The sequence below is a fragment of the Rhododendron vialii genome, chromosome 7a (assembly GCF_030253575.1).
Source record: "Rhododendron vialii isolate Sample 1 chromosome 7a, ASM3025357v1".
In the NCBI taxonomy this organism is placed as follows: Eukaryota; Viridiplantae; Streptophyta; class Magnoliopsida; order Ericales; family Ericaceae; genus Rhododendron; species Rhododendron vialii.
The window spans coordinates 30,265,657-30,337,537 of NC_080563.1; the positions used below are offsets into that span (position 1 = coordinate 30,265,657).

General features: G+C 39.9%; 4 protein-coding genes across 16 annotated transcripts; 3 read left to right on the forward strand and 1 right to left on the reverse strand.

The window, feature by feature from the left end:
• Nucleotides 1-721: 721 nt before the first annotated feature.
• On the forward strand, nt 722-8,071 carry LOC131332228 (probable plastid-lipid-associated protein 8, chloroplastic). The gene is made up of 4 exons (XM_058366315.1): nt 722-1,218; nt 5,408-5,531; nt 6,406-6,585; nt 7,828-8,071. The coding sequence occupies exons 1-4, from the start codon at nt 931-933 to the stop codon at nt 8,013-8,015; spliced, it is 780 nt and encodes a 259-aa protein (XP_058222298.1). The 5' UTR covers nt 722-930; the 3' UTR covers nt 8,016-8,071.
• A 2,320-nt stretch (nt 8,072-10,391) lies between these two features.
• Nucleotides 10,392-18,801, forward strand: LOC131332229 (cryptochrome DASH, chloroplastic/mitochondrial). Of its 2 annotated transcripts, XM_058366316.1 has the most exons (13): nt 10,393-10,951; nt 12,997-13,136; nt 13,240-13,431; nt 13,537-13,662; nt 13,777-13,851; nt 14,070-14,186; nt 14,610-14,656; nt 14,998-15,074; nt 15,259-15,334; nt 15,762-15,831; nt 16,036-16,159; nt 17,588-17,637; nt 18,254-18,801. In XM_058366316.1, exons 1-13 carry the CDS (start codon nt 10,444-10,446, stop codon nt 18,470-18,472), a joined length of 1,821 nt encoding a protein of 606 aa, XP_058222299.1. In that variant the 5' UTR covers nt 10,393-10,443; the 3' UTR covers nt 18,473-18,801. The 2 variants fall into 2 exon arrangements, with proteins under 2 accessions (XP_058222300.1, XP_058222299.1); XM_058366317.1 differs by lacking the exon at nt 16,036-16,159 and having other exon boundaries at nt 10,392-10,951; nt 18,254-18,452.
• A 6,865-nt stretch (nt 18,802-25,666) lies between these two features.
• Nucleotides 25,667-30,588, forward strand: LOC131332230 (cytoplasmic 60S subunit biogenesis factor REI1 homolog 1). Its single transcript, XM_058366318.1, has 5 exons — nt 25,667-25,933; nt 28,552-29,124; nt 29,236-29,405; nt 29,539-29,757; nt 29,982-30,588. The coding sequence occupies exons 1-5, from the start codon at nt 25,829-25,831 to the stop codon at nt 30,139-30,141; spliced, it is 1,227 nt and encodes a 408-aa protein (XP_058222301.1). The 5' UTR covers nt 25,667-25,828; the 3' UTR covers nt 30,142-30,588.
• Nucleotides 30,589-31,857: 1,269 nt separating this feature from the next.
• LOC131332232 (uncharacterized) lies at nt 31,858-39,412 on the reverse strand. Of its 12 annotated transcripts, none has more exons than XM_058366322.1 (6): nt 39,218-39,404; nt 38,901-38,934; nt 37,124-37,174; nt 34,841-35,965; nt 32,937-33,010; nt 31,858-32,191 (listed from the first exon to the last, which is right to left on the reverse strand). In XM_058366322.1, the coding sequence occupies exons 4-5, from the start codon at nt 35,749-35,751 to the stop codon at nt 32,974-32,976; spliced, it is 948 nt and encodes a 315-aa protein (XP_058222305.1). In that variant the 5' UTR covers nt 35,752-35,965; nt 37,124-37,174; nt 38,901-38,934; nt 39,218-39,404; the 3' UTR covers nt 31,858-32,191; nt 32,937-32,973. The 12 variants fall into 12 exon arrangements, with proteins under 12 accessions (XP_058222305.1, XP_058222306.1, XP_058222302.1 ...); XM_058366323.1 differs by lacking the exon at nt 37,124-37,174 and adding an exon at nt 37,820-37,903; XM_058366319.1 differs by lacking the exon at nt 37,124-37,174 and having other exon boundaries at nt 39,218-39,412.
• Nucleotides 39,413-71,881: the final 32,469 nt, after the last annotated feature.

Consider the following 71,881-nt stretch of genomic DNA (forward strand, 5'->3'; position numbering starts at 1 on the left):
AGTATCTATTTTTCAAATAGGTCTATGGCTCTCTTAGGGCTCTTATTGAAAGCCCTAGAGTCAAAAGTTAATTATGACTCTTTATGATAAAACTATCAGAAATATAAGATCTTCGCATCGATTCAAACGAATTAAAAATTGAAACACGTAAATATTTGCTTGTCATTTGTATAGCCAACCGCAAAACAAAATGAAGAGCAAATACTCAAGTGCTCTAATTTTTAATCCATTTAAATTAGTGCGAGGATGTTATTTTTTTTATCATATTATTCTAAATGATTATAATTAGCTTTTGGGTTTAAGGCTTTTAATGAGAGCCCTAAGAAAGTCATAAAACCAAATAAAGAGCATATATTTAAGTGCTTCAATTTTGAATTAGTTTGAATCAGTGTGAAGATCTTATTTTTTTGATCATTTTATTAGAGGGTCATACTTAATTTTTGAGTCCTAAAAGAGTCGAAGAACTAAATGGAATTTAAGATGCTCTTTTTTTTGTAATCATGATGACATGAAATTTAAGAGGTTGCTCACATCCTATTCCGTCCCTCTTACGCCTTTTCCGTCCTTCTCACTAACGAACGGAGGAAACCCAAAGTGTGAATCAAGGGAGGTCCCTGTCATTTTTCAAAACTGACGGGTACTGTCTGTCATTGTCAGATACCTCAGGGGGCCTGAGTGAGATTTTCCCTAAATTTAAACGGAACTCAGCCGAGTGTGTGGTTGTAGACTTATTTGAACGGATAATTCGACCGCAGTCCCATCTTGGAAGGAAGCCAGGAGGAGTCTTGATTTCCTCCGGTCCGGTGGGTCCTTCTCTCTCAATTCACAAACACAACCAATAACTTTGCCGCAAGTTTGAAGCCCGAATTTTTGCTGCAATCCGCACCGCTTGGTCTCTCTCTCTCTCTCTCTCTCTCTCTCTCTCCGCCGATGGCCACCACAGCCGCCCCTGCAACTATCTACCCAATAACTTTCAGGAGAGATCCTGCGCGTCATATCCCCAAACAATCCCCACAATCTCTCCTCCATAATAGTATATCGTCTGCTTCTTCCACCACTACTATTACTACGGCGTTTCCTCTTCTGCGTCTCCGACGCCGTGGGACCCACAATGCCGACAGAATCTTGGCTTCCGTATCCTCGTCATCTACTAAGCCAAAGGAATCTGAGCAGATGCGCCCCAGCCCCGTTGATCTAGTGGACTCCATTCTTTCCAAGGTTTTTTTTTTTTTCTTTTTCTTTCCAGTTTTGTCTGCTGTATACTGCTTCCTCTTTAATTGTTGAAGTCATAGGTTTGAATGCGTTTGCCTGCACAGATATATCTGTACTGTATGTATAGGCCATGTTTGATTTGGTTGGGTTGACGATGAGGTGCGATTTGTCCTTGGGGCCACCTTACCTCACGCAATGCGTGGAAAGGACCGTGGGAGTGGCTGGATAGATTAAAGTCTGGTCTATCGAGACACTAATCTGATTCTAGGGTGAGTGTTAGGATGTCCCCCGTGGGGTCATCTGTCCCATCCCACTTTCTATGATAGCAGTGCACCATATTATCTTACGAAACTATGTTCTAAAGAGAGTCTGTTTTCTGGCAACATAGACTGTTTTGAGCGCCCATAGATGTCGAACCTCTTGAACAGCTTCCAATTAATGATTTAGTGGTCACTCTGGCGGGACCGGATCCGTCTGAGAAGCTTACGAAGAAGGCAAAGTCCCCGCTCACTCTGCCAATCAAAGGCAAAACCCGAAGCAAGCCTGAAGCAGTGTGGCAAGACCTTCTTTTTCGATGCCTATTTAAATGTAGAGAGACCTTGAGTTTAGGCACCTCGATGATAGCTGGTCTTGCTCGAAGATGGAACAAACCAAAGAGGCAGTGCAACTGTGCAACCAATTACCTGTCTATAGGAGATGCTTTGTACTCACTCTCGGAAGTGAAAGTGGAATCCGGGAATGTGTCAATGGATGGATCCTTGATCTGAGCCTGGAGAGTTAGTAAGCATTCATATCCAAAAAAAATACACAGGATAAGTAATTCTCCTGACTTATAGTAAGATTAGAGCAACCCCAAACCTTACCCTTTTTGTCACTCGGAACCAAAATTTGAGAACGGACATTCTAAACTCACACCTGTCCTTCGAGAAGTTTTTGGGTGCAAATAGAGTATAATCTACATGGTACCCAAGCGCCGTCCAAACGTGTTTTGAATGGCCAGGATTTTAGAGAGTGGCCGGCTAAGGGGGAGAGAGAGTGATCGGATTTGAGTTGTCCAAAACATTTATGGACGGCTCGGATGTGCGCTGGCCACTGGGTAACGCCATGGGGTACCCAATTTGCACCAAAAAACTTCTCCCTGTCCTTCACTTGAACCCAGATTGAGTTTTACTCAATTTTTCCTTTAAATCAAGAGATAGTCAAAATTTTACTTAAATACAAAGTCTTAAATGTTTACACAAAGCAAGGAAGAGTGGAAGACTCAAAATTTTACTTAAATATGTTTGTGCTATTTTTATTCTCTTAAATAAATGACTATGGTAATCATGTCATTACTGAAGCGTTAACTCAGATTTATGCTTAGGATTGAGTTTGCCTATTGGAGTGCTTCATACAAAATGATTTTTTTGCCGAATTTTTTTACTTAAATTTGAATATACGTGTAAGTAAAGGCTAGAAATGCTCTTAATAATGTAAATTATCCAAGGTGTTAGATTTCTTGGAGGGTTCCAACTTCCGATTTAAAACCAATTGGCCACATGTGGAGTAACCTCTAGATTATATGAACGGGTGGCGTAGATGAGCGATGTGGGATAGTCTAACATGATATTGTATTTTACTATTTTATATTTTATGAGATTCAAAATCTGACGACGTAATCCAACCTCCTGTAGTTTCATTTAAATGCCAATGCCCTCAATGATATTTTTGGTCTGATCACGTGTCTAATCTGGCTAATCAAATAGGTCTCTGGAGAGATTTAGTTGCTCTGGTAGTCTTTTGTGTCATTCTTGGTTTGATGGATCAAATTCATTTTACCAAATGCACATTCAGATTAATTCAAGTGTTAAGGAACGCTTTTAATCAAAAGTGAAAATTGTGAGTGGAAGCTTCTTGGGAGTCAGGAGGGTGAGTAACCATCCCATATGATTAAATCCCTAGTTTCTAAAGAATGATTGCTGGGAGCAGCAGTCTGTTTTTGGGGCATTTTAAGCCAGTTCTTGGTTGGGAATACTTCTAATATGAGATAAAGTTTTGTTGAAATTTATTGATGAAAAGGAAAAAAGTTAAGGGAGCCTTCTGAGCTTATCCAATGGAAGAGTCTTTTGATTTCTACTTTGTTTAGTTGGGAACCAAGGGAATGCAACCCACGGTGGATCAATTCTTTGACATGTTAAATATTTGTAGTTTATAGTGATGCATAGGTCATTTATAGTTCGGCCTTTTGTGTTCATTCCTCGCTTTCTTTTGCACATGAGTGGCATCCCCTTGATGCCTTTACAATAAAATTTTAATTACTTATCAACAAAAAATCCAATGGAAGAGTTAAATGCACATCTGGGTGAGCAATATATTGATCCGACTGATACCTTTGTTTCAATCCATGTAGGCATACAAATGGCAATGATGACTTCAGAAATATCATAGATTGGTTGTTTACAAACATAAATTCTTCAAATTCTATAAGGAAGAAAGTTTTCACGTAAATCAACCAAGTAAGACAATTAAACTTCTCATAAACTCAATACGTGCGACTAAGCAATCACTCATTCATTGACTGCATTCATATGGCAGTGCTCCAACCAACTCTTTCTATTGTTCCAATCGTATGGTAGTGCTCCACGCCAAGCCTAGACTTCATCCCCCTAAGTGTAGTCCAAGGAAGAATTTTTCTTAGGCATCATCATTTTGCTTCGACTAAATAATTGCAAATAGGATCTTGTTCTTTTTCTAGAGTCATAAATCGTATATGCACAACCAAAGACTGATGTTTATTGCCCAATTTCTAACTGTTTGAAGTCCATGTGATTTGGTATCGTTGATAGTCATATGTTACTACTAAGCTCCAGACTAAAGTTCATTGGTTACTGTCTCCACTAACATCATTTTGTGGGCACTGTTTTTGTCGGCCTTGCATAAGCACCAATTTAGCATTCTTTTCTTGGTCGTCGATGCTTGTTAACAAGGGACGATTGTATGCTGGTGAAACATGGTATAAATCCATTCTAAACCAGTGAATGTAGCAATCGGAAGCAATCCCCCAAATTTTTCCAAGTAATCAAACATAAGGAACTAGAAGTCTAGAGAGAGGGCTGTTTTGGCTAGAAGAAATGTTCAAAAATCATTGATTATTCTCCTAGAAATGTGTACATATTAATACAGCAAATAAATATCTAGTATTAACTAAACATTTATTATTCCGGATACGTTTCGGATACGCGCGTGATAGTTTCGGGATATGGCGGGATTAAAACAAATTATTTTAACAATTAAGTAACTTAGTAAGGGGCAGGCTGTAAATATAAAAAATATGTGCAAAGGATTAGTCAATAGATATTTGATAGAAGCATAACCAATTCATTGTCTTTGCAGGTACTCTCTCTCTCTCTCTCGCTCGCTCGCACGCATGCGCGCTTGGTCTCTCTTTTGCCCTCTCTGTCTCTCTGCCTCTTAGATGCTAGCACAATCACATTGTAACACGCAATCACACACTATGCACAACATTCTGCCCTGTAGACAGACCTATAGACAGAATTGTACATACATACTGTTGTCTTTTTGTACATGTCTGACATGCTAAATGCTTCAACTACTCTTTTATTTCTTTTGGCTTCATTGTTATGCCTAGTACAAGAGTAATTACTATAAAAAGATATATAATTCCTATAAACGTATCCCCGATGGATCATTGTCTTATTTTTTTGGGTTTGTCATATCACCATATCAGTATCGTGTCACATCCATTTCTCGTATCCATATCTGTGCTTCATAGGTTTTGCATGATTAGCTCGAAGGATACTTGTCAAAAAAAAAAAAATGATTAGCTCGAAGGATAATATTTTGTTTCATTTGACGTTGACGGCTTCAATAAAGAAGCCCATTCTCATTTTGTAATTTGGGGAAGCCTACACTATTGTACCGCAACTTAGGACATCTGGCCACCATCTTCCCATTAGTTGTACAGGTCCTATCCACTCTCCAGGTAACATAGGGTTACTACTAAGTTGTGCTTTGTGTTTTTTTTTTTTTGGTAAAGTAAATCTTATTTAAGACGTCTTTTGTCCTAGTTGTACTCTGCCTCTCTCTTTTTTGTGTGTGCATGTGTTGGGGAAAAGTAGAATTTTAGGTATGCCATATGTGGTGTTTTCATCTTGTTTAAAATGTTTCATACAAACAAAATTGATCTCTCAATTAGGTTACACAAACAGATCGAGGAGTTTTGCTCACAAGCAATGAACACCAAAAGGTGGCTGAAGTGGCTCAAGAACTGCGCAAATTTTGTGTTGATAAGCCTGTAAAGTGCCCCCTTATATTCGGAGGTAAAATCAAAGATTCCTTGTGATGAAGTCCCATGAGATTTTCAACTTTGTTGAATTTATTTCTCTTTCTTCTCTTCTCCTCCAATTCCAGCCACTGATTAGTGGGTTTCGATCTAGAATACATTTGGCTGAACCAATACCAACTTCGAAAAAAAAATCAGGCTGTTTTCTAAGTATCTTTTCATAGTTATTTTTATTTTTCAGCTTCATTAGTGAATCTTCTTATAGGTGACCTATGGTTCAGTGGTCAAAAACTCAGCCCGCTAACCTCAGGTTGTGGGCTCTAGTATGTGGGTTCTAGTATGAGGAAAGCCACTTTATGCATTTGATGCCAAAGATTTGTTCTAATTGGAAGTTCTATGGTGAGTAAATCTTCTTTGTTATGGGATGTTGCTTGGTGCAATGGTAAAACCTCGGACTGCAATAAGTGGAGATTGCAAGTTCATGTCTCAAAATTGACCACAGGATGTTTTGAAATTGCAAGAGTTAGTTCTGCCACCCATCTTATCCTTTCAGCAGCCAACACTGGGTAATGCGCTTGGGGGTGGGTAGCAGGTCCTCGGGGTATGTGGTGCAGAAGTGGGTCCAAGGTGGTCCTGCTGTGGAGGGCTCATCACCAAAAAAAAAGGAAAGAGAGAGAAGTTAGTAACTGAATAATAATGATATTTCTTGGACATGGGGTTTTGGGTAGTCTTGGAGCCCAATCAATCTACAATTGATCACCTGTTACGGAGAACACTGGTTCGAGGGTTGGTCCTCTACTTTTCACTCTCGTCCAGTTGTCATGACCTCATGAATAGGTAGATTCGAGATGTGGTGTATTGTTCTGTGCCAACATCATATAATACTAATTATTATCAATTTAGTTTTACAGAGTGGGACGTGGTGTATTGCTCTGTGCCAACATCACCTGGAGGTGGTTACAGAAGTGCATTGGGCCGCCTTATTTTCAAAACAAATGAAATGATTCAGGTTATTCAAGCTCCTGACACTGTGCGGAACAAAGTGTCCTTTTGTGCTTTCGGATTCTTCAAAGGACAGGTTGTTTTGGAAGGTAACTGTACTGCACAAACTACTAATGCCTCGTTTGTTTCCCTTTCTGAAAAAAAATTTCCAACTCAAAAAATACTCATTACCCCTACTTCCAATCATTACTCTCCACTCATTACCCCTATCTCCGATCATTATTCTCATTTCTCTCTCCACTCATTACCCCTACTTCCAATCATTACTCTCATAAAAAATTTCTCAAAAACTCATCCAAACACAACATAAGTGATGGAGGGGTTATCATAACTGCTAGTAGTGGTATTGAGATGCATGAATGATATTGATTCCCACAAAAGGATGGTGACCTGCGCCTGTGTAGGCATACTCATTCAACTTAAAACGCGTATAATGAGCCAGTTCAAGCTGTATTTCTTTTTCGCGATCTAAAAATCTTCTCTGGACATCAATCTGGACCAGTGATGTCCCTGCAAACTGTACGCCAACCATGTTGAGTCTTTAATCAGCCTTTGGCACATCATTGTTTTTGATAATTCAAGTGTCCTTGCCTTTAATTTTCTCCTCATTAGTAAAATAACATTGTTTCAGGACAAAACTGAAATGATGCATCTGGATCATGTTCCTTCTGTTTCGTTACCTATGGCCTTGGGAACTTTTATCTTTGGCTGAGTGTATAATCCACCTACAAAATCACCTGGGCCAAAGAAGCCCGAACCCACACTCCACCAATTTGGTCTATTTCTTGGAGGAGTAATGGAGACCTTCAAGGCTCACTAGGGTGGGAAAACTACTCACTGTGAGATGAACACCGCTTTTGTTTCGATTGATCTTTAGGTAAATAACTGACACACAACCCCACGAGCCGTATAGGAATGACCCACTTCCGAGAGTGCCCAGGGATCTGGTTTATGGAACATGCATAGGCATCTCAGGGTTGTTTTGTAACATGGTTCAGCACTTAAAAGTGGATGTATTAATAAATCGAGAGCTTTTGTGCACCTAATCCATCTCAGTTAAGAATTGATGTCTCAAAACGCAATCTAAAAGGTAAGAAAAGCTTAAGTGGAAGAGTTCTTACCTGACATAAAATGAATCGGTGACTGCGTACACATGTGCATGCATGTGCACCTCTTCCTTCGGAAACAATTAACAATAATAAGCCTAACACAAAGCAGTGCAACAGCCACTACTTGATCGTTTGTACTCCAGTCTCCATGCATCATTATTTCCTTTTACTGTTGCCAGTGATCCTATTCATTGGTTCTGGTGAATATCCCTGGGAATGCAGGAAAACTGAAGGCTCTGGATGACAAATGGATTCAAGTGATATTTGAGCCACCTGTTCTTACGATTGGAGCCTTCGATTACAAGTACGGTGGTCAGAGTGAGGTTAAACTGGAAATTACATACGTTGATGAGAAGATTAGATTGGGGAAGGGTTCAAGAGGTTCCGTGTTTGTTTTCCAAAGACGCTGATAGGCAATGTGAATCTTTTTCAACCTTAATTTGGCAAATTTTTACGTCTTTCTTTAGCTTGTCCTTGTTTCTAATGTTGTGCTTATTTCCTTTCTTCTGTCATGCGATTCTTTGAAATGCCATTGACAGATACACTTTTTTTTTTTAAACGGATTGCCAATCTTATTAATGACCAGGGCCAAAATCTCCCCTCAAGTTTCCTTACCATCCAGTCCGGTCCAGACAGCCTTTTGAATTTTTGTACACGGTAAGATCCAACCATGTTTAGTAACAGGTTCCCATTTTGTTTACTCGGAATTTTTTGGAATCCAACTGTATGTGATTCGTCATCATGAGTCCATCATTTGATATTCGCTATTAGCTATCAGCTGTTCGTCCTTGACTGCTCTATCTTTACATTCACACTTGTTTGGCTCTCCGATGCTTCATCTCCATATTCATCATTACCTGTGGCGTTTATCAACCACCATTGCCCCTTCCTCTCTCTGAATTCCAAAGTTAGGCTAACAGAACGTCTGCAGTTTTTAAATTTGAAATTTGTTTCAGTCTCTCAGCACACCATTATTCTTCGTCCATCCTTTACTTCGACCAATTATCTACTTTTTCCTTAACAAGGACAGACGCGTTAGAAGTAGGCATAAACGTATGGCTAGTCTTCTTATAAACAAGATCACCTAATCCAGTTTCTAGCCCACGTTAGATCAGCTTCTCGGTTGTCAATGCCTGACGTGCCTCCAGATTTGAGTGGAAGTGCGAGGATGAGGTCTGTAGTTATTGTACAATGCTATTGAGAACCCAAATGACCTCGGTTAAAGCTTTTTAAGTTTGGTATTATTGCTGATTGTGCCGTATCAGATTTGCTGAAATATTTCGCCTTGCTCTACCAATACCAATATACGAATTGACTTCCTAGTTTCTACTTTTCCAAACGCGATTTGTTCCTAGAAATTACGACCTGAGTTAGAGTCAGATTTTGCTTCTCCCGTTGTTGACGTTGATGTCTTGAAATTCTTATATCTCCAAACCTGATTTGATCTTCCAAGGAAATTTTTTTGGGCATCCATCCCAATTATCAAAACTCAAACGAAATTTTTTTTGCAGTATGCAATTAGCCTTATTAAACTTTTCATATCTTCTTCATCCTTCAGAACCATTCCACATCCCTCTGATCTGATGAAACAGAAACAACGAATAAATATAAGACAAACGACTAGAAACTAATATCCGAAAGATCACACTACAAAGGCAGAGAGAGAGAGTAATGTTATAGTAGATGACTGACGTATATTAAAGGGACATTTCGGGAAGATTTTTCTTTTGTCAATATACCCGTTAATATAGTATCATATAGAGGACTTCTACTAAGGTCGACCTCATACAATCAAAATGCAGACTTGTGATTTTAGCCGTTGGATCATGATTTCAATGGTTCGGATCTGCTGATGGTCATAAGCATCATAAATTGTTTATGACCATCAGCAGATCCGAACAATTGAAATCACGATCCAATAGCTGCCATCAATATCCGCATTTAACGAAAATAAGGACGACCTTATTGGAAGGCCCTGATATATCATAATATAACATATCAGTATGAGTCCGGAAATATATGAAGTCCGCTTCCAAAACTAAAGAAAGATGCTAGAGACATATCAATTTGTCACATTCAACCACACCCTTCTCATATGCATGTGGCTTGCATATATTGTGAAATTCTCACATGCATGTGAGAGATATGTGATTGAAATGTGACATATTGATGTGTCCCTAGCATTTTTTTTTCTCGGCAAAAGAAACTTTTTTTTTTTGGTGTCCCTAGCATTTTTCAAAGCCAATTCCATTTATTTATCCTCAAATTGAAACTCAAAAAAACCAAATAATGATCCTGTCTATATCCACACACATTTGAGTGCCATTGGTCCAAGAAGTGTTACTCCAACAAAAATGTGTGGTGGATGGGGTTTCTAAAATGACGTCATTATCTTGTTTATTTCAGTGCATGGATAAAATGGGGAAGTGTGAGACAGGACGGATAAAATTTTGGTAGGAAAAGATCATGAACATAGATAGAAGTGCACATATCCAATTTGCGTGACCTCACAAATTAGGCATGTGACTTCACCTACATGAAGGTTTCAAACACAATTATAGTACCGTACGTAAAAAAGAAATCCATAAAATTGTTCAGAAAAGAAAATGAATCAAGAAACAGTTAATTTCATGGACTGTTTTTCATGTACTCTAACATTAATTTCTATATTCCAAATGTGTGCACTATTTGAACACAGCCAAGCATTGGCGAGGAAGTTGCCACGTTAACAAACTAAACACCTTCACGTGTCAATTTCCAAACGACTAAACCGGCTCTCTCTCTCTCAAAAAAAAAAAAAAAAGGCAGGACTTCAGGAGGGAGGGAGGACAAGAAAGCATGTCTACTTTTCGTTGGTCACTTTCATCGCCACGTCTATCCCTAAGAAAACTGCTCTACAACCACAACCCCCCGCCACAACCTCACCATCTCTGCCTCCACGGTGGTGGTGTTGCCTGTTCTCCCATAATGTCTGCTAGTACAAATTCTGATCAAAATAATAATACCCATTTCATACCAGCTTCTGCTTCTACTTCTATGGCGGAGTCGTACCAAGTAGTCCCGGGAGGAGGGCCGTGCAGTAGTAGTACTACTTCTTCGGACGAAACAGACCAATTTGCTGAGCAAACTTTTCAAAGGTACGCAGTTTCTCAGTCTTCGTCCGATATTGCAAGGAGAAATGGAAAGGGAATAGCCATTGTTTGGTTCAGGAACGATTTGAGGGTGTTGGACAATGAGGCTTTGTATAGGGCCTGGGTTTCGTCCGAGGCTGTTTTGCCTTTGTATTGTGTGGATCCTCGACTTTTCAATGCTGCCACCCATTATTTTGGCTTTCCGAAAACTGGAGGTAATCTATCATTTCCAAGCTTCTATATTTCTTTAAAATAATTATGATTATTACAGTATCCTAGTTGATTTTCCTTCTTCTTTTCTTTTTTCCCCCTCAGATCGACTGTATAGTCTGTATTCACTCTTAAATAGCAAAAGTAGTCTATGTCAACCCTCGGGATTCAAGTGGTCTTGGTCTAGGAGTTTGCTCCCACTTAAGGTCTGATCAGGTTTAATTCTCCTTGCCAGCAAATCTTGGGGTCACCTCACTCCCGCTCGTAAGTGTGTGAAAGGCCTGTGAAAGGGCCTATAAGGATTAGTCTGAGGTGCCGCAAACTGACCTAAAATACGCTGCATTACCAAAGAGAAAATGAAGATAGTTTATGCCCAATGTCTCTTAGGACGTATGTTTTCTTTTACATTTTAGGGATGAATGTGTTTCCGGAATTTATGATAGCTGAAAGCCTCATTTTTTAAGTGCCTTTATTTATTTCAGTAGAATACTCCGTGTTAACGTACCGGGGAATAGGTAGTTGCTACTTGGGCCATCAACATTGTGTTTCTGTTTTCATAATGCATGTGAGATAAGATAATGGGCAAAGTCCACTTTGACGCCCAGTGGTTATCGCCCTGTGCAGATACCCCCTCATGGTTTAAAACTGACCACATAACTTACCTGTGGTTATGAAAATGTGCGGATAGACCTCCTGCCGTTATGTTTTCTATCTATATTAACGGACACTACATTTAAAAACCGATACACCCTCATCATGTCCCTTGATTATTCTTTTTTTTTTTTAAATCTAACCACACCATCCCCTATACCAAAAATTGAATCCAAACCGTTGATATTGTTAATTTTGATGAGTACTACATCTATGCCAAAATTCAAGTCAATCAAAAAATGAAAAACTCATGGTCAAATCGATTTTATTATGAAATTAAAATTTTAAATTTGAATTTACTAAAAATTAGATCACTGGGTTATTGATGCCTGATCGATATGATTTTTTATAGAGATACTCTATTCTTTATTTAAGACATTATGAACGACTCAGATTACATTCTAGAGACGTGTGAGATACACCTCCGTTAATATGGATGAAAAACACGACGGTAGGGGGTCTATCCGCACGTTTTCAAAACCACAGGTAGAATATGCGGCCAGTTTTGAACCATGAGGGGGTAATCCGTACATGGCGATAACCACAAGGGGTGAAAGTGGACTTTGCCCTAAGATAATTCATTCAAATTTCTTGACCATTATCAATCCCATCCTCTTGTCAAGTATCTCACTTTTAAGCTCTGTGTACGATTGCTGATCAGATAATCACTCTTCCGTTTCCCCTTATTTACTATTTGGTTCACTGGTAGTCTCAAATGAATCTACAATTTAATGGCCATTTCCTGAGAAAGCTCATTTGAAGTCTATTGTGCTCAGAAAACGACCAACGTATATTACCAATGGAATTACCCTTCCCCAACTTAGTTCGATGGCCATTTTGTTACGAGGCCAAGAAATCATCATTCTGTCCCTTACTGAACTCCTTCCAACAAAACTACACACTAACTTAACCATGGGCTAGGAAGTGGATATTCAATGGAAATGTATGTGAGGATCAAGCTTCTCTCAGGGATTAGAGCATAGGATCAAGCTTCTCTTAGGGATAAGCGCATTTGATTCAGACATTTTATAACTAGTATATGAGTATGTTTAATCTTAGTGTTGATTGTGTATTAAAACTGGGGCTTTTCATATTTGAAAACAAATCTTTTTGAATTTTGGTGTCATGATAAGAAATGATGAATAATTGCGCCTATTTTCTACTACAAAAGGGCTTTAATGTCCATATGATATTTTCTTCTGCATCATTCTGTTTCAATGCATGAAAATTCCAAAACTGTGTTTTCTGAACAATTCTATGAGAATTACTCCTAATCCAAAGAAAAAGCTTATCAGAATGATGCCAAAATTTGTAGTGGTTCTTACATCTTAGAATAAAACTAGAAATGGAATGTGACTTTTTAAGGATATGACATTTCATTAAGTGTTTCTTTTGGCAGCTTTGAGAGCTCAATTTCTCATCGAATGCTTGGCTGACTTGAAAAAGAAATTGATGAAGATGGGCCTAAACTTGCTCATTCAGCATGGAAAGCCAGAGGAAATTATCCCTACACTCGTGAAAGCATTTGGAGCCCACACAGTTATGATTTTTGCACCTACCTGGAAATACTTTGTTGTGATTTTTGACTTCTTACCATCTGTTCCTAATAAAATGGAGAATGCATACATCTTATAATCTGTAGGTGTATGCCCATAAAGAAACCTGCAGTGAGGAGGTCAATGTAGAGAGATTGGTTAGCAGTTGTTTGCGAAAGGTGGAGACTTCCACAAACATTGCTAAACTCCAATTGGTTTGGGGAAGTACTATGTACCATATAGATGACCTGCCGTTTAATACCAGTTGTTTACCAGATGTTTATACTCAGTTCCGTAAGGTACGATTCTCTTGGTCATAATGTTATGTCCAGTATGATCCTCTTACTCTGAGATCGGTATGCAGAAAGAAATTTCTCATATTTTAGTTTGTAATGAACTTACAGTCAGTTGAATCCAAGTCTAAGGTGCGAGGTTGTATTAAGATCCCATCATCACTCAGTCCTCCACCCAGCATTGGGGATTGGGGACATGTTCCTTCACTTGATCAGCTTGGACATCTTGGGGAAAAGGCAAGTTCTTATGTATTGTGATTTAAAACATCAAGAAGTATGCATGGAGTTGTTATGTAACCAATATAAAAGTAACATAATTTCTTCAACGTCTGCTCCCTCCTGTTGATATAGGTCAACAAAGGGATGAGATTTGTGGGTGGGGAAAGCGCCGCACTGAGTAGAGTGAACGAGTATTTCTGGAAGAAGGCAAGTCAACTTTTCTTTTAAGGTTTCAACGAGGCAATGTCTTTCAATTTAGACATTTGCGATAGTTTAGTGCTAACCACATTTATTACTCGAGTGCAAACTCTTTGGTCTGTAGATGGAATCCAAAAAATTATTTTGCCGTCTTATATACAACTATGAGTAATTTAGTAGTACTAGTTTTTTGTACGCGTTGAGTTTTCTTATTAAAACTTGTGTAGGATTTGCTGAGGATCTATAAGGAAACACGGAATGGGATGTTAGGGCCTGATTACTCAACAAAATTTTCCCCATGGCTTGCTTCAGGAAGTCTTTCTCCCCGTTTCATATATGAAGAGGTACCTTCAAAAGCACTATTTCGATCATTGCAATACCTACACACATTTTGATATTACGTGGACTCCTATATATAAATGGAAAATCTACCTGCATTGGAGAGTAACAAATATTGGATGTCGCATCCAAAAGTTCTTTTGACATGCTCCATACATGCTTCCTTACCGTGTTCGAATAGGGAGAGTTGACTATAGAACCCAAAATTATCAGAATATAACAAATGTTACGTAAAGACACTGCTGTAACTAATGCAATGGAAGAAAAATTCAAAGGACGCAAAGATTTGTCCGTCTCTTTCCTTGGATTCTGGAGGCGAGGTCAATCAGATGCTTGGACACATTTGCATACACAAGTCTAGTGTGTATCATATCACAGTGCAAATGGAGATGCTAATGTTGTGTATGACTTCCATTCGATCTATTTAGGTAAAGAGATACGAAAAGGAGAGACTATCAAATGATTCCACATACTGGTAAGTCCTATCTGTATTTATGTGCTTGTTTGTATAGTCACCTCTGTTGCATGATTGTAATAAGTTACTCCTATTTTACCAGTGAGTGGTGAAATTTTCCTTGTGCAAAACTCTATCATCTCATCTCTACTAAATCATTATAAAATAAACGGGAAGAGAAACTTCGGTTTTCTCCTTTTCAGGAATTCAGATGTTTCCCCATTTTTTATAGCTACGAGAATATTGGAATGCCGATTCATATGCTTCGTTATTTTGGAGAGGACAGTTCCTGAATTGGCTGTTACTATGGCAAATTTGAAGTGCATTTTATGTCGCTGTTGATGCAAAACTTGTGGTTTCAGGGTTTTATTCGAATTGATATGGAGGGATTACTTCAGGTTCCTATCAATCAAATACGGAAATTCTATTTTCCATTTAGGTAAACAATTACCTTTTAATTATTGGTTCATTGTTTATCATATGTAGCAGTGTAACTTGTGGAATTTGGGTCTCTTTCTAATCGACTGTTGTATTCTTTGATTACACAATCTGAAAGCTGTTGAAAGATTGCTTTCAGATCGCCGTTTTTTACTTACAATTATTGTGTTGGTTTGTAATTTCAGGTGGTCCAAGAAAACTGCAGTTGAGTTGGAGTCAAGACCAGCTTTTGTTTGATTCTTGGAGAGATGGCCGTACCGGGTATTTACTACTGTGATGATTTGTTTGCATACCAAGTACCAACTATGTGGAAAATATACTGTTCAGTTTTATCTCGTAGAATTTCAGATGATTCAGTTTAATTTGTTTGAGAGGGTATATATTATCAGTCTTTTGTGTTTTGAAGCGGTCACTTTTGTTGTATTATTTTTGCTGGTGAGGGCTGCAGTAGGCATGTACAGGTCAGTTACTATTGAAGTTTAGGAATAGGGGCGACGATGACATTAATGGCAAAAATGAAAGTTATCGTAATCTTATGTGATTCTCTGCTTGCATTGCTATACCAACTTTTTCCCATCCTTTCTTGTTTTGTTTATCATGCTACGGAAAACAAGTGAAACATATACTTCATCCACATGCTTTCCTATCATGTCCACTGAAGTTTTGTGCCTCTGCCATGTACGTACAGGTACCCTCTCATAGATGCTAACATGAAAGAACTGTCAACCACCGGCTTCATGTCAAACCGAGGGAGACAGGTATTGGAAAACAGTTACTATATATGACAGAACATACTCACACACTTGGATTTGCTGCATTGTAATAAAAAAAATGACATGTTCGACCTCAGTCGTTTCAGTTTATCAACTGTCCGAGAATCTGATTATGATTCCCTAGAAACCAAGAAAAATAAATAACACTCTTCATGTTTGGAAATAATCAATCGCATTTTGTATTCTCAGATTGTATGTTCGTTTCTTGTTCGAGATATGGGAATCGACTGGCGCATGGGAGCTGAATGGTTCGAGACATGCCTTTTGGATTATGACCCTTGTTCAAATTATGGTAACTGGACATATGGAGCAGGTGATTGACTTTCCAATAGCTTACGGTTCTCTGTTTCATTAGTGATACAAGCCAGCGACGTTTGTTATGTGAGTGAGCCCCACTCGAGCCATCAAGTTCTGCCGTTGGATATCTCTGTTGGGGAAGCCTCTACTCACTTTTTCTACAGGTGTCCTCCACTCACCCGCCCTTTCTTAAGAAGAGCCGCCCTAACCCCGTTAGCTGAATCCTTTTTAGAGAAACTATTTAGTGTGAAATCCTCGAAGAAGAGGAATGATGGTACTCCCTAAATGTCCTTGTGGTTACAAATGCCTTTCGTTGTAGGAATCGCCTACTGGGGTGCAGATTATGCTCCGGAACGGCATAGGAGGAATCGCCTTGGATGGAACCACGATAAAAAAGAAAGGATACAAAAGGAAATCTAAGCAAATGGAAATTTGTAGCCAGCATCAGATATACCAGTCTTTGAACTTGTGAGAATAGAAGAGTACATCAACTTCTAGAAGTTAATGCCGGTTTACTCTGGCACCACCAAAACCGTACTTTCCATAAGATTTATTGTAGTTATGAGATAAATCTTATCCAAAATATGACAACATGCACCATTGGGTGTACATATTCTAACATACAGATTACAACTGTTCATGAGCCAATCCCCATCCTTGCTGGCACGAAGTAGGTACAAACACAAAGTAGGTTAGGATCAAAGAGAAAGAATACAAGACATAGGATATATTAGGAAAACACTGACTTTCCTTAGCTTGCTTTTTACAACAGGGAGAACCCTCCTTTTATAGGCGTAAGGAGGGACTACAGACACTGGTGCTTACATCATAGATTACCTACACAAATAGTATCCATGCATAATTGGATCTTTCGTACACCTGCCATGGACTTTCTTTACACCTACAAAGTGATACATATAATTGAACATTACTGTTCAATCATAATTGATTAGTCAATCCTACTTTACTTTCACCACACTATTCACAAGACTTTCACCCCTTCTGAAAAGACCATTACACTTATACCGATTAATACTTTTTACAATATTACACAACTGAGCTTCGTGCATCTAAGGCAGCTGCGGTGATCGTTATTCTTCCTTGGGACAAAGATAACTGAACTATGCTAATTTTGAAGGTTGTTAGGAATGGTTTGGAGCGTTGAAAAGCCCTTCCATCTCCTTCGTTTTATGCACCGATGTTCAAGGAAATCTAATGCTCATTTGTGTGCTGACTAACGTATTTTATGAAACCTAGAGATGACAAAAAGTTTGAACCCACATTCGAATTCTGTAATGTAATATTCAATATATCTATTGAACTGTATGCCGATCTTCGTCAAGTTTTAATTTGTGCATTTTAGCCTTCGTTTTCTTCATACTTGATAGTATTAGATATTTGAGACAAGTAATTCATCCACTTTTTTTTTTCCCTTTCGAATCAGGTGTTGGGAATGACCCACGAGAAGATCGGTACTTCAGCATCCCTAAGCAAGTAAGTGAACGTGCATTTTGTTTTTACTTCGTAATTTAGTTCAAATGTACAATGTTAAAGTTACTTGGTGGGCGCTAATATTAACTACTCCCTCCATCTCAAAAAGCCGGTTCCACTTTGGGATTCGTACTTTTTATCTAGGCATAATTATTTCATTGTGCAAATTTTTACTTTCCACATTGCCCTTGGCTTTATTTTATTACTTGGCTGTGAATTTGTTTGGGTGCTAAAAAGGAGATAGAATAGGAAATGTACCAAATTTTGGACATTGAATTCCGTAAAGAAACATGAATTATGGGACAACCAAAAATGGAATAAATGACTAACTTTGTGGGACGGAGGGGAGTAATTTACAAGTTTGAACCTTGCAACCCTGAACTGATATTTTTCGTATTTGACGGCAAATGGAGATGTCGATCGATACCTGACAAAAAAAAAAAAGCGAGGGCTTGACAAGTGAGATTGAAAGCGTAAAGTGCAAGGTGACACTCATTGTAACATGTAGGGGTGCAGAGTGAGAAAACGAAGCGTTGGAAGTATGGATCGATTTTGTTTCATGAACATGATTATTTTCCTATTACCTACCCTAAAGACAATTACTTTTTGCATTTTCCAGGCCCAAACATATGATTCTGAAGGGATCTATGTAGCATACTGGTTGCCGGAGTTAAAAGCGCTTCCGAAAGAGAAGAGGAACTTCCCTGGACGTTCATACATTAAACCAGTTGTACCTCTCAAGTACGGAAACAATAACAAGAACATTCACAAGGACCCTGCCTTAGCAGAAAGGCGCTCTCGTTCTCAAGGAAACAAGATGAAGGGCTTCCGGAGGTAGGAGACGACATTTCCTCATCAGTCTCCTATACACTTACTTCAACCACATTCCAAATTATACAACAGCTTTCCTAAATTGAAAGCTAAATTCTACTATACATTCTCACGAAAAGAAGAGAAGAATTTCCTAGTCGTAGCGGGGGTTTAGTTTTGAGAGGAGGTTTGTGGTTTGTTAGATTGATTGTACTACTATTAAATGGGCAAAGATATGGAGGGCTAGTGTACTTGTAAAATGATTTTCTTCCAGTTGTTACAATCTTGCAGAATTCATTCTCAAAACAGGCATAAAAAGCCTCAATTTGATTTGGGATTCCTAACTTTTGATGATCATTCTATCTTCTGATGGGTGCTGCTGCTATTTACCCAAAAAAGGATGGGTGCTACTCCCCAGTTGGTGGGAATTAACAAGAAAAAAAAAACCTATGATCTCCCATACATGTTACTACTCTCTATCAGGTTATTTTTTAGACATTCGTGCTGGTAAACTTCTGATACATGAAATCAAAGAACATTACGGATACTTGTGATTTCCTTGAAAAGGAAAATCTTGTGCCACAATTGGTCTTTTCGAGTCCCTGCTCCATATATTGCACAATTCCCTCTGTTCGTTCTTAAACGCTCTTGGCCTTGACTTCGCATTTCAACGGCTTCCCTGTCATTGTCCCCACGCCTGTTTTTGTGACAATCTCAACCTTGACATTGGGGCACCGAACACTTAAGAACCGCTCAGTTTCCATATCCTCAGGTCCAATCCAGTTGTTCGGCCACAGCCTCCCATTTGCTTTCACGTCGAATGAGAACTCAAAGGAAGAGTATGAAACAAAATACGAAGTCATTCTTTTCAAATCCCGTATCTCAACTGGGGAAATTTTAGAAGGGAACATTACTTTCATTTTCCTTCTGGGAAAAGGGTTCCATTATTGTCATGGAAAGAGGTTTTTCCTTGCAGAAAATGGAGACCACAATATCACCATACATTGGAACTGAGCCATCAGGAGGCTCCGCGACGTTGAATGTGATTTCTCGTCTTGTGGTTATTTGAGAGAGAGAGAATCGACATAGATTTCTGGGCCGTAGGGATCGAATGCTGATACCCACATGTCGTTTAGGTTGCTCATAACGATATATGGAGACAGGAACTCCTTACCAACGACAAGAGACATACAATGTCAGACAAATAGTATTGTTCTTGCTTAGGGATGGGTTGAGGTGGAGGCGATGGTGGTGGCAATGGTGGTTGGGTTTGAAAGAAAGTGGGTGGTTCAAGGTGTGGGGGCGTCTACGGTAACAATGGTGAAGGAGTCGAAGGTGGGGAACTGGCAGATTTGTTGGTGGTGGAATCGACGCCGGTGTACCCTAGAGGAGAGTGGAGTGGGAGGGCTCTTTTTCAAGTGTCATTTTTTGGTTTTGGCTGGAGGGATGAAATTCAAAAGGCAAATGAGGGTATATGTAGATGTACAAATTTAGTAACAACTACATATGTAGCTTTGGAAATGCAAGGTATGGCAACGTTGAAGTAACGCCAACTTACGGATGCTAAGTTGAAGAAAGGGTATGAAAAGGAAAAAAAAAAAAAATTGTTAGCTAATTTGTCATACAATCTAGGAGTAGTAATTTTATTTTGACAATTTAGTTGGCGTCGCGAATAGTTGATTGAACATACAAATTATTATTGTGATTGCTATTGTTTACTAAAGTCTAAATTTTTTTTTCCTAATTTTTTCGTTTATTTATAATTGATCTTTTCAGATTAATTTGGTTGTACTTTTCCAGCTGGAATATTCAGACTAGGGTACATTGAAAATGGATTATACTATGAAGTTTGAACATTACTGAAGAAAAACCAATAATATTTTTTTGGTTGTCAGCTAGCTTTTTAGAGTTTTTTGAGGTAAAGATTGGTCAACAAATAAGAACAAGCTTTACTTGAACGACAGGGAATACCCCTTGAGTATGCTCTGTGTACTTGGAGCCGAAAACAAAATCAATCGGCTAATACAGACCAAAATCTAGCTCTTTAAGATCCTATCAGAAATATTCAGGCATTAAAAAGGTCTCTATTACCATTCTTCTTCCCTATATCAGGACAAACTATGTCCCAACCATTTAGGGTTGTCTCTGACATTTTGGGGGCCTTAAGCGAATTTTAAAGTTGGGGGCCCTTACATACTTTACAAGTACACAAAATAAAAAGTAAATCAATTTTAAAAGAAAACATATAATATAGTAATAGCTTGGTAGATTAAATTACCTAAGGTAGTGATCGTAACAAGAACGAAAAACTATCTGTTAAATATCATTCTTCTTGCACTTTTAGTTGCAAAAGTAGTAATTGTTGAATCAGGTGCTATTCAACTCACCTAAAAGCAATTGCTGTTTGGAGAAGACGCAACTTAATCTTTAAAGGGCAAAGCAAAGCCCTGCACTTAGCTACAGACGGACATGAGGAGCTTCGTAATACTGCCCATATAGCACCAATGGGTGAAGGCGGTTAGTCCTCCCAATATGCTTGTCCCGTGCCAGCAGGGGGCGTCTCGAGTACATGGTGGATGCTGGCCCCCATAAAGCCAACAATCTCCCCCCTTAGCTAGCACCAGCTTGGGACTCGAACTAGACCTCGCTCTGATATGCTAATCAACTCACCTAAAAGCAATTGTTGTTAGGGGAAGGCGCAACTTAACTTTTAAAGGACAGCGCAGAGCTCTGCACTGAGCTGCAGACGAACATGAGGGGCTTCGCAATGTTGCCCATACAGCACCGATGGGTAAAGACAGTTAGTCCTCCCAATACGCTTGCTTCACGCCAGCAGAGGGTGTCACGCCCTCGATTTTCAAGATAATTAAATAATATTTTTCAAAAATAAGACATCGCATTAAATAAGTAATACTCAAAAAAGAGTTCCCAAATGGTCATATGCAAATCAAGTCCCAAGTTTAAGCAAATATACAACATTGGCACACCAGCCTCAAAATGAGATTAAGTACAAGTACGGACGAGCTAATAGTTACAAACGATTTAATCAAAAGAATTTCTAGATTAATTAGTTACAAAGCCATCTTTAACTAAAAGTAAGTCTATTACAAGATAAGTGAGCAACTAAATCAAATTAGCTTCCAAAAATCTTCGTGCCCAAGCACACCATAGCATGCAATCTATTGCCTGGCATTAAGACCTGAAAAGAAAGATTTGGTTGAGCTACACTAGCCCAGTAGGAAAATCTTTACCAATCTTATATGCAAATATGATGATAAGGGCAAGAGAAGGAAAACAAGAAGATATAGCTCAACGACGAAATACAATTGACTCAAGGATGTGCCAAACATTCAAGACAATCATTCTAAGATATATTATAATCACATTATGCCATAAGATTCACAATACTCAAGCAAGTAATAATTTTGACACGACTCACTATCCCATGTCTCCACCATCGGCATTTCCACCCCTTGCGTTGCCGTATTATGCCACGAGAGTCACCGTATTACCACTCCTAGCGTTACGGTGTACACCAACATCTAAGGTCACTGTATTACTACCCCTTGCACTACGAGACCATCTAAGTCTTCATATTACCACCCCTTGCGTTACGAGACTTCCTAAATTGACCACTGACCCAAACAACTATTTCCTCACTCAACATACAAGTTAAAGCTTTCCAAAATCCACATTCATTCATAAAGTATGACATGACATGCCAACAATATCACAAATATATCACAAACGTTCACAAGTAATCATTCAATCATAAGTTGCATCATATTGAGATTTTAACCAAACAAACTATTGTTCGTTCCTTACAAATGGAAGGCCAACAGATCAAGGACAACATCGATTATTCGTAGGAAGTTGATTGGACATGCAAAGAATAGGTTGGAAGGGACCAAAAGTGTTTAGAAGCGATCGGGGGTTGAAACGGTCGAAAGAGAAACAAACAGCAAAACGGCTATCTTGAGGGGAGGGGGATCGATCCCTCCTCCATTGGGGATCGATCCCTGCGGTCACTGGATGATGGAAAAACAAAGGGGGATCGATCCCCCAAGTCTAGGGATCGATCCCTGGGCTATTTCGAGCAATTTCTGTAATTTTCTAACAGTTTTCAAACGAACAAAGGGAGACGATCAAAGCTCGATTCTTGCATCAAATTAACATATAAACACATAAAAGAGGTAAATAAGTCCCTACCTCGCGATGATAACCAAGATCTACAAGATTTGAGCAAGCCCTAACCTCTTCGAACCTCAAAACTTCGATTCAAGCTTGACCAAAGGATTTCCGAGCTCAAGAACATGAATGAAAGGCCGGAGGGAGGTTGATTCTTGCAGTTCTTGAGTGATTGAGCGGAGTTTTGAGTGAGGAAGCATGAGAGAGAGAGAGAGAGAGAGAGAGAGAGAGAGAGAGAGAGAGAGAGAGAGAGAGAGAGAGAGAGAGAGAGAGAGAGAGAGAGATGGGAGATGAAAAAAATACTCTCTTACACCACACACCCACCGGCCCTATATATACTTACTATCTTTTTATCACACACCCACTCCCTCAATTTCCTATTATTTCACTTTAACCCTCAATCTTATTAACCACCAAATAAACCACAATTTCCCAATTAAACATTTAACAAGCAAATTCAATAATTAAAATTTTACGGACCTCTACAGAGGGTGTCTCTAGTACAGGGTGGATGCTGGCCCCCATAAAGCCAACAGTAATTACACTAAACATAACAACTCTTTCCCGTTAAGGGGCTTATTTCTAAAATTAAAATTTGGGGGCCCCTAATTTTAAAAAAAAATTGAGGGCCCAAGGCGTAAACCTTTCTCGCCTTCTCTCAAGGACGGGCTTCTTTAACATTTTGACCACAAATACTATTTGATTAGCCTTACTATTGTTGAAAACACAATAGTTTCTTGCTCTCCAAATGTGATGCACAATTTGTACTAGGGCCAATTTTTTTCCATATGTTGCCCAACCCAATTCTTCCCCCAACTAGTTACCATGCCTTTTGCTTATACACAACTTATGCAAAACCATGAGCCATGTTTGAGCAGAAAAAGAGGCAGCCAAAAAAGAAGTGGTTAGGATACTCTATGCCACTTTGACACAAAACATATATAGGGTGATCCACTACCAATACCATGGCCCCATTCAAGGAGTCGGTCTTTTGTTCATGAGAGCTTTATCACCCAACAAGTTAGCCACATGATAAAAGCCCATCTAGCAATATCTTGTTCAAGGCACAACATGGAGGCTCACAGGATCGCATTTTGGGAAGGTCTCGAAGCCTACCAGGCTAATTTAACTGAAAAATAAACCATTAGAGGAGAGAGTCCAGATAGACAATATTTTGAACCGAGATGTTGTGTTTTAGGTTTGGAGGCGTACGTACCTATATTTTTATTTGCGTAGGGGCTCTATTTCTCTTTCCATGCTGCTGCCATATGCCATTATGAATGTTGAAAGAAACCTAGCTTCTCGCATTTCTAACGATATCTCCCCCAAATTTTTGTTGTATAAAGGGCCAGTACGATGCCTAAAATCAAGCCACAAAAATAACCAATCCTCATGCACTAGTACTGCGTACCTGATTAGAGGCTGTCCCAGTTCTTTAGCTTGAAAAGTTTCCTAACCGTCGACGAGGAATCCCAACCTACAAAAGAGTAAAGTACTTCAGTTTGATAACAAAGGTATGCATGGATCCACTTTGCTCACAATGAACCATTCTTCTTGCTAATTAAAATCCCACAAGTGCGCGCTTAATTTGGAGCACAAACCCACTCCCTCTTTATCTTAGCTCATGTCTGCTTGAGCTGCACCCCTGAACATAGGAAAGCCCCCTGAACATAGGGAAGCCCAGAGAAGATTTTCAATTTTCTTCAGAATTTTTTAGGCTAAGATAAAAAATAAAAATAAAAATAAAAAAAGAACTCCAAAAAACCTGCATACTCCACAGAAATGGATCGGATTATTCGGGTTCTCCCTCTAAATTGAAAAGACCAACTCTTGATTCTCTACACAAGTTTATGTTTCAAGAACTCCATATGGGGGTGCTATAGTGCACCCTCCGCACTACACGTGTAGTGTGGCCAATCCGGCCGTCCATCTCGGCAATGGACGGCTCGGATTTTCATCCGAATTAATAATAGACGGTTCTGATTTGTAGGAGCTCGGATTAAATCCAAACCCATCATATCGAGATGGACGGTCGGATCCGCCGCACTACAGTAACTCCCAATCCCTCCAGATATAGGAGTTTAGAAGTAATGATGACTGGCTAATTAATGAGTGGAACATCTAGATACCGGCCCTACACGAAAATGGTCTATGGATATGAGAGTGTCTTTTTTACGGAGCCTCCGTAAAGAGCTATTCAATCTCGCGCGCCTATTTCAGTTTTGGATGGTCAAGATTTTAATGAAACTTTTTCCCCGAAAAGTTAATCATAATCAATTATTATCGGTCATAATTGGTTTTCATTTCGGATCATCCAAAACTATTTTGGACGGTCGCGATTAAGCTCCGTAACTTCTTCTTTATGGAACAACCGTAAAGAAAGATTTTCTCCTACGGATATTGCAGCACAAGTTTATTTTTGCATCAACTCCAAAATAAAAGATCTAATGAGTTGGTACCTGGTCTAGCCATCATTTTATTTATGAGTATAAACTTAGGCCATTTTGAGTCAATAAAACGGGAGAATTCCGGTAATGAGCAAACAAATTGGGACGCATGGAATAACATTATAGTGCACAGGCCATGGTTTGCATTTGACTCAATTCGCATGGATTTTTTTTGGAAAATGACAGCCCATGACGTGTTTTGATAATTAATACCCGTCAAGGACAAACTAAGAATATTTGTTAATACTGAAAATGACATTGGCAGATATTAATTATCAAAACACGTCCTTGGCCGTCATTTTCCCTTTTTTTTTTTTGAACAAACTCAGAAAATTTTAATTACTCAAAATCTTCCTAAAGGGCTACAAACCCCAACCAGAGCCCATCGATGGGATAAATCCACGATAATCGGGTTATCCATGTAGTTTGGATAAAAATACTCTGAGTACAGTAAAACACTACTAAAGGGGGCAATTCGCATGGATTTAATTGCCCCATTTTCGAAGTAAAGTAAGCAAAGTGATATTCAAGGTAAGTACAGGGCGCCAAGGATAATTTACCGATAGGTCATAAGCTTTCACCGACTACGAGCCGTCGTGTTCTCTCTCCTACGTTTGAAAAGTCGCCAGGAACCTCTCAGGAACCCTATATACCATCTCTCTCTCTCTCTCTCTCACACACACACACATCGACCTATTTGGTTTTCTCTAACTTGAATCGTTGATTAATTAAAGAAGAAGAGAATAAACATGCCAGGGTTAAGCTGCAACGCATGCAACAAGGAATTCGAAGGCGAATCGGACCAGAAGCTCCATTACAAGTCCGAATGGCACCGCTACAATCTCAAACGCAAGGTTACTCTACTGACTTAATTTATCTTGTTTCGATTTTCATGTCCTGGTTATGTTTTGTTATCTAGTCTAGAAAAAATGTCTGATAATGTCCTAATATTGTTAGGTCATGTTAAAGTAGTGATAGGATGAGTTCATGCTCTCTCTCTTTTTCTTTTTCTTTTTTGTCTTCGGATAGATGTCAAAATACCACTTGTTTCCGCAAAAAATACCGACAATACCATTTAGACAACAAAGGAAATGAGTTGTCTTGAAATTTGAATAGTGGGTATTTCTGGGCTAAAATATCGAAAATGCTGTTTAGACAATAGCGTGAACTCACCTTTATTGTTCCTTTAATTCTTTTTCTTGCTCATTTTTCTTCTTTTTTACTCGGGATAGAAGTAGCAGAGAGACATCGTATATGAAGAAAGTGTCGACTCAAGTAGTTGTTTCGTGATGGGTTCATTATTAGTAAAATTAAATGCCAATTATGATATTAGAACAATAAGCTCTACACTAAATAGACAATGAATAATTTATTTCTCGTGACGTACATATAATATACTCAAATAAATGGTAGAAGAAACCAAAGCCGCATTTCAAGTCGATTGTGTTCACAAAAAAATGTGAATACATAAGATTTCCCACCTCATTTTTCCGGTTTGTTGGGGCTGCATTTATATGCATCTTTAGTAGCCCTTTCTGTTTTCACGTTATAATGTATATATATGGGACAAAAATGAAAGTGTTTGCCGTAGTTTTTCATTCGCCAGAATGATATTGGGAAGATATGGAATGGTCATTCTCCATCATATCCTAATCCAATGGTCATTTACCTCAATGGGTGGAGGATTATTCTATTTGTAGCGGCCATTTTGTCATTAGTTGGTGAATCAAGCGTCTGATTCCTTTCGAGTCTCAGAAGAGTGAACCAAACATTGCCTAAGAGAAGTTTGTTTTGTTAGAACCTTTTTTTTACTGGGAAACCTTTTTATTTTTAGAACAAACAAATGAAGAGTGCCTTATTATTTCCCTCAGTAAATAGTGTCCCAGTTGAACATTTAGAAGAAAGCCTTTAGAATAGACTTCCTGCAGTAGTTCCGTAACTTCGTTCTAGACTTCTAGTAACTAGTATGATAGACCAGAGAAGCATTTTGACGTATATTGGTTAGACATAGTCATTTGTTCTGGATGAAGATGAAATACAAGTTTTGAGAGTCTTGGTATTACGGAGTAAAATATAGTAATTGTGGTGCCGACATTCTTTTTGGATTGGAGATGAAGTTTGTGGATTAATTTGGTTTATTCAGCAAAGCTTCGCACTTTCAAGCCTCTTAACCAAAAATGGTTCTAGGAAATATTAAGTTTTCTCTTTTTGAGGTCCCTCATGCGATGGATGACTTTTGATGTTGCTTGATGGGAAATCCGGTCTCTGTTTTCTTCTATGACTTCAGCGGGTAAGTGTTTTCTTGCACCAATCTCTGACTCTCTCCCCTGCCATAGATTGAGAAGGCAAATTTTATTTCCACTTCTTTAGTCTCTTTCATAAGAACTCAATGAGTTCTTGCCTTGCAAACCTGTTTTGTGTGAATCTTTGTTGAGTTGAATATCTCAGCGGTTTCCATGGCAGTCTAGGCTGCTAGCTCATCAATGTTGGACCTTCATTAGAAATGTATTGACTGTTGGTTTTCTTTACATAATGGAAAAGTAGATATGTCATGATCACCGTTTCATTGGATTTATGGCTATTCTTTTGATTTTCTGGCTGCCGCTACATGGAAATTGCAGTATGCTCACTCAAATTCTTGTTTTATTATTTTCAAGTCAAAAGACTTGCTATTCCTTATTCGCTAGTAGAGAGGATAGTGACGTAGGGATTTTTTTTTTCTTGTTTGATTGCTACACACTAGTCCAGAAGTATGTTTTTATTTATAGTTCAACCAAATTTCAAAAAGTTATGCTTTTCACAGCGCTTATGAAAAAATATCCAGCCATATCCTTCTTATATCGTGTGGTGTCCGAGCTATAACAGAAATTGGATAATTGTAAAAAGTAATTGGACACATGTAACATATATCGGGCAGTATCGGTGAGGTATTCAATACGCATCCGATTTTCTTGTATGACGATTTTTGGGAGTATCTGTGCTTCATACCTCAAGCCTTTATCATGGATGTGTGATAGCAAACATTAGAAAATGCCATCCTGAATGATAGACAAATTGTGGTGAAGGATAGATAAACTGTTTCTAAGGCCAATCTACATAAGGATACCCATGATGGTAACCCATTGCTGAAGTAATTGACGGAATCTTTTTAGAGAACACTCTAAACGCTCATTCTACACTACCAGGCCCGATAACACTATCGCAATACCCAGCAAGTCTTGTCACGTGGATATTGTGAACTCTCTCGTCTAACCAAAATCCTCTCTCATAGTTCTCTTCTGAAGATTACCGAAGTCGTCATGATTGTGCCTTTATTGAGGAGGCCCCCTAGCTTGGACATTAGTGGGCTAATTAATACATTTCAGCTGCACACTTGCAGTTCAATAGTGGATGCAGTTATTGATCTTCCATTAATTTTTCAAGTTTAATTTCTTAATTCTACTTTCTATTTTGATTATATGTTGCAAATCAGGTTGCTGGAGTTCCAGGCGTGACGGAAGTACTGTTTCTTGCTAGACAAAATGCACTTGCTGAAGAGAAAAATAAGTCTAGTGAGACTCCTATGCTCTATACTTGTGCTGTTTGCAGCAAAGGCTACAGAAGTTCCAAGGCTCACGCTCAGCACCTAAAATCGCGAAGTCACACAATGCGGGCTTCCCAAGGAATGAGTCACATAGATGATAGTGCAATAATCAAGCCTCTCCCGCCTCGTGTTGACAACAAGCTTTCCCAACAAAGAGAGCAAGATGATGAAGATAGTGAAGAAAGTGATGAGTGGGAGGAGGTAGACCCCGATGAAGAATTGCTTGGTGAAGCCACAGATTCTGTGTCTCGTTTGGGTGTAAATGAGCGGGCAAGCAATGTTGATATGGATGAGGATGACGAAGAGTATGAGTTGGATCCTTCATGCTGCTTTATGTGTGATTTAGAGCATGATGCAATAGAAAGCTGCATGGTTCACATGCACAAGCAACATGGCTTCTATGTACCTGACGTCGAGTATCTGAAAGATCCAAACGGCCTTCTTACTTATCTTGGCCTCAAGGTAAATTATCTTGCATGTGAGCTCCATTTTTGTTGCAGCTTGAGTTTATTTGTCATAAGCCTATTTTTCCTTGTAGAACTGTATTTGACGTATCCCACATACATTGTCCAGGTTAAAAGGGATTTCATGTGCTTGTACTGCAATGAGAGACGCCATCCTTTCAACAGCTTGGAAGCAGTTAGGAAACACATGGAAGCAAAAAGCCATTGCAAAGTGCATTACGGTGATGGTGGGGATGATGAAGAGGCAGAGTTGGAAGAATTTTATGATTACAGCAGCAGGTTTCTTTTTGTTCCTGTTTTTTTCTTTTTTTGAGTAGAGTTCTATTTTCACTGCTGATTTTGTTTTTATATCATCTCTCTTTAATTGAGTAGCTTCTCTAATGCTAAGTTGGGTTGTTTGGTTTTGTTATAGTTATATGGATGCAGATGGGAAGCAACTGGTCGCATCCGATGACCAGAGCAGTGGTGTTGAACTTGGAAGCGGTGGGTCTGAGCTCATAATAACTCGAAGAACTGAGGACAGAACATCAACCAAAATGCTTGGATCTCGCGAATATTTGCGCTACTACCGCCAAAAGCCACGCCCCTCCTCCACACATGACATCGCCATCACTGCTGCACTGGCCTCAAGGTTTGATCCATGATATCTCTTTTATTGGGCTGATCCTACTTGTTTTCCTTAGAATTGCCTTTTTCCTTTCCAACTAAGAACCAAGGGAGGAGGGAAAATAACTGTTTACCTTCCTTTCTTTTCCTTTTCCTGTTCCAAACAAATCCCAAGAGAGGAAAAGAGAAAATGGGGTACATAAAAATGGTAGTCCAATGGTGATACTGAAATCATGTTTTAATGATCAGGTATCGAAGTATGGGATTGGCAACTGTGCAGTCTAAGGAACACATGGTGAGGATGAAGGTGATGAAGGAGATGAACCGAACAGGCGTGGAGGCCATGCGCTCTAAGATTGGCATGAAGAGTAATGTCATTCGCAACCTCCCCAAGAATGTTACATATTAGTCCTTTCAGCAAAAGATGTTATGATCAGCTCATGTTTCTCTCTTTACAAGTACAAATTTTACCTTCAAGACATGGTGGTCTAGTATATCTACGTGTTCGGCTTGTGCTACCTGGTTATGCTCATTTCTCCTTTCACATGTAGCAACGTTTGAAGAGCTCAAGCTGAAGTTAATTTTTTGTTACTTTTTTTTATTTTGCGCCAGAGATAGAATGTCAGTGGAATAACTTGTTAAAAATTACGATTAGGAGTACTGATGTTGCTCCATTTACTCAAACTCCTGCAAGGTGGGTTGCTACACGACTGTTGTGCTCTAGTTGGGAGCTGTAAGTTTATTGTTATTCTGGGAATGCGTAGCGCGCGCTGAGGTTCTCTCTGGGAGTGTCATGTCAAATTATTAATTTGAATTCAGGAGGGCCTATAGGCTTTGAATGGAGATGTTTCTGGCATGGGTTGGCTTACTCTTTCAAAATTCTTCAGCAATCTTATTTTGGTTTTTACTCTTTATGGACCCCAGTTACTTGGGTTGACCCTTGTGCCAGGTTTACGACTACTTTGAAGTTTTAAAGAAATGTTAAGAGGATTGGAATGGTATATATTAGAGCATCCACAACAGCCTTGCTGGACTTCATTCTAAACTAAATTGGGAAACCCCAAAAGAAGTATCAACCTACCTAAAGCATTTACCAACTTTTAAGTAAGTCTCTTGATGTTTAGTTACCAAGAATGTTTTTTATAACTGAGGTGTTCGGGTCAATTTACGTCCACCTTGACTAATCCTGAGGACACAATCCCATCATCTATTAGCAAAGAATCTCATTAAAAAAATCCGTATGGACTGTCTTGCACTTGGAAGGTTTCAAAAGACTTTATAAAGGAGCAAACTCATGAGTCTCAAGCCTTAGACCACCGGGCCAACTTGTGAAGTCAGTTTCTTCTTTTTTTTACTGAAAAAATACTTTCTTGAAAAAAAATCCGGCAAAAAATGAAAGAATTTTATTTTTTGTACAAAGTTCTTTTAACAAAACACAATTAGGAAACTAATTTTTTTTCCCTCTATTTTGCTTACATTTCTCACCAAACATTTCTGATAACTGAACGGAACCTAGTGTTTCGAGGTTGTCCATAAATAACGACAATAACAAGAAACAAGGATTAATTACACTCCTGATACGATCAAAAAAAAAAATTACACTCCTGATGTTTCTCAGAAATACATTGACCTACCTTTATGAGTTGACACTTTTGAAACTACTCATTTTTATTAAGATTTTTTCTCCCTCACAATTTAAGTCTAGCACCGTCATCTTTAAATTATATTGACCTCCACCATTGTAAATTGCCACATTTTTGGCGTGGTATTTGTTTATCACTATTATACATTTGTTTCTGAATGACAAATTAACAGCCAGTAAAAATAAATAAATTAACGACTTTCAAGATTTTTTAGATGAAGTGTGCTCAGTAATAAAAGTTGATAGATGAGGGTAAGGAGTTGGGACTTATTTCTTTCGTTTGCCAAACCAAAAAGAAGAGGTAAAATTTGTGGCAATATTTATCACTCGCTAAGATCCATTTCAGGTAATGTCACCTCCCATTCATATACTACTACTTTTTCTCGCCAAATCCAAGATCCAAGCGTAGTGGTAAAGTGAGAGACTGTAGTGTAGTAAAGACACCATGAAAATGACACCAACTTTGTTTAAAGAAAGGCACCAAAAGGAAACAGAGAGTTCATACCAACTGTAAGAAGAGGACTTCCAAATTTATACATTTTACCCACCCAACCCCTTTGAGCTTCTACTTGGAAACCAGATAAACTGCTCACTTGATGTGCCAAATCCAGATTACAACAGTAGTCAACAACACATATTCCGGAAATTGTCAAAGTCGAATAATATCAAGTACGTTAAGTCTGGCGGTATCTTCCACATGCAACTAACATGAGCTGCGGCAAGCATTCCGTATGCATTCTACTTTCAAATTCGTGTAGTGCACCCGAGCCTTGTACTTCCACCACATAGTTTTCACTCCACTTCTAGCCAGGCACAGCTAGAAAATTTTAAAACCACAACAAGATTAATGAACAAATCATTGAACCAATCTTATGTGTTGTTCCTGCTTCATAATCCAAACATGAGAGAGTAAAGTCTTGAAATACGAGTACCAAAATAAGATGGGATAATATCAAGAGCTATATGAAACATATTGGGAAAAATTACACTTTCACCCCTAAAAAGTATGGTCTTCTTCCCACTTTCATTCTTAAAACTAAAAGATTCTTCCACTTTGTCTGGATCGTATCTGCAATCTTTTACTTTGGTCTAATTACCAACTGCTGTCATGATCAAGGGAGAAGCTTACCGACTCGGGCGCCGTGACTTATCTCCCCATGGTGGGGGATGGGTTTGCCATCACCATGGTGGTAAGGGGATCAAAGGAGGTGAAGGATCGGTGGAATCATGTGTTAATGGTTCCTCACAACTTATCGCATGTTAGTATGTGGGTGGATTAATTTTTCACTTTTCGTTATTTGGCAACTTCATTTTCATATTCCGCCAATATGGTTCGAAACCAGGTCAGGCCAGGATTGCACTGTGGCTTTTTTTCTGCACACAACTGTTGCCAATTGGATCAAAGTAGGAAATATTGGATAGTTTAGGGAGGGGACATTTTTTAGGACACAAATGTGAAAAAACCATACTCTAGGTAGTGAGAGAGTAATTTACAAAGTACACAAATGCTCCACAGTGTGAGATCATGGAAAAAAAAAATTATACAGAAAATTAAAGCTTACAGAAACGAGAGTGCTGGGATCTAGGGTCCATGCACACCTAATTGTCATAGAAACGGGAGCGACGTCTTCGAGAACTGTGAAATACAAGGAGTTTACATAAATTGGAAGGTAGGTCGAAGATAAGCAACTAATTTGAACATAGTAACAGGTGAAAATCATTCAAATCAACCAACAAAATCAATCTAGTCACACGAGCCTGTATGCCAATGGTCGTATTGGCCAAGCCATGGTCTTGGCAAAGCACAAATGGCTATAGCTGATCCAATCAGAAGACAAAAACTCTATTCATTAACAGCCTCCACTAAAATTGTAATCAGATAAAGTCCCATGAATGCTAAGTTTTTCAAATAAAAAGACAAGGAACAACACAAGGGTAGTCCTCCTTAAATCTGAGGTCTTCACGTGTAGCCTTTGTTGGGCTCTATATTTAAGCACATCTGCCATCAAGGGATATGGATTGTTTATTTTTCAAATGCAGGATGGAACGAGCTCTGCTTTGATATCGTATAATCTTATATCCAACCCAATTTACCCAAAGCTTAAGCTATTATTTGGAGAGTCCCAACATTATATTAAGTGATCACTCGTCTATACCTAATCAATGTGACACTTACATATCTAACAATATGTGTTAGTAACAGATTCCAAGTCATTGTAAAATGCAAATGGAGCACAAATTTTGGTAATAAAAGAATCAGAAGCCAAATAGGCTACTTGAGATCAGAAGTGTACTGTCCTCGGTTGATAGATCCATTTCCCCCAGTTAAATCTAAGGCGAGAGGCATATTGAGGCGCCGAAGGTCTATTGGGGCCTACATGCGAAGCAAGTGGAAAGTCCAGCAAATGGCAACTTGTCAAGAAAAACAAAAGGTAATCTAACATAGAGAAAAATTAAGGTTCAACACAATCTTCACATGGCATCTAATCCACCAAGCCTTAAGTGAGAGAGAGTAAATTGATCACATAATATATCAAGCAATCCAACATGAGCAATCAAAAAATAAAATACAGTATACAGATTTTTTTTTTTGAAAGGCACAGCATACAGATTACTACTCAACAACTAAGCAATTACAGCTACAGAATACACATTTCTTCTTCAAAATCCCACTTGTTATGAATCAAAGCATAACTTTGACCAACAATTAAGCAAGTGAACAAATAATTAAGGTTAACAAATGACGGTTAGGCAGTACAATAAGCAACTCTTACAGTTTCTGTTAGTCAATGCAGATTCAGCAGCAACAAAACTATGAAACCTTGCAGCAATTATATTCAGTCATTAACACAAAACCCACTTAATCAGCATAAACATAAAACCATGTGACCGGAAGAGTGTGTGTGTGTGTTGCGAGAGAGAGAGAGAGAGAGAGAGAGAGAGAGAGAGAGAGAGAGAGAGAGACCAATATCTTCGAAATAGAACGGGAGTCAGTGCAGATCAAAGAAAGAACAGAGAGAGAGAGGAGAGAGGAGCAAAGATTATGCGCAGCCTGCTGCAAGATTCACCGGCAAAGGGATCCGATCAGAGAGAGAAAGAGAAAGAGGTCATGATTCATAGATGGATCAACTTCCGGACTCTCTTTCCACAGCCATAGAAGGAGAGGAGGGGGAGGAGGAGGAAGAGAAGGAATAGGAAGCTAACCTGGAAGTCTTGAAAGAGGAAGGGCTCAATGTTTTCTATCCTAATTCATCTGTATTGAAAAGCAGATAAATATTCTAAAACCAAGAAAACTCCTAGAAAATAAACTGCACACCTGCACCTTACCCATTGAGGAAAAATAAAACAAGGTAGGAAATGAAAAAGCAAAACAAGCTCACGACAATCAGAAACCATAAGCAAAACCCACCCTGGAATCTGAGTTGTATATTTTATGACCAATCCATATGCAAACAATATTACTGACCTGTGATAATCAGCTGTACGCCTTGAGCGGTCACTTGTACTCACAAACTCATCATCGGCATCGTCAACCCTATACTCTGCGAATTCTACAGATGTGACAGAACCTTCATCAGAATTAGAGATTTCGTAACTTGAATTGCGACTTCCTCTTCTCGAATCACTGGCTCTTGACCTTCTCCTGTTTCTAGAAGTCCTAAAATTGTCAAATACCTGATATAAGATGCATGATGTCCACCAATTCCCTTCATCACCAGGGAAGTCTTCAAACTCATCTGCGGTGTCATTGTCCCCATATTCAATGACATAATCTCCTAAAACCACACCTCGTGGCACTTCCGCATGGATAGTGTTTAGAACGTCTATTATCTCACTGGATTGCTGGAAGTTCTCCCAATCAAGCTGCCGAGCAGGATCAACTTTTGATGGGCACGCATGGGGGTGTTCTAGTTGAGCATGTTCCCTAAGTTCAAAGTAGGTGCCCTTAAATGCACATCGATGCTCGTCGCAGCAGCGTTTCTTCTCGTTCCAGTGAATACGGGCCTTATCATCAATTATCCAACCTGTAACTTCTCCTCTACATAAAGGACAAGATGGTTTGTCACTTGACTCTGACGACATTGGGTCCATGCTTTCTAGGGAAGTTGCTTCAGACGTTGAAGGTGACCTTGAGCCAGATGACATCCCATAAGCGGTTTTGAAACGATCCAGACAATTTGAATGCAGATGATCTGTGTCACATACGAAAGGCCGGCATCCTTTCTCATAAGATGAGCATTGGAGGAGAACACCATTGTGGGGGAAATCCAAGCATATGGGACAAACTACATCTTCCCAGCTGGTCTCGTGCTGAACGTCCTCCATGATACAAAGCCTTTTGTCTGTTTTTTTATGATAGGTAGGGCCACCTTTCATGTAAAGTCTCCAAGGCAAAGGAGAAAGTATTACGCGGATAAATGTTTATACTAACAATCCATAAGCATGCAGCAAATGTTTTCCTCTTCCACAAATGAGCCCAATCTAGCCAGAACTTGACAAACGGATGAATGGAAAAACCAAGTTCACCACGTTGGTTTTGTCAGAACTAAATTGAAGTACTCAAATTACTATAGCAGACTGTCCTACACAGCTGCAAATGGTAAAGAATGACAATCAATAGCGATTAAGTGAAGTAGAAAGAAGGTATGAGTGACGAATCAAGAACATTTTAGACTTCCATTCGCTTTAGGATCAATAGGGGGAAAAAACAAAAGAAGGAACACTACCAATAATTAAAGTATCTATTTGGGCCTGGAATAGTCACATCGCATAGCATTAAAGATGCACAACAAAATGACATGAGTAGTTGAATTAGAAACTTTAGTGAAATGATTTATAGACAATCTTTGAACAAAACTGCCAAATGTGCTACAAGCTATCCTATATGGATTTTTTCTAATGTAAGAAGTAAGTGTCAAACCCTCAGCACGTGGATTTGGGCAGGAGATATGTATAAGACATATATAGCTAGACTTGTTTTACCCGAGAACGCTAGTACCCTAAAGAATTGCATATTGTAGAACTAAGTTCCCCAGCACACTACACATTTGTTCCCAAAACAATAAACTGGGTGATCCAAAGCGATCTGCAAACGTTTCCAAAGAGTCAAATGTGATAAAGTAGTAGTATAGGTAAGGGGAAGGTTTGGCAAGATAAAATATTATAAGTTTGTTATTCTACTCAGAAATGTGTTTACATACGAATTTCACAGGATACTATTGCTCAAAATGAGTACATTAGGATGTCGTAAATTTGTAATCAATAAAAGTCTACCCTCAATGTAATCAGAATCACACTTTGAACTCACAAATAACCTCAACAACATTGAGCCTGATCAAATTTCAAGCCTCATCAATCTCCAATTTTCGTACAAGAATTCCAACCTAGTCTCATGAGTAGACGGACTGCAATCTTGTTTTCAAGTCACCATTACCAAGGCTTGTGGGCTGTGTCTCATCTCGAGTTTCATTATAATGTGTTAATCAATAGAAGCCTACCTCTATAATACATACTCCCTCCGTCCCATAATATTTGTCCGGTCCGCAAAACGGAGACGTAAAAATAATACAATTTTTGTAAGAAAAGTTGGAAAAAAATTCAACAATTTACTAGATTTTGACGAGTTCTTTTAACTTGGGAAAAAAATTTGAATTTTTTCTTGAAAGAAATACATTATTTTATAGTCCCCGTTTTGCGGACCGGACAAATATTAAGGGACAGAGGGAGTACTTAATAGGATGTGGCTTACCACATTCCCGTCTCCGTTCCTCGTACCATAACGACCCCCGTTCTAGATAATCTGGATTTGGACATTAAAAAAAACGAACAAGTTGATTTAGTAGTTTGAGTTTACTCTTCACTATGCATATATCTACCCTGTTATGCCTGAAATGATTTATGAACCTTGTAAACAGTAAACATCATTGTATCAATATAAAAGAAAGTGTACTACAAAGTATAATATTTTCCTATGTTCATCTGTGTCATATTGTTCCCACACATGCTAATCAGATGAACCTGACCATTATACACATACCCTCATCTGACCGTAGGCCATGTAACATATGTGCAAGAACGACAAGCTACCGTTGTATAAAAGTAAAATCAGTAACTAGCCTATGGCTCACATTTGGAGAATTTCCCTGAGGCCAAGCACACAGTTCTCTAACTATTAGACAATATCCCAAATTGTCTCAGTGAACAACTGAGTTGTGATTCTTACAAAAGGTTGTTATAAAGTATCTTTGATTTTTTATTTGGCTAAAGAAGTAGGTACGGTAACAGATAAAACAAAATATGATTATCACTGAAAGGATACGGGAACATGGACAAAGATTTGAATTCCTAATATTTATTAGAGACCTATCTGGCGCTTTCAATGTTTCAGCAACCAAATCATACCTTTACAAGAGTTTTATGCATAGATTTACGTGGGGAAAATTACCAGATTCACTCTATTGATGAATGACCAAAAAAAAAATGGTCGAACACCATTCCATACTTGTCCAAGCATCAATTGTCCTACAGCCTACAGGTACTTCACACATTAGAGGAGTCCAAGAAACATAGAATATGCCCATCAAACTAAAGCTATTAAATACATCAACACCTGTTGATTTCGTTTCAAGTTATAACTCATCTTTGACCATTTATACTCTAATTTTTTTACTAAACCAAACCGAGCCTTAAGTCCTAGTGAATTGGGGTCAGCTACATGAATTGTTTTCCCCATTGAGCTCTATCGAGGGTATTGTGTACCGTTATATCCAAAAAACCTAGATCCTTTCAAAATAACGTTCTTTTTGTCTACCCCTATCATTTGTGCCACCATCTATTGTAACCATATCACTGCTCCTAACTCTTGCACCTACCAATTTACGATAGTCATACCCAAAGCACATTAATCTATTTTCACTCTTATTTTCTATCAAAGCTACCCTACCATTCAGTAAAGATTTTTGTTTGATTCTGTCCTGTAAAGTCTTACCACATATCTATCTCAACATTTCCATTACAACTACACTCATCTAACTCCCACGTTATTCCATAATCGCACAACATTTCATGTTGTATAATATGGCTGTGACCTTATAGCAGTACTGTACAATTTTTCCTTCAACTTGGAAGGTATCTGCAGTCACACCACACTCTCGAAATACTCCACCGTTTCACCCATCCAACTTGTACTCCATGTGAGATCTATTAAATGCTCGCTTCTTGATAATTCATGATTTTGGATGGTCATTCTCCAACACTAGTACTTCGACAGTTTGATTACAACTACACTTACATTCGATAGAATACTCTTTACTCGTTCCTTCAAACGAAAAAACATCTTAATTAAAAACGATGACATTTTCCAAAGATGAAGCACAAGAACCACTAGTATCTTTACCCATGCATTTCCCATTTACGATCCACGACGGAAACACAAAGGACTAATTCTTTATATGTCATCAAAGTTCCAGTTAATAGCGAAAATGTCATCGGATGCCGAACATCGAAGAAGTTGGAAAGAAGAATACCTTTCTCCCACATGATTCGAAACGGAAACAGGACCTGTTCACGAAAGCAATTGGACGAATAAACACCGGAGGCAGATCGGTATCTGCGAACTCAAATATTGGTACAGCGAGAAACAAAAGTAGGAGCACTGAATTCAAGTCAAAACGTTCGAGAGAAGAGAGAGAGAGAGAGAGAGAGAGAGAGAGAGAGAGAGGGGAGAAAAAAAACAAGAGAAACATAAGGAATCCACCGTATCTGAAAGTAAAAGTCAACTAACAATTTCAGACGCAACGATGGAGAAACTGGACGATCGAGAGAGAGAGAGAGAGAGAGGAACCTGGTGAGTTTATTGTAGTCCGAGAGATAGAGAAGGTGGAAGTTGGGAATCGGGGGCTCATCAGCAGGGAGTCTGGTGTGGACGTCTGATGAATGATTTGAGTCGTCGGGCGGATTTGGTTAAAGTGTGATGAGAACGACTTGGGCGATGAACCTGGTGACCTTTTTTTTTTTTTTATACCAAAAAAGACGACTTGGACGAAAATGGGTATTGAGCATCTTAAGTCCATCTCTAGGATTCGACCTAATTTTAGGATTTGGATTTCTGTCTCTATTTGTCTCCGGACCATTTGTCTCCACTTATTATTTTAAAATTTCAAAATTAACAGGAGGTTTTGTTTGGAACATGGGAAAAATGAAAGAAAGTTAAAAAAAATTCGTTCCCTTGTTTGGTTATGAGAGACAGAGAAGAGAAAATGACAAAAAAGAGTTATGGAAAAAATAAAATTCTCTCTTTCCTTTCTTCTTTTTTTTTTCCATTTTTCTTCTTAATTATTTTCTATCATCTTCCCTTTCTTTCCACAATTTTCAAATAGAGCTTGAAAGACTAAAACTCTAAAATGGAAAATAGATGTGACATATTGAAAGGAGATTTTAAAACTTATTCTCATTTTTTGCACTTTATGATAGAATGTAGGGAGGACTTATCGTACTTTTTAGAAATTCTGTCTCTAAAATAGGAGTAGGGTCAGGTCTCTATATTTAGAGAACCAAAGGGATACAAATATCTAAAAATTATTATGGATCCCTCCTAGATTCTCTCATAAAGTACAAAAGGTGGGATAAATTTCAAAATCTTACTCTAATAATATGTCACATCCATTTTCTATTTTAAAGTTTTAGACATGGCTTGGAGATGTTTAGAAAATCAATAAAGTCCTTCTTCGTAAATAGGAGAGAAGTTTTTCTATGCCCATAATTCTATGGGTAACGACTGTAGATGCACTGGTGGCGCACGCATCGGCGTGTGGGGTCTACTTCTCGGTTCCGTACAAATGATTTGAACTATTCGTTAATTTATTTTAATATTCTTATGTAGTAGTCTAGTGAAAAATTGATTCACTGGAATAATGACAAGTACTCGATCCAATGTACCAATTTTTCATTCAAAATGCTGGAACAAACACTTGCAGTTATCTGATGGGGCTTGTTTTTTTAGGAGACCACTTGAAAAAATATTTTTAAAAATTAATGAACAATTTGGGTCATTTGTGTGGGACCCAAAAGTAGGCCACACGCGACGACCTGTACACTATCAGTGTATTATGGTCGGCAGTGGCGGCTCTACCCTTTGACAATGGTGGTCAATTGAACGCCCAATTTTTTTTATATAATTTGTATAGTTTTATTTTAGTTAGCCCTTCTTGAACACCCTATCCAAAAATATGTGAACATCCAACCCAAAAATATGTGAACATCCAACCCAAAAATGAGCCCAATAATCAATCTGATGTAAACAACCCAATTAAAGCCATAACAAAATCAAAAAAAGAAAATAGAGGAAACAAAAAAACTATAACAGGGAAGTATAGGTATGTTGTGTTGTCTGGCGAACACGGAGTTGCTACTTTGTATGGCTTACTTGAATCCTAGAAAAACTTTCTCTGCTTTTGATAGGAAAATGTTGATCCGTCTTGTTTGGATGCATCAATAGGCCATCACTTTTGTTTGACAACTTTCATTTTCTAAACTTAAACTTTACAGCGTTATCACCTTTGTCGGCGTCGAGCTACCACCATATCATCCAGAGTTTAGCAAGGGTCTTGCGAATCTCTACCCATCTGACTTTTCTGAGGTGGAAATAAATACCTCGGAAATAATGGCATCGGACAAACTGGCATTGGAAACACAACTTCAAAATTTCATTGTGGATGTGAGATTTGATGAAAAATTCTTAGAGATCAAAGGGATTGGTGATCTTGTTGCAAAGTTAGTGGAGACAAATAAACATGTCATATATAGACTGGTTTTACAATATTTGCTTGTGGCATTGGTGTTAACTCTTCCTGCCGCCACTTCAACAATTCCAAAAAAAAAAAGCAATGAAGTACACAAAGAGCAATCTAGGTAGTCGAATAGGAGATAAGTGGATGAATGATTGATTGGTTACTTATATTGAGAGTCATATATTTGATATCGTTGATAATAAGACAATTATGCAACGGTTTTAAAATATGAAAACTCGTCGAAGGCAATTATAATATCCTATTTGTTATTAATATATTAATGTTTATATATATATATATATATATAGTTGTGGTTGCTATTGGCAATAGAGATTTTTGAACATCCTTTTAAGAATTTCTAGACTTGCCACTAATGGTCGAGGTACACACCCAAATTATACAACTTTTAAGTCCAACATTTTGTATTTGGTGTGCTTTCTCTCTCTCACAAACAAAATTTAGCCGCCACAAACATCTTTCTTCCCCTCACCCGTAGGGTTTCATACCCTTCTACGACGGTGGGAGGGGAAGGCCATGGTACTAGATCTAAACATCTGCTTTTATATTTTCGTCTTTGTTTTAATTTTCTTCCGTCTCTTCAGATCAACGACTTGTCATTTGATCTGTAAGAGTTTGTCTCTTGTCTTCTCGAGAGTTGTTAGTTTCGTCTTTGGATGAATACTTCGTCTGTAGATCGAGTTCTTTCAGAGACAATGGTGCTTCACAAGTAGGTTGATTCAATAATTGTAGAAACCTCTTGGAGATAGATTGAACGTTCAATGATCCATGGGTCGTGTAGATACTCCAAGATACAAAGTGAGAAACCTCAAGGGTGTTTTCTCTCAACTCAAACAAAAATGTGGCCACTGTAATATATGTTGTCACCCTTTTCTGACCTAACAAATCAATATATATACTACTGAGCCTATTCAGCATCTTCTGAACTTCCAACAAACCTTGACTAACATCTACTACACTCAAATACAATAAATAAGATTCCTTTCCACATCATAGCACAGACTCTTTAAGAATAAATAAATAAAACGTACAACTTGATAATATGGGATACAAAAAAATATATGTTTTGGCAGTGAAATTGCCAATACAAAAGACCTCCACTTTTTGGAGCTTACATCAGCCAACTTAAGATTTGTCTCAATGATTTTTACATTCTTTTTATATAGCATGTCATATTTTTCTCTCAACTCCTGAAAACTCTCAATCAACCTCATCTCCTTCCTTATCCTTACTATCATCAAATGATTCATGCTCACTAAAATTAGATTGAAGAGATGCCCCAAATGCAATGAAATTCATGTTATTCTCTTGTTCTTTCTCAAATTTGTCGGAACCACTATCGTCGTCTCATATTATGTTGGCTTTTAAGTTAATCTTCTTTTTTAATTTGTTAGCACATTCATGTGCGATATGACCATAGCCATGACATTTATAACATTTAGGCCCTAATGGTGCCCATTTTTCTTTTCTAGGAGAGGAGTTAATTCTTTTTTTGTGTTATTAATGAATTTTTTAAAACCTGAATCATGGCTAGTCCTATTCTTTTTGAAAAACTTTTTAAAGTTCTCACTATCTAGCATCAGAGTAAGATTCAATGGTTCATATTTTTATTCATGTTCATTGTAAACACTAAGAATCCACTCAAGAAAAAACTTTCGTAATCAAAGAGAGAGTGACCCACTCTGATACAATTGAAAAAACTTATTTCGTTATCTGAATACTTAACAATCAAAATAAAATGAATTGAAGTACAATAAACTATGAACACAAGGATATACGTGAAAAACTCTAAACAGAAAAAAACTACAAGAATGAATCAAGCACTATAAAACTCATTTGTGTAATTACAAGTAATCTTACCCTGTGATTTGAATCCTTAGCATCGCCCTAAGACCTACTTGCCGAATTGCTCGCTCACCACACCTAGTGCTTGACTACCGCTGCCTTGAATCTACAAGCCTTCCAAGGTACTTCCAGAAATCAACCAGAAGACGACTCAAATAGTTGAATCGATGAAGTGAGTTATAGTTGCATATTAATGATCGAAAGGTCTAATTTGTACTCAAGACACAAAATGAACAAAAAACCCTCTTCAGTGTGACAAAAGATGGTGGCCTCCTTTTCTAATTTTTTTCCCCTTCTTTTCTAGTTAACTCTATTTCTAATTTTTTTCCTTCTTTTCTAGTTAACTCTAGAGATGAAAGCATCTCCATCTTTATAGCCTTAGCCCTTAGGTGACCACATATTCTCATATATATTAAACCTTCTAGGTAATGAAAATCTCGTGCCTCAACAAATTACTTAGATTAAATTACGGATTGATCGGTAAAAGAGAGGTTATAGTAACAGCTAATAACAAGGGGATATGTAATGTTTGTCCAACCCCAAAATAATTTTCTGAGAAGAGCTAAACAGCAGTAACCTACATTATGTAGCTCAAACCTCTCACAAAAATATTTCCCGTTGTGAGAATTGGTTTTTATAGTGTGGGCCCAAATTATTATTTTAAAGTGATGTTTGATATAATTTTTATTGGCGCTATTGTGGTTCGGAGGGCACAAGTCTAATTATTAATTTCAGTAGTTAGTCTATCTCATCTTGAAAACATTAATTTGGCTAGATAGCTATTATATAGGGAGTAGGGGAGCAGTGGGTAGTTTAACAAGTTACTACTTTTTAGGAGAGATATTTTCACCGTGTAGGGTTTTATTTGGGCAGAGTGCGTCTGAGATAAGAAATTTGAGAAAAGAAGTCGAGAGGATTGAGTAATAGAGAAAAGCTGCAAACTTTTGGGTTCGGCTGATTGATGATTGTTTGGGTAAGCGATTCTTGTTCCTTTAATTCCTGCTTCACTTTCATTCTTTGTCGTGCATGGGTTGGAGTGAAGTTTGATTTTTATTGAGTGACATAGAGCAGTGGAGAGAGTTTGATGGGTTTGTATTGGTTTTGCAAAAGTTTCACTGACACCGATTGTTTTTTTTATAATATTGGACATTGGAGTGTTGTGGTGGCGTTGTGCGTGTCGTGTGCGGTGCGTGTTTGGCCTGGTGGAATGGTGTATGATTAGAGCTAGTAGTTTATAGGTTATGTGAAGAGGAGTTTGGTGACAACCTTTGAGTGAGAATTTTGGATGCTAGTGAAGTTATTGTAGTACATTTAAATTGTTCTTCTCTTATGATATTAATATTTTTGGGTTGAGGTTCATAAGGATGTTCTTGAGCAAAGAATAATAAAAAAGTAGCGGTGTGAGCACGTGAATTGGAGGCATAGAGGTTAGGTTTTGTACTACCATCAATGGTGTGATCACTGATGGTAGTATATAGGATTAGGCTAGGTCTTTTTCTTATTATTATAGTTAATACTACGTAAATGATATTTTGTATTTACTTAGTGTGTATTTGAATAGTTGGTCATCCCATGTTTTGTTATTTTGTTCAGGATAGCATCATTTCGCGTACGTTGTTCGGTTTCATTATTTTTGGATCCAGGTAAGTGGTTAAGTATGTTACGTACTTTCGAAAGTTCCCCGAGTTCCTTAAAATTATTTCCTTCAAAAATTTATATGAATGTTATTTAGAAACCCATAACTGTTTATAATTTGTTTCATAATTGACATGCAGTGAATTTTTGGTGAAATCATTTGTTATTATTTCTTGGTGGATATTGTTGTGAACAATTATTTTCAGAAGTCCAAGGAAATTATTCCTTTTCATGTAGGTGACCCTGGCTATTGAGAAAGAGACCGTGTTAGGCCGGTGACCCTAATGCTCAACGACATTCTTTCGCCTGATCGTCTTACGAAAAAATACCACGAGCTGCCAACCCTGGTGACTCTAAGTTTGATATTGGATCCAATTTTGATGAGATATTATTTTGGCCATGGTACTATTTGGTTATGGTTCTGTCACGCCCTGGATTTTCAACGTAATAATAATAACATTTCCAATAAAAGTCCATCGCGATAATACATCATAATACCCCAAATGTTTCCCATAGTCCATCCGAGAGAACAATTAAGTTTAAAAGTTTACAATAATGGCACTCTGGCCCCAAATTCTTAGACAATAATCCAAAGAGAGTATAAGTCAAAAGAATATAATTGAAATTATGATTACATCTTCAAAAGGGTTTTACAAAAGATGTCATAGTAATTCTTTGGTGTTAGCTTTCAAAAGTATAATCGAAACGCACAGCAAACACTCCATGTCAATGCCATTGAGGTGTACCTGAAAATAATAATAGGTTGAGCTAGACTAGTCCAGTAGAGAAATCTTTGCTCAAATTATATGCATATAAGATAGATAATGCACCGAGATGAACATTGATAACAAGAAAGTTTCCCACAAGAACGAGAACTAGAAGATAAGACTTGATAACCAACACCGTACATATCCACGTCGCTTATTAATCTCTAGGTTCTCCTTTTTCATTATGTCAAGTGTTCTCGATTTTCATTTCCATGTATTTGGGACCTCGTGCGTCCCGTATACATTTCGACATCACACCATGCGGTGAATCCGTGGCTTTCTTGTGCACTTCTGGGCATTTAGGACCCCGTGCGTCCCATTTCTGTCATCACACCTTATAGTAGATCCATGGCTTCCTTCGTTTCGTTCTAAGTTGTGATTTTCATTCTATAAGCCTCAATATCTTAAAGCATAATTTATTTCAAAGTCCATATCATTCATGAAACATACCACAATGCTCACATAACAACCCGAATGCATAAACACAGGAACTAGTATCATATTCATCTAGTTTAGCACTTTTTTCTTTATTATAACAAGAGCCAAGAGACTGGGGATGAACAACGAGTCATTGAAACGCGAGCAATCAAGTTTAGAAGTGCTAGAAGTGATCGGGGATCAACACAATCGACAAATGATCAACAAAGTTCAAAATAATTTTCTGAGTCATTGGTACCAATACCTCAAAAAGTAAGTATCAGTACCAAACCAATCTAGTGAGCAATCAAGAGTCAAGGTATCGGTACCTCAAAAAGTAGGTATACTCCATTACTGTGTGCGATTTGCAGAAAAATCAAGAAAAAACATTACTTCAAATCCAACCAACTAGAGCACAATTTTGGTACACAATCAACTCATAAACATGTAGAGAGAGTAATAAATCCCTACCTCGATTACCAAAGCCGAACCCAAGAAGCTTGATTGAACCTTAGACTCCAAAAACTCAAACCAAATGAACACGCCCTTTCCAAGCTCAACCCATCGAGATACAAGCTCAACAACGTGAATAGATGAAGAATTGGAGGTTATTTGCCATGGGTTTTGAGTGAGGAGTTAAGTTTTGAGTGTTGGAGAGGAGAGAGAGATTGGGAGGTAGAGAGTGGGAGTGAGGAGTATTTTACTGCCTACACACACACCCACAAATATATATACTACCTACACTCAAATTGCACATGCACCCTCCTACAAACAATTCTATCACATTCACCCCAATTCATTTAAACTCAATAAAACCCATATTTTTCTTATTTATAATATCAAATAAACCTTTTAATAATTTCTAAAAATATGGGTCCTTACACCATATCCTCCTTAAAGAAATTTCGTTCTCAAAATTTCTAATCATTATCAACAAGATATGCAACATTTAGATATGCACCAATTGTAAATACTAAGCATCATGCAACAATGTCATAATCATTCGGAAACTCACATTGATTCAAACCAGAAATAAGTGCGGATACTTCTCCCCAACCTCATCTTCACGTTCCCAGGTTGACTCTTCATTGCCTTGGTTACTCCACAAAACTCGCACTAATGTTATTGTCTTACCCTTCAACACTTGATCGTGCGAATCTAGGATACGTATCGGTTCCTCCCCATATGACGCATTGTAGACACCCTATTTTGGACTTTCCAAATTAGTTTACTTACAATATTTGATTCCCCGATGATGAAATGGATCAGGAACACCCCGAAAATGTTAGTATGTTTGAGCTTTGAGCATTCCAAAACCCTTTCAGATCCTTTCAAAATTCTCTAAGCCAGAGCCAAAAAGCTTCAACAAAACCCAACTTACATAAGCCGGTAATCAACTGGCGTGCGCCGGTCCTCTGCCACGTGTCAGTCATCGGTCAACTTTGACCGTTGACCAAGCCCGAACTGGAGTACGCCAGTTATTAACTGGAGTACGCCAGTCAAACTTCCGGTCAAACTTGTGTTTTTAAGCATGCAGAAGCCATGGGTAGGGGTCTACAGCACTTGGGAACCTTCCAATCCACTGAAAAAGCATTCTCCGCCGGGGGACATTTTCTTACACCCATCCCATCACCTTTCTCCTCTCATCCAATGAGAAGGAAGGCTTAAGGGCTAAGGCTCCAGTCCCTTTGACTGGCCTTAGCCCCTCTCTCTCCCTCTCCTCCTATATAAACCCCCCTCTCTTCATCCTTGCAAGAAGGTTACAAAAAAAGTTCCTAAGTCTCTTTCTCTATCTCTCTCCTTTGGCTTCTTGCTTTCTCTTCTTCCATCACTTGAAAGAGTAAGCAAGCAACCCCTTTCATACATCATCCAAGCCCAAACATTCATCATCCATCCCTCAAACCTCAAGCTCAAGCTCAAGCTCACCATCAAGCTCAAAAGCAAAAGGTATACACCTTTGAACTGTTTTCTTGTTCTGATCTTTGAGGGGAGCTGACAGGGTCAAGGCTGGTAATCAATACCAGTCCTGGCCCTAAAGCTGTCAAGGTTTCAAAAACAAAAAAAATCGTTTCCGACTAGAATCGGCGTGCGCTGGTCATAAGCCCGCGTACGCCGGTCCGTGGCAGAACGTACAGTTTTAAATTTGATCTGTTTGGAGTCTGTCTGGAACTGGCGTACTCCAGTTAATAACTGGCGTACTCCAGTTAATAACTGGCGTACTCCAGTTCCAAGCCCTCCAGAACTGGCGTACTCCAGTTGTGAAATGGAGTCCAGATCTTTGTTTTATGCTTTATTTCCTATCTATTCATCACCTTATTGCATGCTAAAAACTAGTCTACTGCTTTTTGTATTTAGAACTGTTTAGTTGTAATATTCAATATTTGTCCATATCTATTTTAGAAAGCCTCTGGGATGCTTTCTGGTCATGTTCCAGAACCCAGATGATGCAAAGCCAAGCACTGGGTAAGGGGTGTAACTGGCGTACGGTCTCATACGATTGGCGTACGGCAGTTATGTCAAGATCCAGTGGCTGGCCCTTGCATCTTAGCTTAGTCTTGGCCTCTTTTAGGTTCCCCCACTGTTTATGGGGTGTTCTGTTTATTTTCATGGCTTAAAGCCGTTTCATCTGTCTGTAATTATATAACTGCTGATATATTGACTGCGTGGTTTGTCCTGGGTGTGCGCTGGTCCATTCCAGAGCCCAGAGGGTTGCAAACAAAGACTGTGAGTTCATGGTAAGTGGAGTACGCCAGCGATGAGGTGGCATGCGCAGGTTGCGTTAGTATGCAGTGGCCTGGCTGGTGCATACTGGTGCGATACCTGCTCACATCCCTTCAGAGCAGCATACTCCACCTTACTCAAACTGCTCTCGGTGCTTGTTCTCAATCTATGATTATTATTGCAAGCAAATCATCCATAAAGCATTTTGTCACATAAATTGCAACTTGTTACCGTTTTAATCCCCATTAACTGTTTCCCCCGCCCTAACTAGCTAAAAAATGATCAAATGAGAGAAAAATGCAAATGTTTTATAAAATGCCCGAGTAGAGACCGATCTCCGGATTGGGCGAGAGGGGTGCCATAAAACCCTTCCCCTCTCGTAACATGGCTCCCGAACCTCAGATATCGAAGGTGACGACGGACCGGTCTACGCCTTTTCAAAATCAAACAAACGTGGCAAACGTTTTCGAGTTCGGTTCCTTGGGTGTTTTCACCGCTAAAACCCGAGTGGCGACTCTGAATCGAGGCGTTTCGCCGCGCTTTTCCAAAAACAAAGAGGGCCGCACCCCAATTTTCTACAAGCGAAATTTCCGGGGGCGCGTGCCCATAGTGGCGACTCTGCTGGGGACTCTCATTGCATTGATTTGTATTTGGAGATTAATACATAAATGAACAATTTTTCAAAAGCTTGTCAAAACAGTACGCTCCGCACTGCTGAAGAATGGAATGGTAACGTAACAAGATCTCAGCATCCGACCAATCCAAACTGGGGCTTTTACTATTGTTCACTTGTGTAATTTTCGCCAAGTATTAATTAATAAAAGTGAGCCAAACTTCAAAAGGCATTTTTTTCAAAACGTTGCATTTCTCTCTCGTCGAATCGTTCTTCGGCATTCTCCATTCGTATTGATGGTTGGTCAGCCCCGTTGAGGTGTTTTGGGTAACCGGCACAGTTTACTGGAGCCCGGGGTCCTCGAACGCCCAGCAACCTTGGACGATGATGAGTCGTACTACCGTTCGACCATTGCTTTGCTCTACGCGTTGCAGTGGGAGGTATATCGCGGCTCTAGTCGAAGGAACCCCTTTAAGCCAAAACCGGCCTCTACAGCGTTTACAAAGCACTAGAACCTTTCAACCTAAGACAGGAACCCGCAGGGTAGGATTACTTGCTTCTAACCCCATATCCTGTCTATGTGTTACTGCTTTCCATATCGCATGCCTGTACATACATTCATGACCGTTTTTGCGTAGGAGCATGCTAAGGCGGCATTTAGGATGCCTTTCTTCGAGTCTGTCTTGCGCCCATTCGACGTTGCCTTGGACCGATGATGAGTCGTGCATCTCGATGTTGCACGTTACCAAAAATTTTCAAGTCCTTAATCAATGAAACTTCGGGAAATCAACACTTTCTAAGTCTTTGTCCAATACCCCATCGAGGTTTCAAATCGAAAAACAAGGAACAACGGAGAGAATGACGTGATACTTACGCCACTCAGGTTAAGAGTGCCAATCACTTACACCGCTCAGGCTCCGGCACAGTGCTGCTTACGCCATTTCGGTTACAGTGTCACGCCATCTACACCGAGTTGTTCCGAGCTCAAACTTTGAAACTTCGAAAAGGGAGAAAGCCAAAAGCTTAGGCTGTTTTGGCATCTCTTAGTAACATTCGATTCAATCAAGGATACACCGTCGAAAAGAAAATCCGAGGATTCTATGGCAACTGTCCGAGTATCGTAAGGCAGACTCTCTCTAGCTCTAGAGTCTAGGAGGACACCGACGACGATGACATGCGCATTGCATTCCTTCAAATCCTTTCAAAAGCTTGCTGCAGGAACGCCATTGAGTTCTCATTTACTTTACTGTCAAAAGCTCTAGGCCATTTCACTGAAGGAAAGAGCCAAACCTACTTAGGAGCGTCTGCCAGGGCTATTTCACCGTCACTTCCAAAGCCATATTACCCTCCTCAATCATCAATCCAAAATGGCAGCACAAACAGAGCTGGCTGAGCTAAAGAGGGTTGTTCAAGAAATGAACCAGAAAATGGACAAACAAATAGCTATGGTCCAGGGATTGGTTGACCTCTTTACCACCATAGCCCCGCAGCCAGATATGGGGCTGATCAAGAAATCCTCTCAAGCTTGCCACACTCCTGCAGTCGGAACCAAGCAGTGCTCGAAGGACATGTTCGAAGACCTGACTGAGTTTCATGAAGCCAGGACTCACCCGAAGGAAGATGCTGGATCCATGTTCAAAGCCAACGCCGAAAGGAGGGATATGCACGACAAAGAAATCAATCCCAAAGGCAAAAGAGTGCATCATGTTCCTCAATCTGGTCGTCGGAACCCCCCAAGGACCTTCTCCCGCTTCTCCACACCTTTGTCCTCGGTTTATGAGAAGCTCCTCGAAGCTGGCTTCCTCAAGCCACTCCTTCCAACTCCTTCGCCTCGAACATTCCCGGCATCCTACAACCCAAATGCCTATTGTGCTTTCCATCAAATGCCAGGCCATCTCACCGATGCTTGCTTCCGCCTTCGACATGAAATTCAAAATCTCATTGATAGTGGCACCATTCAAGCTCCACTCCCATCAAAGCCCAGCGTCATATCCAACTTCATGCTCCAACACGGTTCAAACCCATGTGTTAACCAGATATCCATCAACTCTACTCAAATCAACTCAAGCTCCACTCAAATCAAACCTAGCTCCACCATATTCAACCCAACCCTTTTCATTAGCCCAGAAAATCAAACCAAGCCAATTTTGTCTCTCCCATCCGAACCCGAGGTTAACCTGATGGCCATAGGTGCAATCGAGGTCCTTACCGCCGATACCTGGGTTGACAGTGATGAGCAGTCTACAAAGGAGGAACTCAAGAGGAAGCTTAATCAATCAAAGGAGAAAACGGACTGGCTTGGATCCTTCAATCATGAGAATTTGGGGCTGTTGTTCAAGGAGTTCTCTCAAGTGGGTTTGGACGAAGAAGCTGAAGAAGCCGAAGTGTTGTTGCTTGAGCTTGTTGTCCTCTAGCTCCCACCTCTCTGCGAGGAAGTCAAGGGTAACTATAAAAGTTGCATTTTCGAATCGCGTCTCTTTTGCATTGACACTTTCGAGTCTGAGTCTGACGCAGTGTCTGTCAAGTCGTCTAAGTCTAGCTCTGAGTCGGAGCTCGTGCCTCTTGGCCCTCCATGTCGTAGCTTCTATTCTCAATTTGAGTCTTTTTGCTGTACTCGGCAACCCCGAGGGTTCTTATGATATGCATTATCCTGCTTTTAAGTACTTTGCTGGCTTTTGAATAAACCGTGTCGACCCCGACGACGAAGGGATAGATTTCGATGGGATCATCCCCAAGGAAATGTGTTCCCTCGCCGAAAGGGAAGACAAAAGGCATGCTTAACCTCTAAAAAGAAGAAGTAATTTCAAATAAACTTGAAAGATGGGGCAGACCCCCGGATGGTTCAAATTGGTTCAGCGCTGTCCCCATAAGAGTATTGCGCCCGTTCAGACTTGTTCAAAGAATTCAACAATATCTTGGCATGGTCTCACAAAGACACGCTTGGCGTTGATCATGGGATAAAGAAGTATCAAATCCCCTGCCGCTGGATGCCAAGCCAGAAAGCAAAAGCTCAGAAGACTCCAGGCCTCGTACCATGTTCGAAATAGTAACAGCAGTGTCCCATCAAGCGCACATTACAAGGGTACAAAAGTGGCCTGGAGCGAGGCATTTCCAATTGTAGCAGTCAGGACCCTTTCACTGTCAAAGTCATTTCATCTGGGGTTGCAATCAAAGATCATCGACCTCGACGGCAACAAATTCAACACCTTGGTCAACCCAGATCAACTCAAGTGTTATTATCCCTGAGAGATGCTCGTTGGATCGAAAACCACAAGGGTGGGCGATTCCAAGCAAAAGTTAGAGCAGCCTGCTAGACCAAAAAACCTATGGAGGTGGTCTAGGCAAAAATGAATTGGCAAAAATTCGAAAGCTCACTAGACCGAAGACCTGAAAGGGCGGTACTAGGCAAAAGTTAGAGCATAAAAGGAGAGGTAAAACACACGAGTGAACCTTTGCCTAAACTACGTTTTGACCTGATTCCCAGAAAGGGATACGTAGGCAGTCTCTCTTCGAGGCTCGGTCATACTTTATCAATTGGATCCAAGGTTAACGTTTTGGTGCACATCAAGGGTCAAGAAAGGTCAAGAACAAGACAAGCCGAAGTGCTGACTGGTAGGCTGAAGTCCATTGATTCATTGGAGAATCAGAAGGGGGAAATCATTCATCTTTCAAGTTTAATGCAAACTGCTATTTTAATTTTAAAGCTGAGCAAAAGCCTTAAAATATTTTGAAGCATCAAAAACAGAACGAAATGCTTATGAGGCCTAACGGCTCACAGTTTATTCTAAGTTCGGCAAACGTTTATTTTAGGCGGCAGCAGCAGCTTTGCAATCTCGCGCGCTAGTTTGAGGCTCACACGCACTCGTACAAAAGTGATGCGCGTTGGTCTCAAGCCTGTGCGCACTTCTTCAATCCCTGCATCAGATAGCAGTAGGCAGCCACCACGCCTAACAGAGATTTTTAGACCCTCGGGGGCACATTTCAAATTCAAAGCACCTCGAATCTCGTTCAAGGGGCTTTTACCAAGTCTTGTCATGCTGTGCAAGTCATATGGTCCTGATGTGGCTGCACAGGGGTGTCGGTTTCAGTCTGGGCCTATATGAGTCATCATTTGCGTCTTTTGTCCATCTTTGCGACGCTTTTCAAGTTTTTCAATCCATTGTCATGTCGGGATGCTTTTCCTAATTTTACCGATTTGTACAGGTCAATGTACATTTATTGGACCTTATGCAAGTGTCAGTTTCACCTATCTAAGGGATACTGTGAATTTTGGCACATTAATGCCCAAAATTTCATTGTTTTCCATATGTCGAGGAGTCCGTGATATATCCGGGGCTCTTCTTCCTTTCTCATTTGAGCTAGACGAGTCTATACATATATGTGTCTGTTTGTCGATTCAGTTCGCTTGTCAATGCAAATTACATATTAGTGATTGGTCTATGCATTCTTTTAGACATTCTCAAAAGAGAGTCAAATAAATTGAAAAATGCAATTTACATTGCTACCCTACCATCTGTAATCCGCAAGTAGTGGAATCTTGTGAGCAGCGAGGGCATGTCGGCTCAGGGCCAAGCAAAGCTTATCTATAGGGCTCATCCGCCCAAGCATCAAAGGAAAATGGCACGTCGACCCCATGCCACTCCTAAATGTCAACTGGGGCAGGCCAGCCCACTCAATGTCTATCTATCTGGGAGTGCATCTAAGAAGCAAAGGACAGTAAAGTAAAAAGGCTCAGTGGTAGTCCTCAGAGGTAGAGCTCAGCCTCGTTCTCGTCATTGTCGTCACTCTTGATCTCTTTGAAGTACCTGGGGCTTCTCTCCCATCCGCCTCTTCTGAGGAGGCTTTCGCTGGCGCGCTCTCTTTCTCTCTCACTCTCTTTTAATCTCTCAGACTACTCTCTCTGAACCTCTGAAAACTCTTTGGCGCAAGCCACCCTTTCTATGGGCCTTTTTTTCAACTGTGCACCTCCAGTCGCTAGTTATCTATTGCTCTCGTATCTCTGAGCTGTTGCTAAGGTGACAGTATCGCTTTGTAAAACTCTTGTTTATATGGCCATCCTAGGCCATCAATCCTCTAGAGGCCGCCCTAGTCTGCCCTTGCATTTTCAATTTATGCATTCAATTCCGTACATATCATTGCATATTGTATATCAACTGTTGAAAACAGGGAAAATCTATCCAGTGTCAAAGCATGCCTGTCCAGTATCGAAAGCAGCAAGTAATCAGGATTTTGGGGGTTCATACCTGGGATCTAGTCACTACTGGAACAGGAGCTGAAGCCGCTGCTCTGGGAAAGTGCAATTGTAAGGGGGGGTGCCACATGCTGTTCTCCTTGTCTATTTCTCCATGACAAATGTCAAGCATACAGCCTCACTGTCCCGCTCCACTAGCACCTAGAGCACACTTTGGCAATCAGAATACAATTCAAAGCAACAATGGCTTGTGCTCCCTGTTCCAATCCATCAACGACGATCAACCGTATCGTCCTTTTCAATCAAATCAACGACGATCAGCCATGTCGTCCTTCTCAATCAAATCAACGACGATCAGTCATGTCATCCTTTGAATCCTTTTCAAATCAAGCAATGTCGTTCTTCTCAATCAAATCAACGACGATCAGCCATGTCGCCCTTCTCAATCAAATCAACGACGATCAGTCATGTCGTCCTTTTCAAATCAAATCAACGACGATCAGCCATGTCGTCCTTCTCAATCAAATCAACGACAATCAGCCATGTCGTCCTTCTCAATCAAATCAACGACGATCAGCCATATCATCCTTCTCAATCAAATCAACAACGATCAGAATATCGTCCTTTTCAATCTCTCAAATCAACGATGGTTCCCGAGTCGTCCTCAACGATGACCCACCGTCTCAAATCAACGATGGTTCCCGAGTCGTCCTCAACGATGACCCACCGTCTCAAATCAACGATGGTTTAACGAGTCGTCCTTCAGTGATGGCCCACCGTCTCAAATCAACGATGGTTCAACGAGTCGTCCTTCAACGATGACCCACCGTCTCAAATCAACGATGGTTCAACGAGTCATCCTTCAGTAATGACCCACCGTCTCAAATCAACGATGGTTCAACGAGTCGTCCTTCAGTGATGACCCACCGTCTCAAATCAACGATGGTTCAACGAGTCATCCCTCAGTGATGACCCACCGTCTCAAATCAACGATGGTTCAACGAGTCGTCCCTCAGTGATGACCCACCGTCTCAAATCAACAATGGTTCAACGAGTCGTCCTTCAGCGATGACCCACCGTCTCAAATCAACGATGGTTCAACGAGTCGTCCTTCAGCGATGACCCACCGTCTCAAATCAACGATGGTTCCCGAGTCGTCCTCAACGATGATCCATCATCCATGTTCAACGATGGTCCGTCCATTCTGAATGACTACCTCTACTTCAGTCCAGCTTAGAGCACATTTTCCAGCAGTCCTATTGCTCTGTCTCGGATGGTCCTTGATAAAGAGATTGGCTCTGATTCCCAACAGATGGAATTTAACCTCCCTGACGCGACCTACCCGTGATTGTTGGAATTATGTGTGCCAAGGATAGCTTGATCCCCTCAACGACGGTTTGCCCGTCCAAGTTCCAATCAACGACGGTCCACCCGTCCATGTTCCAATCAACGACGGTTCGCCCATCCAATTTCAAATCAACGACGGTTCCTTCGTCCATTTTCAAAATCAACGACGGTTTGCCCGTCCCGTATCAAATCAACGACGGTTTGCCCGTCCAATTTCAAATCAATGACGGTTCGCCCGTCCAATTTCAAATCAAACAACGGTTTGCCCGTCCAACTTCAAATCAACGACGGTTCGCCCGTCCAATTTCCAAGCAGCGACGGCTCGTCCTTTCTAATTCAACGACAGCCAGTCCTATCCGAAGTCAACGACAGCCTGTCCTGTCCAATCCATTTGCAGCATCACTCTGTCCTGGTCTACAGTGATCCAACCATTAACACATCTTCCAACAGTCTTATTGCTCTGTCTCGGACGGTCCTTGATAAGGAGATTGGCTCTGATTCCCAACAGATGGAATTTAACCTCCCTGACGTGACCTACCCGTGGTTGTTGGAGTTCTTTTTGTGCCAAAAATGGTTTGGTCCCCAAGCAGTGATGATTCGTCTGCAGCTAATTATTCCCCAAACGGCTGCCTGTCTAGTCCATTCAATCAACAACGCGGCGGTCTGTCCTGTCCACCAGTTCAAATCAAACGACGGTTCGCCCGTCCAATTTTAACTCAACGACGGTTCGCCCGTTCGTTTTCAAAAATCAAACAAGCGACGGTCTTTCGGTCCATTCAATCAACAACACGGAGGTCTGTCCTGTCCACCAATTCAATCTGCGACAGCCTGCCCGTTCAGTTCAATCCATCAATCAGGTTCTTTAAGTATTCGTGTCTGCTTTACTAGCCTGTTCTGTTCTGGATAGCCATGAATGGGGTGTCTAGAAAACCTTTTGACGTTACTTGTACCAAGTCAATGGTGCTCCAAGCGCCGTCAAAGGGGGGCTACTGTAGACACCCTATTTTGGACTTTCCAAATTAGTTTACTTACAATATTTGATTCCCCGATGATGAAATGGATCAGGAACACCCCGAAAATGTTAGTATGTTTGAGCTTTGAGCATTCCAAAACCCTTTCAGATCCTTTCAAAATTCTCTAAGCCAGAGCCAAAAAGCTTCAACAAAACCCAACTTACATAAGCCGGTAATCAACTGGCGTGCGCCGGTCCTCTGCCACGTGTCAGTCATCGGTCAACTTTGACCGTTGACCAAGCCCGAACTGGAGTACGCCAGTTATTAACTGGAGTACGCCAGTCAAACTTCCGATCAAACTTGTGTTTTTAAGCATGCAGAAGCCATGGGTAGGGGTCTACAGCACTTGGGAACCTTCCAATCCACTGAAAAAGCATTCTCCGCCGGGGGACATTTTCTTACACCCATCCCATCACCTTTCTCCTCTCATCCAATGAGAAGGAAGGCTTAAGGGCTAAGGCTCCAGTCCCTTTGACTGGCTTTAGCCCCTCTCTCTCCCTCTCCTCCTATATAAACCCCCTCTCTTCATCCTTGCAAGAGGGTTACAAAAAAAGTTCCTAAGCCTCTTTCTCTATCTCTCTCCTTTGGCTTCTTGCTTTCTCTTCTTCCATCACTTAAAAGAGTAAGCAAGCAACCCCTTTCATACATCATCCAAGCCCAAACATTCATCATCCATCCCTCAAACCTCAAGCTTAAGCTCAAGCTCAAGCTCAAGCTCAAGCTCAAAACACACCATCAAGCTCAAAAGCAAAAGGTATACACCTTTGAACTATTTTCTTGTTCTGATCTTTGAGGGGAGCTGACAGGGTCAAGGCTGGTAATCAATACCAGTCCTGGCCCTAAAGCTGTCAAGGTTTCAAAAACAAAAAAAATCGTTTCCGACTAGAATCGGCGTGCGCTGGTCATAAGCCCGCGTACGCCGGTCCGTGGCAGAACGTACAGTTTTAAATTTGATCTGTTTGGAGTCTGTCTGGAACTGGCGTACTCCAGTTCCAAGCCCTCCAGAACTGGCGTACTCCAGTTGTGAAATGGAGTCCAGATCTTTGTTTTATGCTTTATTTCCTATCTATTTATCACCTTATTGCATGCTAAAAACTAGTGTACTGCTTTTTGTATTTAGAACTGTTTAGTTGTAATATTCAATATTTGTCCATATCTGTTTTAGAAAGCCTCTGGGATGCTTTCTGGTCATGTTCCAGAACCCAGATGATGCAAAGCCAAGCACTGGGTAAGGGGTGTAACTGGCGTACGGTCTCATACGATTGGCGTACGGCAGTTATGTCAAGATCCAGTGGCTGGCCCTTGCATCTTAGCTTAGTCTTGGCCTCTTTTAGGTTCCCCCACTGTTTATGGGGTGTTCTGTTTATTTTCATGGCTTAAAGCCGTTTCATCTGTCTGTAATTATATAACTGCTGATATATTGACTGCGTGGTTTGTCCTGGGTGTGCGCTGGTCCATTCCAGAGCCCAGAGGGTTGCAAACAAAGACTGTGAGTTCATGGTAAGTGGAGTACGCCAGCGATGAGGTGGCGTGCGCAGGTTGCGTTAGTATGCAGTGGCCTGGCTGGTGCATACTGGTGCGATACCTGCTCACATCCCTTCAGAGCAGCATACTCCACCTTACTCAAACTGCTCTCGGTGCTTGTTCTCAATCTATGATTATTATTGCAAGCAAATCATCCATAAAGCATTTTGTCACATAAATTGCAACTTGTTACCGTTTTAATCCCCATTAACTGTTTCCCCCGCCCTAACTGGCTAAAAAATGATCAAATGAGAGAAAAATGCAAATGTTTTATAAAATGCCCGAGTAGAGACCGATCTCCGGATTGGGCGAGAGGGGTGCCATAAAACCCTTCCCCTCTCGTAACATGGCTCCCGAACCTCAGATATCGAAGGTGACGACGGACCGATCTACGCCTTTTCAAAATCAAACAAACGTGGCAAACGTTTTCGAGTTCGGTTCCTTGGGTGTTTTCACCGCTAAAACCCGAGTGGCGACTCTGAATCGAGGCGTTTCGCCGCGCTTTTCCAAAAACAAAGAGGGCCGCACCCCAATTTTCTACAAGCGAAATTTTCGGGGGCGCGTGCCCACACGCATCGGCTTCGAACTTAAGTTCGGACCACTCTAAGACATAAGATGGATCCGGTTCGTATTTCCTCAACATGGACACGTGAAACACGTCATGCACTCTTGAAAGTTTCGGCAGCAAAGCCAAGCGATATGCCACTTCTCCAATCCTTTCAATAATGTCAAATGGCTTGATATAACGCGGTGAAAGTTTTCCTTTCTTCCCAAAACGTGACAAACCTCGACGTGACGATACCTTAAGAAATACGTGATCCCCCTCTTCAAACGATAACGGTTGGCAACGACGATCGGCGTAGTTATTTTGCCTACTTTGCGCGGTCAACAATCTTTTGGCGAATCACTTTAACTTGCTCAGTTGTTCTCTCTTGAGCTTCTAAAAGGCATTGGCAAATTGCTTTCATGCTCTCGGAGGTCTCCTTAATCATAACCGGCCCTACTAATGTAGCCTTGCCTAACTCGGTCCAACACACAGGTGATCTACACGGTCTCCCATACAAAGCCTTATATGGTGCCATCTCGATACTCGATTGATAACTATTGTTGTACGCGAATTTGACTGATGGCAAATGATCCTCCCAACTACCCCGAAATCCATGACGCAAGCCCGAAGTATGTCCTCTAAAATCTGAATCGTTCGCTCGGATTGACCATCGGTTTGAGGATGATACGAGGTGCTAAACAAAAGATTGGTGCCAAGAGCGGCCTGCAAACTTTGCCAAAATCGCGCGGTAAACCTTGGATCTCGATTGGATACGATAGAAACGAGAATTTCATTGAGACGGATAATCTCGCGAATGTATAATCGACTAAGCGTGTCAATCGAATCGGTGACTTGAATAGGTAAGAAATGAGCGATTTTGGGCAAACGATCCACAATCACCCATATAGCATCGTGTCCCCTCGGCGACTTCGATAAACCTGTAATAAAATCCATGGTCACGTTCTCCCATTTTCACTCGGCCACTGGGAACGGTTGTAACTCTCCCACTGGTCATTGATGTTTGGCTTTTACTTGTTGGCACGTGAGACACTTAGACACGAAAATAACGACATCCCTCTTCATTCCGAACCACCAAAACTGCCTACATAAATTGTGATACATTTTCATCCTTCCTAGATGAAAGGCTAACAGAGAATGATGGACTCTCGCAAAATTTCTTCCCGACACCAAATGGGTACGAACAACTTGCCTTGATAACGTAAGCCTCGGTCGGTATGAATCATCCACCCTTCTTGAGCATTCCCACTAAGAAATTTGGTACGAAGTTCCTCCGCTTCTTTGTCGTGTTGTTGTGCTTCAATGACTCGATTCGATAAAGAAGATTGAATGGTCAAATTCCATAAGGTAACCCCATCCTGGACTTCCTCGAAGTGCAACATGTAGAATCCCAAATCATTCATCATTTTCCACTTGGGAATAGCTAGACTCGCAAGGTGTGTCGGTTTTCTACTCAACGCATCGGCCACTACATTCGCCTTTCCCAAGTGATATTGCAAATTGAAGTCGTAGTCCTCTAAGTGTTCAATCCAACGTCGTTGTCGCAAGTTAAGCTCTTTTTGGGAGAATAGGTATTTCAAACTCTTGTGATCAGAAAAAACCTCAAATCTCTCACTGTATAAGTAATGACGCCAACTCTTCAACACAAATACAACGGCGGCAAGTTCTAAGTCGTGTGTTGGATAATTCTGCTCTTGAATTTTTAATTGTCGTGACCCATACGCTTCCACTCTTCCCGATTGCATCAAAACGCACCCAAGCCCTTCTTTTGAATCGTCACAATAAATGAAGTAGCCAACTCTACATTCGGGCACAATCAAAACCGGCGCGGTTGTTAATTGTTTCTTCAACTCCTCAAAAGTTGACTCACATGCGTCACTCCAAACAAAACGTGTCCCTTTCTGTGTCAACCTAGTTATTAGTGCCGCTAGACGCCAAAAGTCTTGGACGAAACGGCGATAATACCCTGCCAAACCCAAGAAACTACAAATCTCAAACACATTTTTCGGTCGCTGCTAATTCATAACGAACTTTACCTTCCCTGAATCAACGGACACTCCACCATTCGAAACCACATTATCCAAGAATTTGACCTCGAAAAACCAAAACTCGCATTTACTAAGCTTAGCATACAAACGGTGCTTTCTCAAGAGTTCAAGAACGATAGTGAGATGAGATTGGTGTTCCTTCTCCGAAGGGGAGTATATGAGAATGTCGTCTACGAAAACAACCATGAAGCGATCGAGATAGGCACGAAAGATACGGTTCATTAGGTCCATAAACGTTGCCGGCGCATTCATCAATCCAAAAGGCATAACTATGAACTCGTAATGACCATAACGTGTACGAAAGGCCATTTTCGGAATATCTTCTCTCCGGGCCTTTAATTGATGATAACCGGACCGCAAATTGATTTTTGAGAAACAAGTCGCACCCCGAAGTTGATCAAACAAGTCGTCGATTCTAGGCATTGGATACTTATTCTTAACGATGACATGGTTGAGCTTACGATAATCGATACACAAACGAAGTGAGCCATCCTTCTTTTGCGCAAAAAGTGCCGGTGCTCCCCACGAAGATGTGCTCGGACAAATAAACCCTAAAATTTTCAATTCCTGCAACTGGACCTTTAATTCCCTAAGTTCGGCGGGAGTGAAATGATAAGGAGGTACAGAGATCGGTGCTGTACTGGGAAGCAACTCGATAGTAAACTCGATTTCTCTCTCGGGAGGTAAAATGGGTAACTCCTTCGGAAACACATCCAAGAAATCGCAAACAACAAGGGGCAACTCCCCATGCGCGAACACATCCTCATCTAGAGTCAAACTCGTCAACAAAGAATAAACGGACTCTTGCGCTCGAGACCCACACAGATACGGCTCCAATAGTTCTTGATGCTCCCCAAAGAACTCAAAACAAACATCCTCAGGCGGACAAATACGAACTCAACGCTTGAAACAATCAATGGTGGCATGAAACACAAATAACCAATCCATTCCCAAAATAAGGTCAAAGCCCGACATTCCCAATACAATGAAATCAAAGGTGAAGAGGCGATCATGAATAAGAAGTTCGATGTCCCGACAAATACAATCCAAAGGTGTCTTACACCTTAACGGTGTTTCAATAAATAATAGTGGACTCAGACTTTCAGTTTCCAACTCCAAAGCACACACAAAGGATGCAGTATTAAATGAATGAGATGCTCCAGAATCAAAGAGTACTTTAGCAAAGGAATTGAACAATAGAAATGTACCCCTCACAACCGAAGCCTCTGGAGCCTGAGAAGTGACTGGAGGCGGTGGAATAGTAGAGGTGATAGCAAAGGCCCTACCCTGAGTAGTCTGATTCTGCACAAATCCTCCCCGCTGTCCTAAAGTCTAAGTAGGAGTAGAAGAACTTACCCCTTTCACTTTGAGAGCCCTGAACTATAGTGGTCTGACAGAAATGTGGTTGTTGTTGCTTCTGCGTACCCCTGAATGACTGTTGGACAAACACATACCCTGACCTCAACTGCTGCACGGAACCTGACTCACTACGAGCGCCTCCTCCCTCACGAGGACAAACTTTAGCAAGATGGCTAAACTCGCCACACACGAAATACACTTTCGCTTGGCAATCCGCACAAAAGTGGCCCAGCTGACCACAACTGTGACACGTAACCGCTGGCCTAGAATGAGCTCCTCGAACTCCAGAAGAAACGGTCGACACCCTAACACTCAGTTGGCTTTAAGTTGCTGAAGACGACTCCCTTGGTCTTTTCCTCCCCTAACTCCCAAAAGTCCCCGAAGAACTAACGGTAATGACCAGTTGCCTCGGTTCCCAAACTCCCCTATTTCTCTAAGACTTTTTCAGTATTTCGACACTCCTTGCGCATTCAACAACCTCAGAATATCTCATCTTGTGCTGAGCCACTACCAACCTCTTTACGGAAGAATGCAAACCCCTCTCGAAGCATCGATATTTCCTATCCTCGGTTGCAACTAGCTCGGGAGCAAATTATGACATGGACTGAAACCTCAACGCGTATTCAGAAATGGTCATATTACCCTGCTCAAGCCTTTCAAATTGATCCCTCAATAGGTCACGAGATGAGTCCGCAAAATACTGAATCGCAAATAGATCCTGAAGTTCAGCCCATGTCAAATTTTCAACATCGGGCTCATTTGCCTAAGCCGCGGTCCTAGTTGCCCTCCTCATGTCTTTCCTACTTTCTAAAATAGATTCTCACCACTTACCGGCCTCTCCGACAAGTTGAACGGCCATGATACTCACCCGCAGGTCATCTTCGATAATTTTAAGAGCGGTGAAGTTCTTACGAATTTGCGCCAACCAATGGTCGGCCACGAGAGGGTCACTACTTGCCGCATCAAACAAAGGTGGATTTAGATTACTGAATTCTCGCATGGCTACTAAGGCATGACTGTCTGCATTATCCTTAGGAGGAGGTTGCAAAAGATTAGCGGCTACAAGTGCCGCGACAATATCCCTAGCAAGAGGGTTCTGAACATTCTGCGCCCTTGGATCCGGTCTAGCCCCCAATTCCGCATCCCCATGCGAAGCTTCCCCATGCTGGCTAACCTCGTCTTCTAACGGATCTGCACGGCCACGACCATGGCCATGAGCACCCCTACTTCCGGCTCCACCCCGCCTATTACTGCGTTTCGGAGGCATCTTGCTATAAAGATTAAAAGAGAAAACTATCAACCGCAACACATTTACTATGAGGTCAAACCCCCAACTTCCCAACACGGGTTAACGACTCTACGCCACTCTATGATAAGGTAAATGTAATGCCACATAATTCCATAAATGTCAATCACACAAGCACACACATGCCATGTAAAAGATGCAATGCTTTTTGAACCCATGAGACTAAGTCTCCCCATGGTTTTGAGGTATTCTAAACCAATGTTCTGATACCAAATTGTCACGCCATGGATTTTCAATGTAATAATAATAAGATTTCCAATAAAAGTCCATCGTGATAATACATCATAATACCCCAAATATTTCCTATAGTCCATCCGAGAGAACAATCAAGTTTAAAAGTTTACAACAATGGCAATCCGGCCCCAAATTCTTAGACAATAATCCAAAGAGAGTATAAGTCAAAAGAATATAATTGAAATTACGATTACATCTTCAAAAGGGTTTTACAAAAGATGTCATAGTAATTCTTTGGAATTAGCTTTCAAAAGTATAGTCGAAACGCACATCAAACACTCCATGTCAATGCCCTTGAGATGTACCTGAAAATAACAATAGGTTGAGCTATACTAGTCTAGCAGAGAAATCTTTGCTCAAACTATATGCATATTAGATAGATAACACACCGAGATGAACATTGATAACAAGAAAGTTTTCCATAAGAACGAGAACTAGAGGATAAGACTTGATAACCAACATCGTACATATCCACGTCACTTAATAATCTCTAGGTTCTCCGTTTTCATTATGTCAAGTGTTCTCGATTTTCATTTTTGGGCATTTGGGACCCCGTGCGTCCCGTATTCATTCTGGCATCACACCATGCAGTGGATCCGTGGCTTTCTTGTGCACTTCCAGGCATTTGGGACCTCGTGCATCCTATTTCCAGCATCACACCTTATAGTGGATCCGTGGCTTCCTTCGTTTTCATTCTAAGTTGTGATTTTCATTCTACAAGCCTCAATATCTTAAAGCATAATTCATATTAAGTCCATATCATTCATGAAACATACCACAATGCTCACATAACAACCCGAATGCATAAACAAATGAACAAGTATCATATTCATCTAGTTTAACACTTTTTTCTTTATTATAACAAGAGCCAAGAGAGTGGGGATGAACAACGAGTCATTGGAATGCGAGCATTCAAGTTTAAAAGTGATTAGAATGTGATTGGAGAGCGTTAGAAGTGATCGGGGATCAACACAATCAACAAATGATCAACAAAGTTCAAAACAATTTTCTGAGTCATTGGTACCAATACCTCAAAAAGTAGGTATCGATAACAAACGAATCCAGTGAGCAATCCAGAGTCAAGGTATCGGTACCTTAAAAAGTAGGTATCGGTACCACTGCATTACAGTGCGCGATTTGTAGAAAAATTAAAAAAAAACATAATTTCAAATCCAACCAACTAGAGCACGATTTTGGCACACAATCAACTCATAAACATGTAAAAAGAGTAATACCTCGATTACCAAAGCTAAACCCAAGAAGCTTGATCGAACCCTAGACTCTGAAAACTCAAACCAAGTGAAATATGCCCTTTCCAAGCTCAACCCACCGAGATACGAGCTCAACAACGTGAATAGATGAAGGATTAGAGGTTATTTGCCATGGGTTTTGAGTGAGGAGTGAAGTTTTGAGTGTTAGAAAGAAGAGAGAGAGAGAGTGTGCTAAGAGGGAGAGAGAGATCGGGAGGTAGAGAGTGGGAGTGAGGAGTATTTTACTTCTCTACACATACACCCACACTTATATATACTACCTACAATCAAATTGCACATGCACCCTCTTATAAACAATTCCATCACATTCACCCCAATTCATTTAAACTCAATAAAACCCATATTTTTTTTATTTATAATATCAGATAAACCTTTTAATAATTTCTGAAAATACAGGTCCGTACAGGTTCCCCATTATTGATGGATGTAATGTTGTGGTCACCACTAAGAATTATTAATTGTTAAATGATTCATTGACTTTATTTGTTGGTTTGTTGTACACTTGTATGCCAAAATATATTGACATGATAATCTATTTTTAGCCTTGCTTTATAACTTTATTTAAAATACATGCTTTACCATTTATTGAGCTCGTCAGCTGAAGAATTTTTATCCAACTTCTTTTTCAGGCTAGTCGGAGATTTCTTTTGTTGATCTCCTTAGGGTGTCTCATCCTAGTTTATTGTACGCTACCGCATTCGAAACAATTGTCAGATAACGAATTCATTTTATTATTGTTGGATCACTGGATTATTATTTCATGGGATGTTATGCTCCATACTTTTGTGTCTCGTATCTCTCACCTGTCCTTGCAGCTCAATGTGGGCTGCCCTCCGGAGGTTCATGCGATCCTCCAACAAACCCCTCCTGTTTTCACAACCATTAAGCTCTTCAACCAGTTGATTAAGTTCATCACCCAGTTGCTGCTTATTCTCTGCATCCATCTATGCTGCTGCATTTACCATCTCAGCGATTTTTGTATTCAGCGCTTCAATCCTCAGCTCATTCCAGAAGAATCAAACCTCAGCTCGGCACCTCATCAGTGTCCTATAGCGTACAACCATGTGTTGAACACTAGTCCACAGCACCATTTTTCACCTGCAAAAAAAGTCAGCACAAACACAAACACAACATTTGAAGGAGTGCTCGCATTGGTTAATAGGAATCGAAAAATTGAGGACAAAAAATGTTATGAATGAAAGCTACAAGAGGAGAAACTTACGAAGAAGTCGGAGTACCAAAGACTGTTTGAGGATGAGGCCAAGCAGATGGCTCTTGCCAAGGAAACCACAACCACCAATTTCTATCAATAACCACCTATTTCTTTCCTCCAAAGAACCACTCTTTTCTTTTCTACCCATACAAAACACTCACTCTCAATTATATAAAAAGGCTCCTTCCACTCTAATCTTAAATAGACTCACTAGCTAGGATAATTAAGAATAAAATTTATAGACACGATAAAAATAAGATACAAAGAAATGTCTTTTTTGTCAATAGAATTGCCAACCAAAAAAGATCGCAGCTTTTTGGAACTTACATATTCAACCCTAACTTCTTTTCTTTTAAGTGAACAACTTTTTGCGTCTAGCCTCCCCCGGCCTAATATGTATTCCTCAGGTATTTCCATGACATTCATTTGCGAGATCACTTTGATTGCATGCATGACCACATAAAATTCCAAAGCTCTCAAATTTTTGACAAGTACAGCTAACTTCTCCAAGAGTTTTAGCACCCGATGCATCAAGTTCCACGTAACTGAACACAATATATTCTCTTTCCGCTCCACGCTTCTGAATCACACATCTAATTTCATCTCTCAACTCTTTTATTTTTTTCACTTTACAACTAAGGGAAATGTCAAACTCTTTGTGGAACAAGTTGAAGAGAGGAAGAGTGTAAAATTTTACAACATGAAGTAACATAGGACAATTTAGAAACTTTACTCTAGCCATCTTTTCTCTAGAGTTGTATGTCGCTTCTTTTTCCTTGTGCCTTATCAGATGCTTAGAATAAACTACAGATTGATCGGTAAATAGAGGTTACAGTAACAACTAATAAGGGGATATGTAATGTTTGTCCAAGCCCAAAACAATTTCCTAAGAAGAGCTAAAGAGAGCTAAACAACAGTAACTTACATTATGTAGCTCATACCTCTCACAAAATTATATGCTCGATGATATCAATCCCACCAGGTACCACGATGTTACGCTTGATAGCAGTATGGACCATGTCCTCGAATGCTTGGAGGTAGCAAGTGCACCCGATCCGATATCGGATCGTTATATGCGGTGCTCCCAGAGGCCGGGTAGCACACAACGCGCACATATCAACACCAAGTATGGTTACGACACTTCCGTAATTGAACGCACGAATAGTATCTCTCACATGTCCTTGCAGCTCAATGTGGGCTGCCCACCGGAGGTTCATGTGATCCTCCAATAGATCCCTCATGTTTTCGTAACCATTAAGCTCTTCAACCAGCTGGTTGAGTTCATCACCCAATTGCTGCATTTACCATCTCAGCGATCTCTATATTCAGTGCTTCAATCCTCAGCTCGTTCCAGAAGAATCGAACCTCAGTTCACCACCTCATCAGTTCACTAGTCCTATAGTGTACAACCACTCGTTGAACACTAGTCCAATACACCATTTTTCACCTGCAAAAAAAGTCAGCACAAACACGACATTTGAAGGAGAGCTTGCATCGGTTAATAGGAACCGCAAAATTGAGTGCAAAGAACATTATGAATAAAAGCCGTGTAGACACCCCAATTTGGGACTCCCCGAATTATCTTAATCTCCGATGATGAAATAAATCAGAACACATACCAAAAGACTTGATCAATGCTCTATGATGCAACCATCATTTCGTACTTTCAAAACCCTTATATATATATATATATATATATATATATATATATATATATATATATATATATCAGTCAGGGTCAGGTCAGGAGGTGTGGACCAGAGTCCGGTCCGCACCTCCTCATTTCTCACATTTTTCGATTGAATTTCGATGATCCGAGCCGCTCAATGTGATCAGAACGTGATTTTAAGGGTATCCGTGATGAAATCAGCAAAAAAAATGACCGGGAAGGGCTTGATCTGAGCAGTTTTTTTCTAAACGGTTCAAAAAAAAATTGCTCAAATCAAGCCCTTCCCGGTCATTTTTTTTGCTAATTTCTCGCGGGTACCCTTAAAATCATGTTCTGAATACATTGAGCGGCTCAGATCATCAAAATTCAATCGAAAATGGGGAGGTGCGGACCGTAAGGGTGTGGACTTGATCCGGACTGATATATATATATATATATATATATATATATATATATATATATATATATATAAAATATGCCTCAATCCAATTTGAAATGAGAGAGATGCGAGGATTTTACCAAAATGATTCATTTTCTGACTTATTGAGGGTATAATCATCACATCTTTTCATGTACAAATTATCTTGAATTCAAACCAATTGGGTTAGAAAGTAGACTTCACAAGCTTTCCAATGCTTCAAACTGCGCGCAAAATGAAGTTCTGGAGTGTCCAGAATAGCCTCGCGAAGTTTGGTCTACAAACTGGACCAACCCCAACAGGGGTTCCCAACCCAAGCACTGGGGTCCCTCTTCAGTGCTGAAGTTCCTTACTTAAGCGTTGGAAAGAACTTTGTTGCAAGCCCAGCACTGGGAATCTACTGTTTTTTCTGATAGTTCTAACTTCTATAGGAATCTCATCATTACCCTACTAAGCATGCAACCAGCTCTTGACTAACATAGACGTTCCTCCTCCATTTTTTCCTATAAATACAAGTACTTGGAGCCATATACACATCCCATCCAACTCTGGAAACTCTCTCTCTCTAGAATACTTACAACTTATATTTTAGATTTTTCTCATATATACTTGAGAAAAATTCCAAAAAATTATGTGCCTTAAGAGGAAAATCCCATTTTAGCTCCAAAAATTTCCATTGCTCGAACACTCTACTCTAAAAATTTCTTCCATCCATCTTCCACTTCAAACCAACTTTCAAATCACTCAATCCAAGCTTCCAAGACCTTGATCAAGTCTCAAAAGGTAGAAAAATACTGCATTTTCAACTTCTAGTATTCTGAGGAAGTCCAGGGGCATAAGGCGGTACCTCGTACTAGCCAGTGTATCTGTGGGCCTTTGCAAAAAAATCTAATATTTACATGTTTAGCGCTGGGCATTTCTTCCCCACCGCTGGGGTACTTCTTTTGGGCTTCTTGATCACTTCAATATCAGTGGAGTCCAAAGGTTCTTCTGTTTACTTTAGCTTTTGGTTGTTTATTTATAGCGCCGTTTCTTACTGTTTTTACTTCAAGAAAAGTCACAAAAATCCAAAAAAACATTTTCTAGTGTATATACTGCTTAGTCCACTGTTTGGATAGTCCAAAAACTTGTTTTTACAATTGTTCTCTGAACAGAACCCCAATGCTTGGGTTCAGAACCCCAGCACTGAACTTCTTTCTGCATTTTTCTCAATTTTTACGGTCTATGCACATGCAACTTATTTGTTGTATATATATACTGTTCAATTTGCGCATGCCTACACCGAACATGCTACTTGTTTCAAAATAAAGAATATAAGCATTTTCTAAAATCTAGCAAGTATTTAGTAGAGACTGATCCTTGTATCGGGCGAGAGGGGTGCCGAACAAAAGCCTTCCCCTTTTGTAACTTGGCTTTCGGATTCAAAATCTCTGGTTTGTTTTCAAACTCGAATATCATTTTCAAATTCCAGGTTTCTTGGGTGACAAACCATTTTATAAAAACCCGGGTCGTGACTCCTCTTTTCAATAATCAAAACCTCTTGAACGAGCGAGGGCCTAGCCTCGGGCGTGGTAGCCCACAAGTTGCATAAGGAGAAACTTATGGAGAAGTTGGAGTTTTTGCCAAGGAAACCATGACCACCAATTTCTATCCATGACCACCAATTCCTTTCCTCCAAAGAATCATACTTGTCTTTTCTATCAATACAAAACACTCACTCTCAATTACATAAAAAAGCTCATTCCACTATAATCTTATACAAACTCACTAGCTAAGATAATGAAGAATAAAATTTACAAACTCGATAAAAATAAGATACAAAAAAATGTGTTTTTTGTTAATAGAATTGCCAACCAAAAAGATCACAATTTTTTGGAACTTACATCTTCAACCATAACTTCTTTTCCCTTAGGTGAACAACTTTTTGCATCTAGCCTCCACCGGCCTAATATGTATTCCTTGAGTATTTCCATGACATTATTTGCGAGAGCACTTTGATTGCATGCATGACCACATAGAATTCTAGAGTTCTCAAATTTTTGATAACTACAACTAACTCCTCCAAGAGTTTTAGCACCCGATGCATCAAGTTTCACATTGCCGAACACAACATATTCTTTTTCCGATCCACGCTTCTGAATCACTCATCTAATTTCATTTCCCAACTCTTTTATTTCTTTCACTTTGCAACCAAGGTAAATGTCAAACTCTTTGTGGAACAAGTCAAAGAGAGATGGAGTGTAAAACTTGGCAACATGAAGTAACATAGGATAACTTAGAAACTTTATTATAACCATCTTTTCTTTAGAGTTGTATGTGACTTCTTTTTCCTTGTATGACTTGTCAAAAACGACATGATCTAATCGTGTAAAAAATTGACCAAGATTAAGGTCGGGCTTCAAGTGTTTCTTCAACTTGGCATTCAAGCTCTCATTAAGTTGAGTGCTTCTCATCCCTACATTATAAGGCCACTTCATGTACACATGTGCCCGCTTCTCTCTAAGTCCCCAAGTTTTATCCATCCATGCATAATCCTCCAAGTTAAATTTTTTAACCAAATATTTTCTTCCTTCAATTAATTCCTTTTCCTCTTCCTAACCAAACATGCAATCATTCAAATCCATACCAAATGTGGAATTAGCCCCATACATGTAGCCTAAATGCTTCATTGCATTTTGATTCAAGTGAAAAGTACACAATTCGTGTTTCACATCCGACATAACATGAGATATCGCATTCGTTGTTGCTTGATTTTGATCTGTGAAAAAGGTGTCTTCCTCGACATTGTTCACAAAAAAGTTTTGAATAACCACACAAATGATGGGGTTGTTTCATCATACATCAATGCGGCACAAAAAATCACCGTAATATGATAATGGTTAAAGCCGGTAAAAAGAGCTAAAGGTTGACAATTGTTATTAGTACAAAAAGTTGTGTCAAAAGACAATGAATCCCTGAAGAGCCCATAATTTGTAATCATCTGATGGTCAGCCCAAAAAATATTGGTTATCGTCTCATCTACATCCAATTGGAATGATTAAAAGAAGGATTATCATTTTTTTTTTAAATATCTCAACAAAAGTTTTGCTTCACCATATTGTAAATTCCTCCCTTTTTTAGAATGCAAGTGGCTTTTAAGATCCTCTGGCAAGAACCCAACAAATTCCTTCTCTCCTGATTGGGCACTCATGAGATCATGTGACAACTTAAGAGGGAACCTAGTAGAGCAATTTTAGCACTTATACCTTGGGACTCAGACAATCCTCTTTGATTCCCAATCATATGAACAGTTTCAGGAATATGCAACAAGTGATTGTGGGTCACATCAAATCTTTTCACATGCCATTTCAATGAAGCCCAATCAGGTGATACCTACATAAATGCTTTGCAATTAGTTTTTGTCTCCCGTCTTGGTAGTTTTATTGTTTGAGTTCGATTATCCTTTTCTTTTACTCCCTCCTTACTGTAAACAAACTTTGTATTAGTCGTTACATCATCCTTCTTGTTTTTTATTGAGTAGTCTTTTCAAACATTGAACCCTACAA

Bases quoted from the DNA above. Each gene is read 5' to 3' on its own strand.
- LOC131332228 (XM_058366315.1), top strand. From the start codon at position 931: ATGGCCACCACAGCCGCCCCTGCAACTATCTACCCAATAACTTTCAGG. The intron at 5,532-6,405 runs GTAAAATCAAAG...TTAGTTTTACAG, and splicing joins GTGCCCCCTTATATTCGGAG to AGTGGGACGTGGTGTATTGC. The intron at 6,586-7,827 runs GTAACTGTACTG...CTGGGAATGCAG, and splicing joins AGGACAGGTTGTTTTGGAAG to GAAAACTGAAGGCTCTGGAT.
- LOC131332229 (XM_058366316.1), top strand. From the start codon at position 10,444: ATGTCTACTTTTCGTTGGTCACTTTCATCGCCACGTCTATCCCTAAGA. The intron at 14,187-14,609 runs GTACCTTCAAAA...CGATCTATTTAG, and splicing joins CCCGTTTCATATATGAAGAG to GTAAAGAGATACGAAAAGGA. The intron at 15,335-15,761 runs GTATTTACTACT...ATGTACGTACAG, and splicing joins TGGAGAGATGGCCGTACCGG to GTACCCTCTCATAGATGCTA.
- LOC131332230 (XM_058366318.1), top strand. From the start codon at position 25,829: ATGCCAGGGTTAAGCTGCAACGCATGCAACAAGGAATTCGAAGGCGAA. The intron at 25,934-28,551 runs GTTACTCTACTG...GTTGCAAATCAG, and splicing joins GCTACAATCTCAAACGCAAG to GTTGCTGGAGTTCCAGGCGT. The intron at 29,125-29,235 runs GTAAATTATCTT...TACATTGTCCAG, and splicing joins TTACTTATCTTGGCCTCAAG to GTTAAAAGGGATTTCATGTG.
- LOC131332232 (XM_058366319.1), bottom strand. From the start codon at position 35,751: ATGAAAGGTGGCCCTACCTATCATAAAAAAACAGACAAAAGGCTTTGT. The intron at 33,011-34,840 runs GTCAGTAATATT...TGTATTTCACAG, and splicing joins CGTACAGCTGATTATCACAG to TTCTCGAAGACGTCGCTCCC.